The following is a 60,862-nucleotide window of genomic DNA, read 5'->3' on the forward strand; positions in this document are numbered from 1 at the left end:
TGTGCGTGGCCCGTGTGCAAATCGCCGGATGGTGCGTGAGCAGTTGCAACGTGCCGGCTTGTTGCAGTCGCTCCTCGCCTCTCCCACTCTCTGGCGCAGCTTTATCTGATTTTTCTTGTTTGGTTTTGCGACTGTGACGGTGGATCTGCTTATCAGCGAGGATGGTACGTTGAATCGTGGTGCCATTGCTCTATCAGAGTTCGCTGCTGCTTGACAATGCTCGCTCGCGTCTGTTCGGAGCCACCAAACGATCCGGAGTTGGTCCCGTCTGAAGCCAGTTTATGTCGCGTGAACTTTTGCCAGCCAAAAAAAGGTTATGACAGACATCGACTGATGGATTGTCCAGCGCGTAATCCTTTTTCCTTTTCCACTGATACCGTTCCATGCGATGTCATAGGTGACCGCCGAAGCGCTAGAGCCTGCTGATTAGGGTGCCATGAGATGTCTTTTGTTAATATACTCTTTTTGTCATAAATATTTATCATTTTTTTTATGGTTTTTGATGTACAATTTGATCATAATTTTTATTAGAAATATAATTATAATATCTAATAAAAAATATTATTAAAAACATTTTTAAAGATAAATCTACACATGTGCTTTTTATATTTTCAAACTAAATATTTTAAAAACTATTGATGCTCAGAGTTTTAAAAATTTGATCAGATCTTAATAAAAATAATAAATATTTGTGAACTGGGAAGTACTACTCACATTTTAATCTGTGACGAAGTCACATTGAGACAAAGTGGTACATAAGCACCGGGCTAGATTTTTTTACACTACGTAGCTTATCTTGATCATCTAAACAGCTAAAATTGACAATATCACTTTAGAATTATACACGTATGCACCGTCATCAATTTTCTTCCAACCTCCTCTCTACTCACAACAAGGAAGAATCACTGTTGATGCAGATGCAAGGGACAGTGACGGAGGCCTGGGAACTGACAGAGCACAGAAACGAGAAACGAACACCAGAGCAGCTGCCTAACAAGCAGCACTGTCATGTTCCAATTGGCACGACCTGTCAGTCACAGAGAGCGCGCAAGACAAATTGTTAGTTGGTTGAGAGATACTCGTACAGCCTGCAGGAGACTAATCGAGGTCCAATTAAGGAGCACGCTCGTGGGTAGCCTGTTGACCGTGCGCCAGACTAGGGTGGATCTCAATCACGACAATGCCATTCCAGATTTGAAGGGTGGTGAGCATCACGTTCGATCTCTCACCTGGCGCAAAGCTCAATCGTACTCACTGCATGCCTCTGCATGTCTTGCATTGCACAATCGCTTTTGTTCTCTGAACATGCCTCGCGTGCTGATAACATTGCAAAGTTTGAACATCTAAATGGCTTAAGGTTCAGTTCGAAACGTAGGAAGCTCGTATTAACTTCCAATAAGTTTCACAGCGAAGATTCAATCCGGAATCGGAAGAGATCCCCGAGTTTCAAACTGGAAGGACAATGAAGATTTACAGTGTAGCAAACTCGCAAACTAGTTTCTCTTCATCAAAGGGCCCGATTTCAGACTTGGTGCCCGGTGATTTAGGGGCACATGGTTAATGAAATTCACTATTCCATTTAAAATAATGAAAAAGGAGCAGCCAAGGTTTGCTTCCCAAAACTGCCCTGGCCCGAATTCTCCATCCAGTCGGTTTACTGCAAAAAGCCAAAGCCTCAGAAGACGGGAAGAGGGGTAGCGCGGGAAATTCACAGCTGAGATTCGACACGCCCAAATCCTCCCCGTTCCTTCCCGGCAACGCAGCACATCACGCCGTATAAACCACCACCGCCGCGACCCCCTCACCCTCGTCATTTCGCCCCCAGATCTGCTCCGCCGCCACCGACACCCCCGCCTCCGGCGAGCTCTGCAGCCTCCTCGCCGGAGCGCCGACACCACTCATAACCCTATCGCCCCCCAGATCCACCTACAAGTCGGATCCCCTGATCCAGATCCAACCATGGCCCGCCTCGGCGCGCTCCTCCTCTTCGTCGTCGCCGTGGCGGCGGCCGCGCTCCTCTCGGCGCCGGGCGCCCGCGGCTTCTACCTCCCGGGGAGCTACCCGCACAAGTACAACCCCGGCGAGTCCCTGAGCGTGAAGGTGAACTCCCTCACATCCATCGACACCGAGATGCCCTTCAGCTACTACAGCCTCCCCTTCTGCACCCCGCCCGAGGGCGTCAAGGACAGCGCCGAGAACCTCGGCGAGCTCCTCATGGGCGACCGCATCGAGAACTCGCCCTACCGCTTCAGGATGTACACCAACGAGTCCGACATCTTCCTCTGCCGCTCGGCGCCGCTGACGCCCGACGCCTTCTCGCTCCTCAAGAAGCGCATCGACGAGATGTACCAGGTTAACCTCATCCTCGACAACCTCCCCGCCATCCGCTACACCAAGAAGGATGACTACTTCCTGCGCTGGACCGGCTACCCCGTCGGGGTACGCGTCGGCGTCGACTACTACGTCTTCAACCACCTCCAGTTCACCGTCCTTGTACACAAGTACGAGGAGGCCAATGTCGCACGCGTCATGGGCGCTGCCGACGCCACCGATGTCATCCCGGCCGGTGGCAAGGACGGCGGCGCTGGGTCGTCCTCGGGGTGGATGGTTGTTGGGTTTGAGGTCGTGCCGTGCAGCATCAAGCACAACCCGGAGGATGTCAAGTCGCTCAAGATGTACGACCGGTACCCCAGCACGATCAAGTGCGACCCGACCACCGTGTCGATGAGCATCAAGGAGAACGAGCCCATTGTCTACACGTATGAGGTGTCGTTCGTGGAGAGCGACATCAAGTGGCCATCGAGGTGGGATGCCTACCTGAAGATGGAGGGGGCCAAGGTGCACTGGTTCTCCATTCTCAACTCCCTGATGGTGATTGCCTTCCTCGCTGGTATTGTGTTTGTCATACTGTTGAGGACTGTGAGGCGTGATCTGACCAAGTATGAGGAGCTTGATAGCGAGGCTCAGGCGCAGATGAATGAGGAGCTGTCTGGGTGGAAGCTTGTGGTCAGTGATGTCTTCCGTGCGCCAAGCAATCCAATGCTGCTCTGCGTCATGGTTGGGGATGGTGTTCAGATCCTTGGGATGGCGATGGTGACCATTCTATTTGCTGCACTTGGGTTCATGTCCCCAGCCTCCCGTGGCACTCTGATCACGGGCATGCTGTTCTTCTATATGGTCCTTGGAATTCTGGCAGGATACGTTGCCGTTCGTGTATGGAAGACAATCAAGTGTGGGGATCACTCCGGGTGGGTTGGTGTTTCGTGGAGGGCGGCTTGCTTCTTCCCTGGAATCGCATTCTTGATCCTTACCACACTGAACTTCCTGTTGTGGGGAAGCCAGAGCACTGGTGCCATCCCCTTCTCACTGTTCGTTGTGCTGCTTCTGCTTTGGTTCTGCATCTCCGTGCCGCTTACACTTGTTGGTGGATTCCTTGGTGCCAAAGCACCACACATTGAGTACCCTGTCCGCACGAACCAGATCCCTCGTGAAATCCCTCCTCAGAAGTACCCATCCTGGTTGTTGGTTCTTGGTGCTGGCACACTGCCCTTCGGCACCCTATTCATCGAGCTCTTCTTCATCATGTCAAGCATATGGATGGGCCGTGTGTACTATGTTTTTGGATTCCTTTTCATCGTCTTGCTGCTCCTGGTTATTGTCTGCGCTGAGGTTTCCCTGGTTCTGACTTACATGCACCTCTGTGTTGAGGATTGGAAGTGGTGGTGGAAATCATTCTTCTCATCTGGATCAGTGGCAATCTACATTTTCTTGTACTCAATCAACTATCTCGTTTTTGACCTCAAAAACCTGAGTGGACCTGTGTCAGCGACCCTCTACATCGGCTACTCGCTCTTCATGGTGATTGCTATTATGCTGGCAACTGGCACAGTTGGGTTCATTTCTTCATTCTGCTTTGTCCACTATCTTTTCTCATCGGTGAAAGCAGACTAAGTTTCTCCCTGCCGAGGAGTCAATTGAGAGGTGAGCATAATGGACATTGAAAAGTTTGTAGTCACGAAATCTTAGTTCATGTCATATTTTGGTATACAAAGCCTGAATAACTATTGTAAGGGCTACTAGGGTTCGTCAATGGGTTTTATGAAGAAGTGCTTGCAGCTTGCACGATGTAATAGAATGAAGTGTTTTATTCACATGTTGCGTTATTTTAGTTGCTTAGTCTGCCATTACTGTATTAAGATGTAAGTTTAGTATCATATCCGTTTCAAATTAATGTTTAGTGACATTTCCCAAGATGTTAGATCCAGTTATCTCCACCTAACAAAAGATTCTTAGTTCCTTATAGTTTTCCATAATTGCTAGTACAAATTATGTTGATATGGTGTTGCTGTTGTTTCTTTGCTCCCACAGCTTCTGTTTATGTTGTGTAAGTTTATTTATCCCTTCTTATTCTGTTGTCACGAATATGTATGTGCCGAGTGTAGTATCACTGTCTTGATCTTGAGCATCTTACAGCATGTAGTCTTAAGACGGATTTCTCCGCAGTAGCACCTTTCATGTGACTTGATACTGTATACAAGATTATCCGACATTGACAGTGCAAACACAACAGGGTATTAGTTGCGACCAAGTAGCCTGGCTTTATGTTTGCTCAGTTCTTCTCTACAATGGTTACTGTGAAGTAGTATCTGTGTCATTACTTGGTAATCTTTGCAAACAACATTGCCATAACATTTGCCTTGTATAACCGTTGTTAATCACCTGTTTCTTAGTGAACCAGTTAGTAAATAGTCTAGTACCATCAGCTTCAAACCAGCCAAAGGAGAACCCCGTTGTTCCTTCAATTTCGGAGCCGTAATGGTGTCTCCAACCTTGCACCATGTTGCTCGTGGTCATTGTGTTGCTCTGCTCCTTCCTTCCATTTGTCTACTTCTTTGTTTTGTATCGTTCCATGGATAGATTAGTCGATGTTCTTGATTTTGCGTTGTCTTGCTAATGGAACACACCTTGGACTCCCATGCAAGGTTGCTACAATCCAAAATGTAGAGGTGTGGTTTCCTGCCACTGCAACTTGTTCTAAAGATTAGAATATTAAAGGCCCATAAGTCCATAACAAACTTGTAGTGGTTTTGAATTATGTTCTTTACTTGATACCTAATCCTCATGAAGTAGTGAACCTGCCAGGATCCTGAGGCGGGAGGCTACTTGTTTTATTTTAAGGATCATTTTCTTGCTTTCTGAATGCAGTGGATCCGTGGATCCGTGGAACGATACACTTGGTCCAAAGTTTTGACCTAGATACTGCCGCGGATCCGTGGGTTGTCTTGCGCGGTACTGTACATCAAAATCGATGCATTTTTTTTAACTGCGATCGAAGTCATTAGGATTCCCACTTGCGGTCATCTTTAAATTCTTGAGATTATACTATAATCCTTGCTGTAAGATGACTATGATAGTACTCAGTGCTCTGGTTACTTCTTCACGTTGTGCACTTGCTGCCTAGACAAACACCGTCCCGGTTCCCTTGCGAAATGGTTCACATTGCGCTATACTGTGTCCAATACTGTCTTAACGGATGAAAGTGAATAGATGTGGCCCCCTTGAAGCATCTAATTAGATCCTGCATAAATATACGCATAATTCAATTTTCTTTGCCCTTGCTCTGGAGTAAATTGTGAATGTCAATCGCTGATCATGTCGACTATATCTTATCTTATGGACCGAATCCTGAACCTAAAACTCGCCCCTCATCAAGCCACGTTGACAGCAAAACGAGACTGTCGGATAAGCCAGTAAAGAAGGAAAGCCATCCGATGTAAACTATGAGCGTCTTCACGAGTGTTCCGTCCGCAGCTCAGCTTCGCCTTCCCACGCCGCCCCGCTCCCTCCTTCACCACTGGATCATAAGATAAGATATAGTCGACATCACGGTGACTTCGTCGCTGACGCGTGAGCCTAACTCATGCATCAACGACGACACACTACATCGGGATCCTCGTCCTTTGTCACCACCTCTCCTAGCGCACAACTGCCACCGCCACCTCTACCGCCACCCCCACCCCTCTCCAAGCGCGACCTGTAGCTACTGCTCCACTATGCCCTCCCATCCTTCAAAATATTTGTCAATTCCCACCGTCTCGCCTTTTTTCCAACGCACCACCCAACCGTCATTGTCGTTCCCAACCTACCTTCCGTCCACTCCGCCGCGTCTTCCCGGCTGCCACCACCGCTTTCTCCCCCTTCCCCCCCCCCCCCACCTCCTCTCCGTTCTGCCTCCTCCTTCCACCACCTATACCGACACATCTGGATCTGGCACCTCCCTCCACAACAACGTCTGCCTCCGCGCGGCGGCCATGGGCGACCTGGCCAGCACCGACGCTGCCCTCCCCTTCTTCCCACTGGCCCCGACGCTGCCGCGGCCGCCGCGGCCCGGCCACACGCGCCACCGGAAGAGCAGGAGCAGGGCCAGCGGCTGGAGCATGGCGAGGAGCCGCCGTAGCACGAGCAGCACACTCAGCCGCCTGCATGCTCCCTGCCATCCTCGTAACCACCGGCTCCCTTCCCTCCTAAAAGTTATCAAGCCTATCAACAGGCAGTTGCGTGAAAAATCGATCAAAGACTAAGGTTAGTTCTTCAACTACCCTGCAACTCATATTTTGGGCTCGTAATTCTGATTTTAATTCCAACAATTTCAGATTGGGGCATTTTCAGTATTGAAGGAGCTTGTTGTGCTACCAGGGTTAATTAAACCGCCCTAAATATCGGCCTAGAGGGTTAATTAAACGGTATTGAAAATACAAGAGTGCTAAATACCTGATGTTCCGTAGAGGTATAGAGTAGACATAGTGCAATAGTTCAGGGATCATCTAAACTTATTCATAAAAGGCATGGCTGAGCGATGACCGCAACACCAAGCTCGCCCAATCCCAATACCAATCCAGAAGGGGCTCAAAGCGCGCAAAGTTTTCTCACTACTCAATTCAACAGTGATCCAAACCGAAAGAAACATCTCATGCATCTAGGAGACAGCTGACCGATGCTTCCGAATTCGGAGATGCAGCTCTTCAGCCTCTTCGGCATGCTTGGGCGCTGTTTGTGTTTTCTGTTTCTGGTTCTGCCTCGGTAGTTTCTGGATTCTAGAGAAATAGTTTCTGAATTAACGCTTTTCGGAGAAGCTAAAAAAATTGTTATAAAAACCAATAATCCCCAAAATAGCTTTTCAGGTAAGCCAAAAGCCCAAAATCAGACCCTTAAGAACAACCAAATTGACAGGTTAGATCAATCAGGGGCGTTTTAAGATTAACACACATAGCATGAACAGAGAAATTTATATATAATTTTACCAGTGATAGATATCACAGCTAAACTGACAGATACAAACTTCGCAAGACATATCTTACATATAACCTTCACCTGACCACTATATCACATAACTTGGTTCGTAACTCACTCTCCAAAGAACACATCTACCACAAAACAAACAAATCACAACCACACCCCGTAGGCCCCGTACCTTATTTTTCCAACGATCGCCTAACCTGAAATCATACACAAGTCGTCTACTACCAGATTACCTAAACCAAACAACTAATTCCCACGCTAATTTAGTCCAACTCCTAAACCAAACACCATCCTAAAACCAAACCCTTAATCCACCAGTCTTACTCATAATTATCTACTCAACGAGGGGCAGCGTCGTAGAAGCAACATGAACCTAACCACCACCAAATCCAACCACCGGTTGCTCGTTCCCCAACCATTCCTCTGAAAAAATACCGGAATTGGTTGATAGGAACGGTTACCGGGAGATCTGATCCGGAGAAGCTTTCGATCGGATCCAATCGCCCATAAGGCGCAAACCAGCCATCGACCCATCTTTGCATCCATCCATCCATCCATCAGTAGGGAACCACATGAGACAAGGGAGACGAGAAGAGACGAAGCAGAAGGATGCTTCAGAGGAGAGGAACGCTAATCCGGCGTTGGCCCGCGGGGGCCGTCAGGCGAGCTCGCCGATGCGAAGGAGGCACCGCAGGCCGCGGGTGGCCTCGGTCTCCGCGCGCCGGAGGACGAACGCCGGAAAGGGGAGAGAGCTCGGCTCGGGCGCCGCGGCAGAGAACGCCGGGCCCGCGTAGCCGGCCGCCATGATCTTCGTCGGCACCACAGTGGGCTCCTGCGGTCCGATCCGGCTAGTGGAGCAGAGCACGCGCTGGTCCACCGCCGCGGCTTGCGCCACAGGCACCGCTAAGACGGGCGCCGGCGCCGCAAGGGCGGGAGCATGCGGCTCCTCGCCGCGCTTGAGGATCCGAACCTCCTCCATAACAAGCCGCTGCTTGGGCTTCTCCTTCGTCGGAGATTGCTGCTTGCGGACAGCCGGCCTCGCTGGCGGCGATCGGCGGCTTGTGGCCGCCGCCTTAACAGGCGGTGAGGCTACCGCCGCGGTTTTAGGTGGCGGTGACGTCGCGCCCGCCGGCTTGGGGCTCCGTCGGCGTCGAGGCTTCGACGGAGACGTCGAGAACGCCTCCAGATGCATCTGGTTGTTCAACGCGTCGTGGGATCTGAGCACCACCGTGGCCATTGCCGCAGAAGCACAACAAGACCAGAGGCTTTGACAATGAAACTTCCGAGGGGAGGAAGAGAAGAGGAGGCGGTGAGGTTACCGCAGCGAGGCTAACCCTAGCGAGAGAGAGAGGATAGGGGAGGGGAGAATAATGCGAGGCGAATGGGTTGCGATGAGGCCGCTTATATGGACTGAGGGAGGGATGCGTGCGTGGCCAGAATTCCATCTAAAAAATCGAATTTATTTTTTTTTTCTTTTGCTGGGTCGGGTGGTGGTGGTCTGGTGGAGATCTTTATTCTCCGTGGCCGCGACGCACGCCGTCGGATGCAGGCACGGGCGGCTGCGGATGCCGTGTCGCCTGGGCGGTGGGCCGCGGGCTGCACCGCCCGCCTTCGTTGAGCGGGGCGGGGCCCTCACGCGCTCGGCTCGGCTCGTGACTCAACGGTGACCCACATGGGCGGTTCGATTATTGGTGAGGTAGACCCGTCACCCGTGCCCTCAATATTGCTTCAAATCTCATGCCTTGCCATCGCTCGGGATAAATTTGACACATCGTAATTTGTGTCTCAATTTGTCAAAGGAAAATCAGATAGTCATACACGTTGGTACCAATCTATCTATAAAAAAGAAACCATGCTCTGTGGCAACGTATGGTACCTAGAATATATTCTCTCGATTTCCTATATGCGTAGTTCAAATAAAAAAAAATTGGTGGCGGCATTGTAGTTCTTTGGGAACAATCGGGGCAAAGTTTCCTTGACTCGGGCATAAAGAATAGGAGAAAGCAACAATAGAAGAAAAATAACAGGAGGAGGAGGAGAGAGAGAATGGGGTGGTTGCCGTGGGAGCCGCGGAAGTGGTGGGCGTGGTGGGCCAACCGACAGCTGTGGTGCCGTTCCAGCGGCCTGCAAGGCGGTTTCCCCGCAAGGGCCAGCCGGTGCGTCCTCATTTATTAATCCCATCTACCATACGCCATTAATTAATGCTCTAGTAATCGCACCACACTTATACAAATACCACCGCGCTTTCACCACCAATACAAAGTGATTAGTGAAAATGAAATTCTCTTTTTGAAAGATGTCTGATTAGAAAATAAATGTCAATATCCTGACCTCTTTGAGCTTTATGGGGACTCAGATACCCTGCGGAGAACTGCTGCAATGATAAGAGCTGGATCTTGATTTTCAAGAGAATTCTAAACCAGCTAGAGCCTAACGGGTTGCAGTTGCTCCATGACCAATTACAAATAATATAACTCAGTGAGGGGAAGATGAAATGCTATGGACTTTGGATAATTCTGGGGATTTTATCACCAGTTCTCTATATAAATTTCTTATTTTTGGTGGGGTAGTAAGCTACCACTTAAAAAAAGTTTTTTATGGCAAACCGTCAACAACAAATTGTAATATGCAATTACTCTCAAGAAAAGAGGCTGGAAGGGCAGTGAGAAATATGGTCTTTGTGGTAACTTAGAAACTACTGATCATATTTTATTTAGGTGTTACATAGTCCATTTGCATGGTACTATTTAGCCGAATGTTTTGGCTGATTCCTGCCTTACCGATTGACATTATGTTTTCTGAGATTTTCTACTTGCAGAAGTGGAATGCTCTCTTTAAAACCGATGAAAATGTGATCATGCAGGCTATGCCATTAAAAATGTTACATTTGATCAAATATTTTGACATGAGCTCAGCATATGTGTATGATGTAATGGAACTTTAGGCTTCTTAGCTTCGTACTGATCGTGTGGTTATTTGCTGATTAGCTTAGGGGTGATATAATATTTTGTAAGCCGTTGATCAAAGCTTTGTGGTTTTAGTTTGATCTGTAAGCTGGAGTTCCCAGCGGTAATTTATTTCCTCTTTGTTTTAGTTCTGATTATCTATCAGTGGCTTTTTTTTCTTTCAATACAAACCGAGTAATCTCTTTTCTTAAAAAAAAAGGTAATACCACTAATCTCCTTCTCCATGATTGATGCTCGGCATCTCTAAGTGTGGCTCACGTAAAATAACATATAATCGCCTTTGCCGTGTGGACTGGCACTGCTACGGTCGAGAATCATGTGGTATTATCCCAAAACAAAGGTGTAGTTTGGATTCGTAATCTCCCTACCTTCTACGGCCCTTTCGATTAGTACCACATAAATTAACCCCTCTTTAGCATTGTCATTATGCGCTGGTGGACGCAGCACACAGAATACTGAGGAGGGAGAAGACACGGCACCTAATAGTACCTTTCCTCGCATCCCGCTGCCAAACTTTGCACTGTGGTGGGCCCATAATTCCACACGGGCCCACCTGTCATAAGGTGTTGCGGAGTCAGAGGTAGCGAGGAGGGGTGTCGGTTTCATGATTAAAGCGAGTAAAGAAAGGCCGGGACACGTAAGGCTGTGGGGGCAGAGAGAGAAAGGAGAGCTGATGCCGACATGGGAGCGTCCGCCCCCCCCCCCCCTCACGCACTGCATGCACCACCACCACTTGCTTTCTTCGGCGTGGACCAACGAGTCAGACGTGTGCGGAATGGGATACGGGTACAACTTGTGCACACAGCGCATGCGCCGCTGGAGGAACGGGCGCGCCGACCCGGAGCCGGGGATGCACGGCGAGACGACGGTCACCTCACGCTGCCGCCGCCGCGCGGCGAGCTGCTGGTGCGCGTGGCCAAGGGCGGGGGCGCGCTCTCTAGGCCTTGCAGACGCTGCGAAGCGGAACCGGAGGATGGCGCTGATGCCGCAGCCGCGACACGATGCTCAGCAAGCAGCTGTTTTTAGCAGCCATGAACCCACGACGATGGTGATTACCAGTAGTTCAGGACAGATTCGTACAGAACGCTAAAGCTATAGTAACTCCACGGTAAAATTAGAAAAAGAATCATGGCAGGCTTGAATCAGTTTCCAGCTACGACCAGGATGACTTATCCTATTCTAACCACAGTAAATAAACTCCACTCTTAAACACATCCTGTTCCGGTACAAGCCTGCGTTGGATTTGCAGCTACAACCTGTTCCGGTACATCCCCCTCTGACCTTTTTTTGTCCCTTTCAAGTTTACTTTAGTTGGAGAACAGGTCTAATGAGATAGAGTTATTTATATTTTTTTTTAATAATTTATTTTTTGTTTAGTTGAATAGATAAGATGATTAGTTTTCTATTTGGTTGATGGGATGAGAGTGGATAAGGTAAATCAGTTTTCTGTTTAATTGGTAAAATTAGGTGGATAATATGAGCTACAAAAGTAAGTTTTTTTGAGAATTTTAATTAAATATTGACTCATATTTTTTAATCAAATCAATTAATATGAATTAGTAGTGATATCTATTGCTCATAAAATAAAATCAATTTAAAATTTATAAGCTATTTTTATATTTTAAAATAAAATCGAAATATAAATAAAAAATCACCTACGCACACACAAACGAGCGCACGCACGAGGAGCAAACCTGTATGAGCTCATCTGACCGATTTCGACGGATCAGCTCATCCAGTATCTTGAGCGAATATGCTCGCATCCTAGCCATCCCATCCGCTCCGTCCGGCTAACAAACACCATAGTTTCCTGAATGACCCCGTCGGAACGGCTCCATCCGTCCATCCAAACAGACGCCTATATTCTTCAAGTGGTCGGAGACTTGGAATGCATGGCACCCGTGGCGACGAGGACGGCACCGAAATGCAATGGCCTCCTAGGCGGAACATCGACCCTCCCTCCCTCCCCGCAGTCCGGGACCTCGACGGACACCGCGTAGGCGCGTACCCTGTGCTGCCGTCCTTCCCAGCGACAGCCACGCCAACCACGCCGTCGCGGCGGCCGCTGCTCGTGGGAGGCAAGTAAGTGGAGGGAGTGGAGGTGGAGCTCGACAAGGAGGCAAGGAGACAAACAATCGGGGGAAGGGATCTGATTGGAGCCAATCAGCCTGAACTGGTCCGACAGCCTCTCGCCATGGACAGGATGTAACAGATGGAGGAGGAAGATGGGAGTTCTACTGGAAGGGGGTAGAAGTAGAGGTAGACCGGTATCAATCCTGAGCGTAGACCGGTACCAAATTTACCAGAGGTTAATATTGATCCAAATCTAAGAAATGAGTATCTTGAGTATGCAATAGCAATGTGCGTACAAATAATAAAAAAAATGGATGCCGCGGACTATTGAAATCAGAGTGGCTGATTGCTGAATTATTTTGATTCAAGTATTACAAGCTTGTAGGCATGTTTTTATTCTAATGTTACATGTAGCCAAGCACCAGAGTTTGCTGCGCTGACGAAATTTATTTATTCAAATTACACAAAACCAGATAAAACCTGAACACTCAAGCTGGAAGGACCCAAAAATCCCAGCCTAGCGTACAAGGAATAGTCGCTAATAGCTTGACCTGAATTCTTAGACCTCTATCTAGTTGACATCATGGAAGGAATCGATGATGGCATCGGCAAGATAATCGCACTTGGCCAGGGATAGACCAGCTAACGAAATTCTCCCATCCTTGGTCATGTAAATATGCCATTTATCTGTCATGTTATCGCTCTGCAAGCACAATGAATGAAATTATGTTGCAGTATGTGAAGCCATTGCAAGGTCTTTCCAGACACATTTTAGTCTGGAATCAGTAATTGGTACATTTTAGTATGCCATCTGCAGCAGTGGAAGTCGTGTTACCTGTGCTTTGTTCAAGCCAGTGTAGGAGAACATGCCTATCTGCCTCAGAATGAAAGACCAGTCCTTGCCACTCTTATCCTTCGCAGACAAACTATAATAGAGCTTCTGCCTTACATTCTTGATTCGCCCTGCCATTTCCTCCATCTCCTGCTTCCATTCACCAAACATAGTTGGATCACCAACAACATTGGCAACTATCCTAGCACCATGAATAGGGGGGTTTGAGTACATGGGCCGTGCCAATCGTTTCAGCTGGCTCTTTACCCTGCGAGGAAGCGATGTGGAATGCCAGACAAAAATAAGTTTCCAATGGCATAATAGGAACGTAGTTGCCCACAGATTCTTGCGTATAAAGCAATTACTGAAAAATAAATTATTAATTGTTACTCCATCCATTTCTTTTTACAGGGAGTATTAGGATTTAAGAAAGCCTTTCAAACTATACTTTGACCATTAATCTCTTATAATATATTATCAATTGCTACAAAACCGATATCTTATTAAAAGATTGTGAAATACAAATCTATTGATACATCTTTTGTACACAAAACATGTGCATAATTTCACTAATTGTTGGTCAAAATTTACGAATTTTTTAAATCCTAATACGCTCTGTATTTTGAAACGGAGGGAGTATCATTATTCATTAACAACAAAGGACAAGTAGTGATAAATGGAGTGCCTGGAAAGCTTGCCTAAGCATTTGCTGCAACTGAATGAAATGGAAAAATATTGTTTAGGCAGGCAATCAGTAAGAACGAAAGATTACCTATCCGCTACTTCTGGTGCTGAGCAGACAACATTTATTGCCCCAATCCTTTCTGCATATAGACCAAGGTTCTTGCTGTAAGACTGTGCAACAAACACTTCCATTCCACGCTTAACAAAAAGCCTGACAGAAAATGCATCTTCATCAAGGCTTCCACTGGCAAAACCCTACATAGAAAGCTTAGCAGTTCAGTAAGAGACAAAATGTGATAAACAAAAACTAAGTGCTAAACAGTTCACCTGGTATGCAACATCAAAGAAAGGCATATGTTTTTTCTCTTGAATGACATCTGCAATTTTCTCCCACTGCTCAGGAGTTGGGTCTATTCCAGTTGGGTTGTGAGCACAACCATGTAGCAGAACAAAAGATCCTTCTGGAGCAGCCTATTGTGCAAAGAGTAAACACATAAATAATACCATTAAAAAAATCGATCCACAACACACTTTTCATTTCCAGAGAGAATGTCTTATGATGAAATGCAGCCTAATTGAATAAAAGTTGACACTCAACAGAGTTCATCAAATGGAAGATAGCAAGTGAAAATGACAACATGAATATAAATCGAAGGAAATTCAGTTACCTCTATGTCAGCTATCATTCCCTCAAAATCCAACCCAACTGTCTTGGGATCATAATACCTGTACTCTGACCAAGGTACCCTAGCATCATTGAAGATGTTCTTATGGTTCCCTGTTAACACATAGATTGGATGAAATTACAAGCTCGCCAATGACACACTCCTCAACCAAAAAAATTAGGAGTTCAAGACTCATGAGCTGAACATATTAAGTCATGAAGAATAGTTGCGGCATATGTACCCCAGGTGGGAGATGATATAAGTACTTTGGCTTCAGGGAAGTATCTTTGTATAAATGCAGCAGCAAGGCGTAGTGACCCAGTGCCCGAGAGAGACTGAAGAGTAGCAACCTACAGTAGGGGCTATATATTAAATAGAGCTAACTAAAATAAGAAAAGAAAATACCATTCTATATCAGCATTTCAGAAAATCCTGCATTCACAATATCAACGGCAATGTCAGCATAGTGCATAGTAAGTACATACCAGGCCTTGCTTGATGACAGGGTTATCAGCTCCAAACAATAATTCTGCAGTTGCTTTGTTAAATGCAGCAAGTCCTTCAATAGGAAGATACTGCACCATAAACCATAGCTTCAGATTCACTTTCAGATATAAAAGCAATATATAACTCAGGAAAAGCGAATAATCATGATCTAATAACTTCAATTGCAAAATTCCACCATACCTCTTTGTTGTCCCCCTTCTCCAACATAAGATTTTCAGCCTATAACATGTAAAATAGCACATGAAAACAGGAACCTCAATTACTAAGAAAATGTTTCTGCTTTATAGGCTTACCTTCTTGACAACATTGAGGACATAGGGCTGCAACTCTTCTGTTCTATAGGCACCAACACCAAGATTGAGCTTCAGGTCATTTTTATCTGCTTTAAATGCCTCCGAAACCCCAAGAATTGGGTCCGGAGGGGCCATTGGCACTCCTTCAAAACGAGAAACATCAACTGCAAGTGCCATTATGACACGTCCAAAATTCTACATTCAAAACAACAAAGGAGCAATCAGAGTTCAAAGCACAAGCCATATCAAGAAATATCAAATGTTGACAAAGGGATTAAAATACAGTTTACATCATATATATATATATTTTTTTAAATCATCCACGGTGGAACAGGAAATGCTTGCATAACCAGCTACCCTGTCAAATACGATGTGGTTTAACTTCAAAAGGAGAAATTCTAGCTTGTTGCTGTCATTACACTAAAATGTAACTAAAATTTAATCATATAACAATTCCTGTAAGAGGCCTACAGCTGGGGTTAGTAACCCATTTTCTTTACTACAAAATGAAGGTCCTCACAGAGCCTAATGACAACTCCACATTTGGGGACGCAAAGGCGGTTTGTTTGATCTCATGTGAGCTCGTGGTATTTCTACAAGGAAAAACAATTCGAGCAAGCTATTAGCATAAGTAGTCGCACATTTGCACTATCGGAAACCAACAGATGATCCTATAGAATGCTGATAGATCAACAGTTAGCAATTGCTGCAAGACTGCGCTGTGCATGCCAAGCATATACAAAGCGTAAGCATAACATCGTAAACATCTGCACTCTATTGTCCTATAAGCCCTAGAAGCTTATGATAATTGACAACATATAACTGGAAATCACACATATATGCCTGAATATTTCAAAAGCCAGAAGCAGTCCCAATTCCTGAAATGCTCATCAAGGAAGCAACCCATACTGAATCGCATTTGATACCTGACAATACCCACAGCCATCTCATACTACAAAACCCATGCAATTCACCAAATCAACTGCGGGATCTAAATAAGCAAGATTATCCATTCAAAAAACGCAACAGGATATCACCTTCCTCGTGATCCCCACGCGGCAGCCATTCCTCCCCTGACTCTTTCCTCCTCCGAGAACCTGCACACACCAATAAACCACCACAAATCGTTCAGACTTCAAACCCCGGTCCGAGAAACCAGCAAATGGGCGGGGGAGCTGATGATTGGGGACGACGCGGGCCGTGCCTTGGACCGGGCGGCGGCGGCGGAGGACGCTGACGAGGAGACGGCGAAGGCGGTGGAAGCCATCTCCGGAGAGGAAGCAGCAGATCAGAGGCGTGGGCTGCCTACCGCTACTGTGCTGAGGAGATCAGGAGATGATGCTCGTCGCTCGCGTTTGTGAGATCAAGCGGAAGGGAGGAGTCGAGTGGGTGGATGGCGATGGCCTCGGTGTCTCCGTCACGAACTGGGAGTTGGGCTGATTTCGCGTGTCTGTTTTTGCTTTTCCGAACCCTAGAAATTTTGGAATCGGTGGGAGCTGGGACCGGATGGTTCAGCCACTGGTTTTTGACCCCAAATGAAACCACTCGTCGAGGTAAAAATTCGAGTGGATTGTATAAAATTAGTATTATGCTATTTATAATTTAAAACTATAAGTATTATAAATAGTAATATAAGACTGTCAGTATTATGTATTAATTTCACATAAAATTCGATTTTCATTAGATTCATTTAAAAAATAATCTTATATCTTTTAAAAAATACTAATTTTTTACGTGTTTTATAATTCATGTGCAATCTATTTTAATTAGACTCACTCAAAAAGCCTAGGTAGAATTTAAATTAAAATTCTCAAAAAAGACTATTTTTATAACTCGTAACAATTGTGCTTCGATCGTGTCTCCGGGGCACAGTTGAATGTAGATATGATGAACTAATTTCTAAAATTATTTATATCCCTAGATTATATGGTGAAAAAAGTGAGTTATTTTATAATTTTTCATTATATGTTTCATTTATATACTTACGAATGATACAAATGAATTCACTTTTTCATCATATAACATAATACTAGAAATAATTTTAAAAATTATTCTATCATATAAGAAGAATATTAGTGAATTTTTTCATATTAGAGGGATTTTATTTCAGACCATAACAATTGTTAGGAATTATAAAAGTAGCCTATTTGAAAAAAATTAGATTTTAAGTAAATCTAATTAAAATAGGTTGAACATATATTATAGAACACATAAAAAAGTTATATGAGTGAAAAAATTTCAGACGGATTACATGTCAGATGGTGAAGATTGCGGGGATTGCAATTGCTGCATCGAGAGTGAAAGCCAAGGCCACTCATGTAACCCTTCTCTGTAAGAACTGCAGAGTGTGAGGACAGTGCCGTGCAGATCGGGCCTCGGTGGGGCTATTGTCCCACGATCTTGTGACCATGTTCCTCAGGTATGTTTCTCACTAACCACATTCAGCTATTCGGACTGTTTTGTTGGTATTGTTAATGGTATTGTTTTTCCTTGGCCTGGAGAAGAGCCTTGCCCCCTGGATTGCAGTCCCGGCTAAGAGCAAGTACGTGGATCTCCAGACCATCAAATTGCAGGAAAACCCAGAGGTTAGTTACTATTTGTCCTTGCTGCAATCTAGTTGACTAAAAGTACCCCAGTGTTTTTTCTGAAAGACCAAGTAATCCCACTGTTTTCGTAGTGTTTTCTGGTTAACTCTCATAAGTTTGACTAACGATGATCCCTTTCTTAATACTGCTTCACAGGATGTTCCAACTGGTGAACTTCCTAGGAATATGCTGCTTTCTTTCTTTCTGTAGATAGGCGCCCTGTTCAGACCATTGTTCCGGGGGCAAGATTAACTGTAGTTGGTATCTACAGCGTCTACCAAGCATCTGCAAAGTATGATGAATTAAAGCTTTTTTGTTTGTTATTTTGCTGGACCAAGTACATGGCTAATAGTGCTGTCGTATTCATTTTGCAGCCAGAAGGGTGCTGTTGGAGTTAAACAGCCTTACATTAGAGTTGTGGGATTGGAGCAATCTCGAGACAACAACTCGAACGGCCTCTCGAATTTTACACTCGATGAGGTGCTTTGTTTTCCAGTGTTTGATGAAGGGGATTACATTTATCAGTGAGGCTGACTGTCCTCTTGACTTTTGGGAAATGGAATTCAAAGAATTTGCTCAGAGGCCAGATGCATATGCCAAGCTTTGCTCAATGATTGGCCCTTCAATTTATGGCCATTCTGATATCAAGAAATCCATTGCATGTTTGTTGTTTGGGGGATCGAAGAAGGTATGCAAGCTTAGCCAGTGGATGATATGCTTTCAGAGGAACAAATCCAGTTGCTGACTAGTAGTGTTCTAATGCTATGACTAAACCGCTGTCTACTGCAGAGGCTACAAGACGGTGTCCGTCTTAGAGGGGACATTCATGTCTTGCTTTTGGGTGATCTGTCAACAGCTAAATCCCAGGCAAGTATCTTTCAAGTTACTGTATCATTTACTTTAATGGCAAAATAATGTGAGAATAAAGCTCACCGGCCATGTAATGCCTGCACTTTGGTATCATGTAAATTTTATGCTCTAGTTAAGTTCCAGTAATTTGACAATACAATTGTGTATGTGTTTTTGACACTAAAAAAATCAAACATTTCTTGTTCAGCGTCACGAAATTATATGTTTCAACAGTTCCTCAAGTTTGTAGAGAAGACAGCACCAACTGCAGTTTATACATCTGGAAAAGGTTCATCTGCAGCAGGTCTTACAGCATCTGTAACTCGGGATAGTAGCTCGGTAGGTTTGATTTCACTGAATTGTTTGCTATTTACTCAAAATTTGGTTCTTTATGGCTAAGAACATTTATTTCCCAGTACAGCGTGAGTTTTATTTGAAGGAGGGGCCATGGTTTTAGCTGATGGTGGAGTGGTTTGTATTGATGAATTTGACAAAATGAGACCTGAAGACAGGTAGACATGACTTCTTGTAGCCTGATCGTATACCTGATTTGTTTGTACTTTCGAAACTATTAAAAAACCAGCATACTTTTCTTTCTGTGATTCCAGAGTTGCAATTCATGAAGCCATGGAGCAGCAGACGATATCTATTGCCAAAGCTGGCATTACAACAACAACAACAACAACAACAACAACAACAACAACAACAACAAAGCCTTTCAGTCCCAAACAAGTTGGGGTAGGCTAGAGATGAAACCCATAAGATCTTGCAAGTCTAGTCATGGCTCTGGCACGTGGATAGCTAACTTCCACGCACCTCTGTCCATGGCTAGTTCTTTGGTGATATTCCAGTCTTTCAGATCCCTCTTTACAGACTCCTCCCATGTCAAGTTTGGTCTACCTCGACCTCTCTTGACATTATCCGCACGCTTTATTCTTCCGCTATGTACAGGCGCTTCTGAGGGCCTGCGTTGTATATGCCCAAACCATCTCAAACGATGTTGGACAAGCTTCTCTTCAATTGGTGCTACACCAACTCTATCACGTATGTCCTCATTCCGAACCCGATCCTTTCTTGTGTGGCCACACATCCATCTCAGCATGCGCATCTCCGCTACACTCAACCGTTGGACATGTTGCCTTTTAGTTGGCCAACATTCTGCGCCATACAACATCGCAGGTCTAATTGCCGTCCTATAGAACCTGCCTTTTAGCTTCTGTGGTACTCTCTTGTCGCAGAGGACGCCGGAAGCTTGGCGCCACTTCATCCACCCGGCTTTGATTCGATGGCTCACATCTTCATCGATTTCACCATCCTTCTGCAGCATCGACCCCAAATATCGAAAGGTATCATTCTGAGGTATCACCTGCCCGTCAAGGCAAACCTCATCTTCCTCGTGCCTAGTAGTACTAAAATCGCACCTCATGTACTCAGTTTTAGTTCTACTAAGCCTAAAACCCTTCGACTCCAAGGTCTGTCTCCACAGCTCCAACTTTCCATTTACCCCCGTCCGACTATCGTCGACTAGCACCACATCATCTGCAAAGAGCATACACCATGGGATATCACCTTGTATATCCCTTGTGACCTCATCCATCACCAAAGCAAAAAGATAAGGGCTCAAAGCTGGCATTACAACAGTAGTCAATTCAAGGACCTCAGTTCTTGCAGTTGCCAATCCGATTGCAGGGCGCTATGATGATCTTAAGGTTGGTCAATGTGTTTTGTTATTGACTTATCGAGTATTCCATATTTTCAGAACTATCAAATGTTCCAGTCCTATATATAAGACACAATTTGATAAATTGTCCCTTTTCTGTTCATCAGACTGCACAGGATAACATTGATCTACCGACGACCATTCTTCCAGATTTGATCTAATCTTTATCGTTAAAGATATCAGAATGTATGATCAAGATAAGGTATGAAGTAAAATTATTTTTCAGCGTTACTTTTCTATGCTAGCTCAGACACCAAATGCAACTTCAAAATGCAGCGAATAGCAAGCCACATCATCAAGGTGCACGCCAGTGGTGATGCTGCTTCATCCAAGAATACAGATGCCAGCGAAGGAGAAAATTGGCTGAAAAGGTGCAATTTGCCTTCCGTTTTCTGTTGTACAAATTTGATTTAATGCTTTCTTGGATTCTAATGCATAATCCTCTAACATACAGGTACATTGAGGACTGCCGTGTTACTTGCAAACCACGTCTCTCAGAAAAGCACCTGAGATGCTTCAGAACAAATATGTTGAGATTAGACAGGTATGTACCAGATATTTTCACATAATTAACTGGTTATTTTGACTTATACATATTTTATCTTATAGCTAATTTCATAAAACTACAACTATTTACACCTAACTATCACAAAACTACAACTTTTGTTACTAGTTTCGTAAAATCACAACTATTTGTGCTTTTGGTAACATAAAACTACGGCTTTGTATGGTGAAAAATAGAGTAAAATAATTGTAGTTTTGTGCAAAATTGTAGTTTTGTACATAAATTGTAGCTTTGTGTTACTATGGACATAATTAGTTGTAGATATATGAAATTGGTTCCAGAAGTTGTAGTTTTACAATAGTTAAGTGTAAATAGTTGTAATTTTATGAAATTAACTCTGTATCTTATTCATTTTGCAGAAAATGAGACAGCAATCTCATGAGACAGGGAGGGCTGCAGCAATACCCATCACTGTGAGACAGCTTGAAGCTATCATACGTTTGAGTGAATCTCTTGCAAAGATGAGATTGTAAGTACTAGTTGATTACATATTAAATGTTCTATGCACATTGATTTACAGAAAGCTTGATAGCCAGTATGTTCGAAATATCTTTATATATCCACTCATCTGATGCGGTTTTAATTTCCATGTCTCATTACATGATCATACTCATTATTGATTGCTTGAATGAATCTTTAGGACAAGCGTGGCTACACCAGAGCATGTTGAAGAGGCATTTAGACTGTTCGATGTCTCCACCGTTGATGCTGCAAGATCTGGAATCAACGAGCATTTGAACTTGTCACCAGAGATCGCAAACGAAATCAAGGTTAATCTTTTTTTTTCTAGAATACGTGGAAGAGTAGTTTATCTTTGTATTAAGGGAAAAAAAGTTTAAAGTTTACACAACAGTTGGGACGGCCAAAGGCCCGAGTAAAAGCAAAAGAAGATTATATAGAAACAAACAACCCAACAAACGAAAATGTGTTGATGCTTAGATTATAGAGCCATACACAGGCAACCATTTTTTGAGGACCGCAAGATGTTTTGCCCCCGCACCACACTATGAATCGATGTCTTCCCAGATGAGTGTCACCATGAAGTCGGCCGAGATGCGTCGATTGTTGAAAACCACATTGTTACGGGACCGCCAAATTTGCCAACAAAGTAGAAGCGTTAAGGAGTTAGACCTTTTTAGTAGGTTTTGTTTGCACTGCCACGAAGATCCGCCCACCAATCCAGGAGCTAAGTGCTCGTGTGAGGGACATGAACTCCCAGCACGTGCCACCATAACTCCCTCACCTGGTAGCAATGTAGAAGTAGGTGGTCAGTGGTCTCAGGGAGTTGCGCACAGTGCAAACAAGAGTCATCAGCTTATAATCCATGTCTCCACCTGTGAGCCGCCGTCCATAGCCTACCACGAAGAGCCAACCAATCGAAGAACTTGACTTTAGTGGGCGCCTAAGACCTTCACAACATGTTGGCTCCCTCAAAATGGATGCATCCTTGAAACATAAGTTGATAAGCTGATTTCGCAGAGTATTGGCCGGAGGGAGATTATTTCCGGATAATACGATCATCCTCGCTACCTAGGGTGATGGACTCCAGATGTCGCCAGAGGTGAAGATATTGGCTTAAGGCATGTATGGATAGAGGACCCACGATGTCCCTAATCCATCTTCAGTTCTAAAGGGCATCATGCACGGTTCTGCTTCTTGAGACTGAGAAAGTGACACAACTGAAGAGATTAGGAGCCATGAAACGAATGGAATGACCATGAAACCAAGCATCAGTCCAAAAAAAGGTGGATTTGCTGTTGACAACCCCAAAACAAGTGGAAGCTTCAAAGAGCACGACCACCTGTCTCTCATGGTGCAAAGGTAGGGTAGCCCAAGGTTTGGATTGATCAGTTCGTTGCCACTAGAGCCATCGTAGGCGCAAGGCCAGACCGGCCACTCGAAGATCAAGAATACCTAGACCACCGTAATCACTCGGACGACACACTGTAGGCCAGGCTAACGAGCTACAGTCGCTAGACATAGCTTTCTCTCCCACCCAAATGCCTTCTTGATCTTATCAACCTCATTGATTACCCACAGCAGAATCTTGATGGGGATTAGAGTATGAATAGGGGTTGATGATAGAACGGATTGCATGAGAGTTGCATGCCCTGGTTTGGAGATCAATTTGGCCTGCCAAATAGAGAGCTTAGATGCGACCTTGTCCACCACCGGCTAAAGATGATCCTTACGCTCCCAAGTATTGCATTGGAAAGGAAGATAGCTCATATGGGAGGTTCTCGTGGACAACAGAGAGGTCACTTGCAGAACAATTGATTGGAACGGCCACACATTTGTCCAGATTTATCTTTAATCCCGGAAGTGTTCTCGAAGAAATGAACAATGGCCAAATGCGCCCGGATGTCCCTCGAGGTTGGCGACAGGAACATAACAATATTGTCCACGTATAGCGAGCACCTTGACGAATTGAGTCATGGCTAGTAGAATCGATGACCCCAGCGAGCCTAGCCTTGTAAAAGAGACTCGCAAGAGTATCCATAACCAACACGAATAAAAATGGGGAGAGCGAGCGGATCAATGTTAATCCTTGCAGCCCAAAATAAAATTCAGCTCTTGGACCTTGCGTTTTCTGAATGCTGTCCATTGTTCTAACAGCAAGCAGAAGCACAAATAAAGAGAATGGGAATTGGAACAGGGGCGGACCCACAGGGTAGTCCTGGTAGGCCCAGGACTACCCTGGTTCAGCCCAGTCTAAAGTTTAGCTCGGTTGTCAAAAAAATACCGGGTAAGTCTACTGGACGGTTTCGGTTCCTCACGTCGCGTCCGCGCGTCGTGACTTCTCGCCTCCTCCGCTCCTCGGTTCCTCACGCAGCTGCGCTGCCGGCTAGTTTGTCGCTGGTTTACAGGAGTGCGCCGCGTGCCCATCGATCTTCTTGATCAGCTCGTGCACCTCCTACGCGCCCTCGGACCCGCCGCGCATGACGGCGTGACGGAGAACCCGGACGTCGGCGGCGTCCTCGACGAGCTCATTCATCATCTGGAAGTAGCGGCGTAGCACGTCTTTTCTTTTCTGTTGTGGGACTGTGAGAGTAAAAGAGCAATTTTTGTATGTTTTGACTGACGAGAGTGCGATCTTATTGGGATGATTTACTTTTAATCGCTTCTTGAACACACTAGATTTGATACGTTGCATCTCACAACTACTGTTACTTTTTTTAATAATTGGCTTCAATCAAGGTTGCTTCACAGAGATAAAGAGGTAGGGAGATATTGCTTCGCTTTTTCGGAAACATGAAGCAAAGGCTTACCAAGTTTTATCCTAAGGAATTTTCAAGTGTGGAATTGATAGGATTTGAACTCCAACTTAACAAGTTTATTGATGATATGAGGAAAGATGATAGATTCAAAGGCCTAAACAATCTTGATGAGCTCTTTATTAGGCTTGTTGAAACGAATAAGCATGTTGTTTATAACTTGGTGTACTTGCTTCTTAAATTGGTATTGATCCTACCGGTGGCGACGGCAAGTGTTGAAAGAGTATTTTCGGCATTGAGTTTAGTGAAGGATAAGTTGAGAAATAGAATGTGCGATGAGTTGTTGAATGATTGTTTAGTCATATATATCGAGTGAGATATCTTCTCCAAGGTAAGTGAGGATGACATAATCGAGACTTTCATGGCTATGAGAAAACGCAAAGTGAAGAATCTAGAATAGTATCGTAATGATGTAATCTTTCACTTATGTAAGACCTTATGTCGTGTTTAGACTATTTATATTGCGGTTTTACAAATTTGGGATTTATTGTTGAATTTACAATATTATACCAAATTACCGAATTTGTAGTGTCTTTTGTCAAATTTTATACTCTTTTATCGAATTTATGATCTTAAAAATTTGAATGCCTACCCTACGAAAAAATTCTAGATCCGCCACTGAATTGGAAGCCACGTATCGATGAACTAAATAGGATGGGAATGAACGAATCCATTGAGGAATCTGTCATAATTTGCAAGAAAGTAGTTTTGTAGCTACTGGAATTCTAGTAATCTCTTTGTTGTTTCAGGTGAGAAGAGCCCTTCTGATCATGCATCGAAGGGACGAAGTGGAGTATAAGAGAGAGCACCAGGTGATTGTCCGAAAGGCTTGAGGTGGAGTATGAATAAACCCAGGGCATCGCATCTTCAGATTTGTGTATATGTTTATCCAAAACTGCAAGCTCTGCCAGAGGAGGCACGTTTGGGTTGATGTCTAACAGAACTATTATTGTAATCTGGAAGAATGCAAGGTATTTTATTGTCGTAGAAATGTAGTGTAGTTGTATTACAGTAATCTGTCGCTGTAACCTTAAATCATCTACTCTAAGCAATTAGACGATGCTTTAGGGCCAAGGTTCTGAAATTGTATTGCAGGAATTTAATCCATGATTGCAAATTTTGTTTTGGGACTTACAGCTATCCGATGACAGATTTAGGGATGAAAAATCTATCATTTTCTGGACCGTTGGATCTCCATCCAGGATCAGATCTGTTTGCATAGTATATAATAGAACTCTAACTTTATCTCATTCACTCGTCTTGTCTCTCTCCCGACCCTGCCCTCGCGCCACCACCCTTCGCCTTGCTGTCTCCGGCATCGGTGCGGCTCATCCTCCTTTGTCGTCCCTCTCTCATTTGTCAATCTATCTTGTCAGCACCCCTCCTCTGTGCATTCCCATGCTGCCACCGATGGATCCGCCGCCCTCGACCGCTAGCACTCCTAACCACTCCAAACTCGACGCTCCTACCACCATCACCAGCTCAACTGGCGGTCCTCCGCCACTCACGACGGGCGGCGCCCCGTTGCCTCGCCCACTGCCCGCCACCACCGCCGGGTCGGCAGCCACCCCCATAGCTCCTTCTAAGACGGAGGCTACAAATCTCCCACCAAAATCCCGAACCCTAACCCCTACCCAAAACCCTAACTTCGCCGGAGAAGAAGGGCACGGATCTTGAAGCAAATCCTACGGTACGATATTCGACAATTCTTCTCCCTCAATTTCTGTCAACAGATAATTAGCATTTTCGATTTGTTTACTGATGTGCCAAGACAGACAGTAAGGACCAGAATTCAACTGAGTAAGCAGGGCATGCCTTTTCCGTTCCCATTTCAGCCCTGAAGCAGTGAGTTCACTCAACAGAACTAAAGCAAAGCATAGAGCGAAGCACGGAGAGGTCACTGACTGGTGAAGCTGATTGCTTAAATGCAAGATGAATTCAGGAAGAGTTTACACGTTATACGGACAACAATGCCAAACACTAGTATGAACCTGAAGTAGCAAATATCACTCCACTACACTGAAAAGAGACCAGTGTTCACAACTCTTGCCACCCAAAATACAAATACAAATACAAATAATATCTAAGTCAAAAAACGAGAAGCCGAATTCGTCCTCTCGCTGATCATTCATTCGTATATGCGTGTTTTACACGGTGTAGGTCTGCTGGATCATTCATTCGTATATCTAAGTCAAAAATCGATGGCGTCCGTCTTACACGGTGTAGCTCTGCTGGATTGTCTCGATGTCGAGCCCCTTGAGCTTCACCACCGACTCGACGTGTCCCTTGAGTGTGTGCAGCTCCCTCAGCCTGGCGACCTCGGCACGCTTGGCGGCCTGCTCGGCGAGCTCCGAGAGCTCGCGGTAGCCGGTGTTGTCGTTGAAGAGTTCGGAGGAGGCGTTTGGCTGGTTGAGTCCGTGCAGCGTCCGCTGCGCCGTCGCCCACTGCGCCTCGCGCTCGCCCTTGCCGTAGTCGTTCTTGTTGGTGAAGGCCGTCTTGTTGTTGATGTTGTTCCAGGCCCTGCCGCTGAGCGCGTAGCGGATGATGAACTTGAGCACGTCGAGCGGGACGTAGGTGACGATGCTGAACACCCAGATGGCGGCGCCCCAGCCCCAGCCGATGCCCTGCATCTTGCAGAACTCCCAGTTGGCGTACACGGCGATGCACGTCGCCACCAGCTGCGCCGCGAGGAAGGCCACCACGAGGAGCAGCCCGGGGCGCTCCACGAAGGACCAGCTCCGGGAACGCGTCACGAAGATGAGCGCCTGGCTGATGATGCTCACTTGGAGGTACAGCGCCGCCATCAGCTCCTTATCGTTCTCCTTGATTGACCTCACGCCGAAAGTGTTCTGCATTGCATGGTCAGCGTTAGTTGTACTGTCAGATGACGAAGCCTGGTTGCGCATGGCAGGAACAGCTCGCGAGCTAGGCGTACCGTGAAGAAGTCTGTGTCGTGGGCGAGGTAGAAGAAGAGGACGGTGACGAGGGCCATGTAGGTGCCGAGGACGACGCCGGTGGCGAAGATCTCCTTGAGCTTCCACGAGTCAGGTGTCGGCGACGGCTTCACGCGGTCCTTGGAGATGGTCATGATGGTGCCGTCGTTGAGGATGGCGATGATGAGGACCATGAAGGGCGCGAAGTCGAACTTCCAGAGTAGCGCGACGAGCATGAAGCCGAGGACGATACGGATGGTGATGGACACGGCGTAGATGGTGTAGTTCTTCATGCGCTGGAAGATGGCACGGCTGGTGAGTACGGCGCTAACGATCACGCTCAGCCCGGGCTCCGTCAGCACGATGTCCGACGCACTCCGGGCCGCGTCCGTCGCGTCGTCCACGGCGATGCCGATATCGGCCTTTTTCAGCGCCGGAGCATCGTTCACGCCGTCCCCAGTCATGCCGCAGATGTGCTTCCGGTCCTGCAGCCGCTTCACAATCTCGTACTTGTGCTCGGGGAACACCCCGGCGAAGCCGTCGGCCTTCTCGATGAGCTCATCGACGGGGAGGCCGCCCATCTCGCTGGACTTGTCGCCGAGCAAGCTAGTGGAGGGGTACATGTTGTTGCCCATACCGAGGCGGCGCGCGGTCTCCTTGCCGATGGCCAGCTGGTCGCCGGTGATCATCTTGACGTTGACGCCGAGCTGAAGCGCGCGGCGGATGGTCTCGGCGCTGTCGTGCCTCGGCGGGTCGAACAGCGGCAGGAGACCAATGAACTGCCACGGGTCACCGGCGCTCTCCTTGCTCTTCTCCGGCACCTGCTGGTACGCCACGCCCAGCGACCGTAGGCCGCGGTCGGCGTAGCTGTCGATCAAACTGTGGATCCTCTTCTCGGCATCCTTCCTCATCCTGCACAGCTCGATGATCTGCTCGGGCGCGCCCTTGCTGACTCTGTGCCAGTCGCCGTTGGAGTCGATGTAGGTGATGGCAGTGCGCTTCTCCACCGGGTTGAAGGGAAGGAAGTGGACCTCCTTGATGCCGGCGCGGGCCTCCTTGGGGTCGGCGAGCATGCCGACGATGCAGGTGTCGATGGCGTCCTGGTTCTCAACGCGAGAGGCCCTCGCGGCGTAGAGGAGCACCATTTCCTTGTCGACGCCCTTGCCGCACACCTCAATGAGTGTCTTGTCCACGGTGAGCTTGTTGAGGGTAAGGGTACCGGTCTTGTCGCTGCACAGCACGTCCATGCCGGCCATCTCCTCAATGGCGGTCATGCGCTTGGTAATGGCGCCCTGCTGAGACAGGCGGTGGGAGCCGATGGCCATGGTGACCGAGAGCACGGTGGGCATGGCGATGGGGATGCCGCCGATGAGCAGGACGAGGAGGTTGTCGATGCCGTCGCGGTACGCGCGGTGCTGGATCGGGTACATGACGATGATCTCGACGAGCATTCCGAGGGCGATGGAGATGATGCAGAAGTTACCGATGGCCGTGAGCACCAGCTGGAAGTGTCCGACGTTGTTGGTGCTGTCTACCAGGTGCGCCGCCTTGCCGAAAAAGGTGTGCACGCCGGTGGCGATGACGACTGCCTCGATCTCGCCCTGCTTTACCGTGGAGCCGGAGAAGACTCCCTGGCCCGGGTGCTTGTTCACCGGCAGTGACTCGCCGGTCAGCGCCGCCTGGTCGACCTTGAGCGGATCGCCCTCGAGCAGCCTGGCATCGGCGGGGATGATGTCACCGAGCTTGATGCTGATGATGTCGCCGGGCACGAGGATGGAGGCGTCCTCCTCTTTCCATTTCCCGTCCCTGAGGACCTTGGTCTTGGGCGCGAGGCCCGCCATGAGCGCGGCCGCGGCGTTGCCGGCGTTGTTCTCCTCGATGAAGCTGATGGTGGAGTTGATAAAGAGGAGGACGACGATGCCGACGAAGTCCTGCCAGTCCGGGGGCTTGCCGCCCCCGTTGGCGAGCACGATGGCCATGATCGCCGCAGCCTCCATCACCCACGACAGCGGGTTCCACATGAAGCCCAGGAACTTGAGCAGTTTGTTCTCGGTCTTCTCCTCCAGCTTGTTGGGGCCGAAGATCTTGAGCCGGTTCTCGCCCTCGGCGCCGGACATTCCCTGCTTGCTGCATTTCAGGTGCTGGAACACCTCCTCGAGCGGCACGGTCTCCTGCAGATCAAGAAACACACCACTTTGTCAAGCTAACAGAACCGAGTATGCATGCACGAGAACGACGGCGAGAGAAAGAAGGGAGGCGTACGAGGTCGACGGTCTCGTTGCGGACGTCCTCGAGGGAGATGGACGCCATGTTTTTTAGCTGGTGTTAACGGACAGGTGGGGTGGTGTGGAGTGGCGCGCGGGGGCTCGAGGTAGGGAGGCACGCACTCCCGGTGACCGCTCACTCGCCTCTGCTGCCCGCGGGGGCCAGGCCTTCATGAAACGGGACGGAGCCGGGCCTGCCCTTGCCTCGGTCCGTGCGCTGCTTGAAGACGAGATGGCCCCGTCCCGCTTCATCGCCTCTTATACCCTCACCCCCGCGCGCGGCATGGCGGTCGTTGCCAACGGGTGGTCGCCGAGGGGCACCGCCACGCGACGCGACGCGCGCGCATCGCGTCGCGGGGCGCGCGGCTGACCGCTTCCTCGCGCGTCTCCCTCCGCTCGGCCAGCATGCCTGCCTGCCAATCGGTTCGCGTTGCGGTATCCACGGCGCCTGCGCGCGTTCGTGGCCGAATTCTGTCACGCCGACGAACTCGGCGCTGGCCATGCATAATTAGAGGCGTGCCCCGAGCGTCCATTTGGATCGTTCTCTCCTGCCGTGCGCTTGGGTGCATCTCATTGCCGTGCAGCCGGAGGCGCACCTATCCGTGACAGTATATCGTAATCTCAACCCAGTTGAGGCTAGCTAAACTAAAGCAAGTACGGCAAATACACACGGGTGTGGCGCCCATCACCGAACGAAGCTACTGGTTTGCTGTTGCCCAGCTCGTCTTTCAATTCTGATTATAGATTCTAACTTAAAAGCAAAAGCAAAAATAAATAATCATATTTTAAACTGATTTTCACAATCACAAAGCAAGCTATACTACAAAATCCTACAATCTACAATCTTAATCATTTAATCCTTAGATCCTAGCAAACTAGCAATTGCAAGGCAGCCAGATGGGTGCTAGAACTTGAACTAATTTAGTAGGACGAGCAACCACTTGCTACTGCCACCTGCCAATGCTATTTGAAATGCGCATCAGGGAATGAAGCGGACTAATGGTTCACAAGAATGACAGTAACCAAGTCCGAGATTCAGCACAAGCTTCAGCATGCTCAACTAGATAAAAAATGTCACCAAATAATTGCAACCTTGATGTAACATCCTTCAATTCCATCAGGTAACAGTAAGGAGGTATATGAACCGGTTTGCATCGAAATCATCCCAATCCAAAGAAGCCACAACTGTGTAAAAAACAATTGTGCTGACTGTGGAAGCATTTTCCCATCAGGATAAATGTTCAAATCCATACAAATTTATGAGCTCTAGGCATGAATACGTTAATCCGCGTGTCAGAAGCAAAAGAACACTACCGTCGTCCCAAACCGACGCTCGCCAACTACAGTACCACGAGGCGAACCAGGGCAATTTTTAGATTCCAGTGTTGATCCGGCCTACCCCTTTCCTCCGACAGCCTCTCAGGCCTTGGAGGGGAGGGGATCCGGCGGATCCATATCTGGCATAGTTAGGTCAATTCTAATAGAGATAGTATCTGTACTTTTCTTTTTGCTACAGTAAAATATCTCTCCCTCCACATTGTATACCTCTTCAACAGAAGCTCCAAATGTATTTTTTTTAAGCTACAGTAATACGGTCGGGATGGAGGGGCCGGCAAATTTGCTATCTACTGTATCTACTATAGCATGCATCATCAATGTACACTAAGTATGCACATGGATCCCGGGGGAGAAAGAGAGTAATGAAAGATAGAAAATATGTTATCTGTTGGAGATGAAAAAAAATATGTGATGCTATAATAGTGTTAGAGAATGCTGTAATAATATTATAGGATGTGAATTTTTAAAGTTTTTGTTGAAGATAGTCTTAGTAGGATAGTTTAGAGTTTGTATGTTTAGTTTTTGAGTAGGATGTAGTTAGGTTTCTCCAAGCTGTTTATGGTGTTTTCTCCTTCTTCGGCAAAATCTCTGGCAACAGCTTTAGGAGGTATGTAGCTTGCCATAACCCGGGAAGGACGAGTTGTTGGTGCTTCTTTTCCGATTCGGGTCATGCTCTCTCGTCGGACTGCTTGCCGACGATGTTTTTGGCATTGATGCTGAAGTTGAAGATGTCTGTTCGCTCCTAGTCCGATGAGGTTACAGCGTTTATCGTTTCGCGAAGTCAGGTCGCTCAGCGTTGCCAAAGCTTGTTTGTGACAAGCTGTCCTTTGTGTTGCTAAAAATTGAAGCTTCCTCGCCGGTGCACAGAAAGTTTTCTTGCTTCTTCCTTGGTGTCATTCTCCGTCCAGCTCCAGTGAGGCGTTGCAGTGCCTAGTTGATTCGATCGGAGGTGAAACAGAACATGAGGACCTCCCAGGGGCTACATTGTAATTCTGATTTTCTACAAGAGCTCCTTTGTAAAGGGTGGTTTGTAATGTTCATGTTCCATCAATGAAATAAACCCGTTTCCTAAAAAAAGAAGCAAAAGAACACACTAGAGAACATCCTGAGTACAGTTCAAACAAACATGGGAGTAAAAAAACAGTGCATCAAAAGTTTCAAATCCCCTTTCAAATCAAGTCTGGCAATCATACTCCCTCCGTCCCAAAATATAGGATATATTAAGATTTGAAAAAGTAAACTTTGTAAATTTTAAATAACAATTAGTCAAATTATACATATGCTTAATATACAAAAGTTGAAGTTGTATCAATAGATCTGTATTTCATAAATCTTTTAATATGATATTGATTTTGTAGCAATTAATAATATATTGCAAAATAAATTAATCATCAAAGTATAATTTCAAAGACTTATTCAAATCCTAATTCGCCTTATATTTTAGGACGGAGAGAGTATATCACTAGATTAAAAACTCCTTTCAGATCAAGGCTGACACCACTCAAAGACATTCAGAATCTATTAAAAGCGCATTTTACAAAAGAATCTATAACGGTGATGGCCTCATCAAGTAGACATCAACATAAATTATCCCCCCTAAAGAGATTAATGTAACTCCATAAACCTCTTCAATGATGACGCAATGTGAGAGCAAAACCCATATTTAAGCCACAAGACCATAACAGCAAATTGGCCATCAATCCTGACTTCGCCGCACAAGTTTCTAAGGTTGCATCCCATGCTAATAATACAGAACAATTGGTATCAACCAGAAGATAGGGCAGAACCATTCTTCCCAAACAATGCACTACAGCTCCTAGAGAAAGAAGGCCCCGCTATAGCAATCCTATCGTTGTGCAAGCATCGCCCATTTGTACACATTTAAATCACCAATTGACTCGGTTAGACAAAAAAGTTCACTCCAACTATACCCACAGCATGTACACTCCACACATGGCAAGGCCCTGGTCTCAGCCAAAGTAAGCGGGAGACATTCAAGAGTTGAATGCATATTCAAAACAACTTTGGTTACTACAAACCCGTACCCTCGAATTAGAGTGCAAAGCATTGCAGCGACCATAAATCTGCCAAAGGTCTCGTACATATGCAGAGTAACAATATCTAATTTCAGCATAAGCTCGATGAACACATAGAACATCTACACGATCGCAACTTTCTACAAAGAAGCCTAGTCATATGTTATTCTGGCTGAAAAGCGTCCTATTGCACTCTATCAAAATCCAACCGTGAGGCAACCATACTCAGTAATGATACACGCACAAATTCACATCTCCATCCATGCGGTAGAATTGACCAAATGATTCAAAACTATGCCTCAGAAATAACTTCAACACTAGATATACAAGGGTTCTTTAATTAGCATAGCAATGCAGCATGGTACCCTCGGCACACCAGAGTACTACCAACTCTCTTAACATCACCAAATTCTTAATAAAAGCATCCTGGAATCACTCTCTAGATTGCATAAACAGTGAAACATCCATAAAACAAAAGACAGGTAGCTCTTAAACCCTAGCTTTCCGACGCAGCAGCCGGTCCATCTCCACGCTCAGAAGCCGAGCTTGGTGCGGCGCCAGTGCCTGCGCTTCGCGTTGTACCTGTAACAGAACAAACCACGGCAGCAGCAGCGGCGGCGGCGGCGGGGTTAGTATAACTACGTAAACGCCTAAGACGACACCAAATCAGGCGAGCGGGAGGCATGGAAGCGGCCGTCACCTGATGGTGTTGTCGGTGCGCATGCGGATCCAGTAGGGGATGGGGCGGTTCTGGCGCATCTTCTTGGCCAGCTTCTTCTTGATCCGGAAGGTCTTGTGCGACGGCTGCGCGGCGAAAGAACCAAGCAAAAGCGTGGTCAGAGAAACAACGAAACCCTAGCCGCATAGGCCGAGCTCCATGGAAGCGAGCGCGAGGGCGAGAGAGCGGCGGATTACCATCGTTGCGGCGGAGACGAAGCGGCGGCGGCGGCGTCGGAGGGAAAACCCTAGCTGCGGTGGAGCGTCACAGTGGTGGACGGTGGGGATTATATAGTGGAAGAGAGAGGCGAGATGGAATGGGCTCGTTGGGCTGGACCGTTCATCTGTCGATATGTGACTGTTGCAAGATGGCAGGTTAATGGGCCTATGGCCCATTAGACTTCGGTGTGCTGGGCTATTGGAATGACCCTACCAGATTGTATAGGCCCATACAAAAAAATTGTGGCTCGTAACGTTTATAACGAGCTCTCCTTATTAGGGCCCGGTTCCTCTTCTAAAAATATTGGGGCCCAGAAGAAATTCTAGGGCTCGACTGAATTTGGACTGGACGACTTGACAAATGATTAGGGCATGAATAATGCGGTGCTTAAGAAAATAGAGATTTAAACACCTATATAAAAATTATATGATTAATTATCTTGTTAATACTAATATAAGCAATAGTTCTTAAGTAAGCATTTTGTCCTTTGTGTAAGCATCTGTGCCAAGGCGGTTAAGAAAAAAAACTCTTTTTTTTTCTATAAGCACCTCTTTTAAGAGCAACAAGTTCTTCCGTTCTCGAGCATGAGGATTCCATCGCAGTTAGGAGTACGAGTGGGTACCCTGGATAGTTCTGGTTCATCACTTAGTTAGGTGAGAGTAAGTTTTAATTCATTTTTTTAAGTTTTGGATCGATTCAATGACGTAAAAAGTTTAAGTAAAAAGTATTAAACTTGCATCCCTAATCGCAGTCTATTCAACGCGCTAATCTTTTTCCACTTTAGATAGTTAAATAACAACCGTCACCGTCCAGCTAGATCCTGCTATATGCGTTCTAAGTCGTAACCGCAATTCCCGGGCCGTCCAGATCTATTTTCACCCGAGCCTACCACAACAACGTAGGGATGCTGATCTCGGCCTAAACAACAAGAACAAAACAGGAGTGTCTCCAAAACGCGTCGTGGGGAAGGAAGGGGAAGGGAGCACTAGAAATCTGCTCGGAGGCTTGGACTCCACAGTCCACAAGGGTGCATGCATCAGGCAGGAAAAAAAATGCAGGGTTAAGCTAGCTTAATTCTGCAGAATCTTAAGAGCCGTCGTCGTCGTCCTCCTACGAACATCTCGCAATCATGGACGTGGATCGTTCCATGGCCACATGGAGATTTCGGATGCTGTCTCTGCGTTAACCGGGATCCATTTTCTTGGAACCGGAGGTCAATAAGAATGGAGCAGGACTTCGTTCATGATTCATGAACCGACCGAGATTTTCTGAATACCGACAGGGGACAGTGGCACCACAGCTTCATCTGCTGAGCATTTCGCGTGTCCGCAAGAGTTCCCAATGATTGATTAGACGTGGAGCAGTGGCTGCTTGTGATCCTTGTTAGTCTCAGTTCAGTTAATAAGTCGCAATCAGCCGATCATCTGGCACATGGGGGTTTTACATGCTGTCTGCCATGATCCATCCATGATGCATGCTGCCACTCGCCATGCCGTGCACAGTGCACTGCCATCAGCAAACCGTCACTGCGAAAAGGAAAGACAAAGCGAACACACGTCTCTCCTGCAATTCGCCAAGCTAAGGTTTGCAGCAAATGAATGGTTAATGATGCACTGGGTGTTTTGTAGTCCTGTATGCTGCAGTCCACTCTCCACTGAGACTTCAGCTACTTCAATCGCCTGAAATACAGCTGAAACCAAGCGTCACCCAAAAGGACGAGAAACCAAAAAAAAAGGGCATAATTTTGACTGAAGTTTTCTGAAGCAATGTACTAGCTACTGGTTCTTGTTACACTCAACTAACTAATGCTAGCATCCTAAGATCTTGTCCCAATCATTACATGTCATTCGGCTCAAATAAGATCCCACGAAAAGCGGATCATAGGCGAGGGCTAATGACTGCGTTTGGCCAGCGGTAAACCAGTCAGCAGTCACCCATATAATCAGATCCTCCTGACTTCTGCAAGCAAACAAGTACTCCTGCAAGACAGTGACGGGCGAACTACATACAAAACTATATTCAAATCAGTAAGCTGTTTCTCAGTGTCATACTTGCAAAGTTGCAAACTTGCAATGAGTAAAACTTGGTGAAAACGGAGAGTGTGGAATACTGAAAGAGAAGGGGGGAGGGGGGGGGGGCACGCTCGTCAGGCTATCAACTCGCCGCTATTTTTTATTGCCCTGCTGAATGTCCTTCTTGTAGCTAGCTCACTTTGAGCTATTGTCCATTGGGGATTAGATAGGGTGGTTGGAAGTTGGAACTCGTAGTTGACAGTAACATGACTATGTCAGAATAAGCTCCAAGTTGGTTAGGCAATTGGACCATCGTTTCAGCCTTCAGTGTGTGCATGCAGCCTGCGTTAACAGCCGAGCTCCGTTTCAGACTTCCAGTGTGATCCAGAGATTCCAAACTAGTGCAGAAAAACTTAGCAGCAAACTGTATCTGCTATGATATGGCTTCTTTTGATTGAAATCTGCCTCAATTTCTGGGGTACCAGCCAAAGAATCAGGAGACATCGAGATAAGATTTGCATCGATTTGTGCCTGCAATCGACGCATGGACCATTGCATTGCAATGCAAGTGTGATGTTGATGCCCACGAGAGCTGGATTTAACAACTGCGCTGCACTGCAGCTGCCTAACAGGACAACGCACTGCAAGAACTGACTTGATCTGTCAACATTTACAGCTACGGAATTGTATAGGCTTTAGCTGCAAGTTCCAAAATCCGTTTTGTGATGTAATCGTTAAAACCACTTGTAGCTTCAGAAATCAGAAATCAGTATTCCAACATGTTTGACAATTCAGAAGTTGAGAGGGCAATCCGAAGAAGGGGGGAAATGGTTTTCAATTTTTCCTCTGGCCTATCTGCTGATGGAGGGGTAAGGTACTCACTCGCTGGCATTGACCACCTGTCATATGGTTAATTTAATTAGACCAGCTGCTAATTTCGTTTTCAAAAACGAAATTGCTATTTGTCTGTCGACAAAAAACAAAAACAAAAACAAAAAAATCTGTCGAATTTCGTATCTTTCGATTTGTATAGAGATTCGTGTACGCTCTTCTTCTCCGACGAGCTCTCATCATCTCGGTGAGCTCCTATTGGATTAGTGTCATGGGTTTTTGGGGTTAGGGTTCGGGTTTCCGGAGGTTGTCGGCTTAGAGGGAGGCTCAGGGAGGTCTATCGATCTGAAGGTGGTGACGGGCGGTGGGCTGGACGGCGAGGCAATGAGGATGCCGCTCGTTGCGATGGTGGAAGATGCCCGGTAGGGAGAGTCGGTGACGAGGGTGTCAAAAACGAGAGGGGTTAGAGAGGGAGCGGGCAACGGCGGCGGGGAGCCGTCAAAGACGTGGCAGGAGGGCGGGGCGGGGTGAGTTCATCGACGGTTGGTGAGATCGAGCGGAGTCACAGCGGTGGAGCGCGAACAGGAGGGGCGCCGGGAAGAGAGGTGCGGCAGAAGAGGGATGGGCGGTGGAGGTGGATGGGCTGACCCTTGGGAGGAGGGAGGGGCGATGACGCCACCGGTGCTTGAGAGTGGATGAGATCGGACCAGCGCTTGGGAGGAGGAGTTGGACGGAGTGAATGAGATCAAACCAGACGAAGTAGTTAAAGTGTGGGATGTGGATCCTAACCGTTTGACACCCATCGAACAACCCAAAAATTGATAGGTTTAGTCTCTCCAAATATATGAATAGACAGCTGGCCACAGGGCGAAGTAGTTAAAGTGCGGGATGTGAATCTGAACCGTTTGACACCCATCGAACAACCCAAAATTTGATATATTTAATCCCTCCAAATATATGAATATACAGCTGGTCACAGGGCGAAGTAGTTAAAGTATAGGATGTGAATCTAAATCGTTTAACACCCATAAAAAACCCAAAATTTGATAGGTTTAATTCCTCCAAATATATAAATAAACAGCTTGCCACTCCCTTTCACAAAATAGACCAGCTACTTACCAGCTTAACAAATCTGAGACTGAACAAAACCAATCATCTTCATTCTCCGACACAAAGTCTCACTGAATTAACCGTTTCTCCGTGGGAGCAAATGATCTGAAGCCTACGAGTCCACGACTAGGTTTCTTTCACTTCTTCAGAGGAGCAGCAAGCCATGGAGCTGCCTGCGCCACGCGCTCAACTCCACGTGCCACCAGAGACCGTTTGCGCTGCGCTGCCAAAGGCATCTATCCGCTCAGTCGTAGGCTGAAGCTAGCTAGCCTACTCGGCGACAGTACGGCCGCAGCGCTTGGGGCGCGCGTTGAATTGCGTGCGCTTTCCTTCGCTATTAGTTTTAGAGTTAATATTAAGCAAAGGCAGTGACGTCGAGCTGGCTCAATATACTGATAGTGAAGAGGTTATTATTATCGGTTGAAAAATTTGATCGATTGTGATACCTAAGTTTACTAATAACTGGTTTTCAGCCGATAGTATTTTTCCGCTTCTCCCTCCTTGGTCATTCCTCTCTCTGTCCTCTCTGTACTCACTCTCTCTCTCTTTGATCTCTCTGTCTCTCTTAATATATGCATACAATGATATATATATATATATATATATATATATATACTATAAATTAATAATAAAAGCACATTCATTAATAAATTGTAATAAACACATATTATAAATCAGGCATCGATAAATACACAAATATATATAATAGTTCTCACATGTCACCATGAAAAGTCCATCGAGTTGAGCCAGTCCAGTATACCTCTAGCTCTCGCGTGATGAGGACCGCATCTCCGTACTAACGACTGATGGCATGTGCACGTTCGAGGACGCCGGGGGGGAGGGGGGGGCGATGGTGGTGGAGCGAAGGACACGGCCACGCCTGATCGGCCACAACGTCACATATGTTCCAGGCTCGTCGGTGTGTCAAAGACATCAAAATTTGATGCCTGAACGCCTCTACGATTTGAGCCTTTGGACTCATTTGCAGCACACTAATGGGTCATCCTCTCGTCGTTCTCCTCCTAGGCACGCTTTACAAGATGTTTCTTCTTGCTTCTCTGCAATGCATAGATGACGGGCCAACCTCTCATCCTCCTCCTCCTCCTAAGCACACTTACAGGACGCTATCTTACTCCTCCTTCATGTCATCGCTGGAAGACCATTATGTCAAAGAGTTGTCCGACAATACCAACTTCACATCATATATAGTAATTCATATCATTCATTAATAAATAAAAAGTTAATGTCATTCATTAATATTATATCAATTGGCGAAATATAATACGTTATCAAGCCCCTTGGTGGTCTTTCTCTTTGTCGCAAACTCTCTACTAGAAGGTAGAGTGTTATCTGAAGGTCTCTCATGTGTGGATGGTACGATCGGTTCATGAAACTCACCATTTTGGTCGATAACATGTTACAAGAAAAACTCGGCAATCTGTTCTTGAAGGGCATGTATTTCTGCAAGTTGTAACACACTTGTACGTAGTTTGGAGCGTTGCATTTAAATAATCGAAAGAATTGGTCCTTGAACACGTGTAGAAATTGAAAATAAGGCATTGGTATGTTATTTCATACCACAAGATCATTGAACCTAATAGCATCTCCATCTGGGCAGAGATTATTACTGGGTGACTGCCTCATACACTCTAAGAGGAAAAGATTCGTTAGTGAAATGAATTGAACATTTTTATTCAGTACAAAATGCAAGACATGAATATGGATTGTGTAACAAAAAGTCAGTTTTTACATCGTACTACTTCCGGAATGAAAAATGGATAACACTCTTTTTGTGGTATCTTGTGTACGTCATGTACATGAATATGAATACCAATTAAACTTGGATGCAATCGTCGAGAAGATTAAATGATCGAGTTAACATGTTTAACATGTTGATGAGGTGTTGGTAAGTCGTCTTATCTCTGTTTTGTGAGTTTAAGATAATGATCTTGCTCAAGTCTGGGTGGATGACAAAGAGGATCTAATAAAAACTGCAGAATGTGTCACCATAACAAATTAGTACTAGAATTGAGTTATCCATAAAATGAGGATGCCCTGGCGCACAAACACGTACTCATAGTTGTAGGGTAAGAGTATGAATTTCTTCTATTGGTGGTAAAGTAGACACTTTAATAAGTAGTCCTCGGTGAAGTCTGGATTACTCGTTACAAGTTTTTGGTCACAAGCCCAGGATCGATGAATCCTACTATTTTATCTAAGTCTTGTTCGTATGCTTAGATTTGTATTCTACGAAATAGAGAAGTTAGCTATGCAATTTCAAGGTATAAGATCATATAACATGAATTATATGCATAAGTCATTTACAGAGTCCATGCTCTGACTATAGCCACATCGAGGGCATCTTCCTTATACCAAGTGCAAGAATTCCAACCAGAAGAAGTCGTCCCCGTTGAGGAAATATTCATCCATGTATGTTATAGAAAATGCTTAAAAACCCTACCTGAACTGCTCCAAGTACCACTGATGTAATCGGTGCATTTGAGTTGTAAGGTATCTTTCTATATCTAGTTTGATCAAATGTTTGCTCAACTCAAGTGGCCATTAACATCCAACTTTGATATATCCACTCTCACAGTAATCGGTGCTAGTTCTCTGTTTATTTTTGAATCGCTAGAAAGTCCGCAATATCTGGAGCATCGTTAATGATTGAGCCTAGTTTGCTCTTCACCTGCTTCTTGCTAATGCATTCATAGTCAGTCGGCGGCTTACTTGAAGTCACCCCTGTCTGTTTAGCTTTGGCCATGTTCATGAAAAAAATTCAAGGCATCTTTAGGCACAGCATGCTTCGGTGGAGGTGATGGAGTATGGAAATGAGACGTGACATTGGCATCCATAATTTTTTTGTTTTCCTCATTAGTGAGTGAATAGACATCCTTGAGTTCCGCCAACTTCTTAGATGCCACCGACTTCTTAGATGATGTCATCTTCTTAGATGCTGCAGAACCTGAACTTGTTTTTTGAGCTAATGGCTGGCTTCTTGATGGTATTGGCTTCTTGAGCGATAGACTTTTTGGAGGCGATGGCTGAAGAGGTGGACTTCTTTTGGGAGATGGCTGAGGAGAGGGAAATCTTCGAGGCGACGGTAACCTAGGGTGTAGTGGAGAGTAGAGATTCTCGGGAGATATCTATGGTAAAAACACTACGTAGACCTTCTCCCTCGCGATGAATGTGTGTTCATTCTCTCATATAGTATTCGCCCCCTCCTTTGCAGGGTAGTCCACCCCAACATGGCGGTACTGGTCAACTGTCTCGTCTACTTCGACCAGGCGTAGCATTCCAGTATCGGACATCTGTGCAAATATTCATATGAGCCGCGAAGATAAGCCACGTCGGAAGCTACCTTGATGGTAATGTTTATAGCACCAATGTGTAGTTCACATGGTGTCCGTGGTGTGATGAGGTCCACAACATAAGTGATGGAGTCAGCTCCCGAAACTCCAATGGATGCACAGCTACTCCGACAACCACCGAGACTGGAGCGTGCAACATTAGGAGACGTTGTTGGCCGTTCCTGTTCGCTCACAATGGCACCCCGTTCACGCATAAGGGTTTGTCGTACTGCTTGTGCTATTTTTTCTTCTGTATATTTTCTCTCATTTTTTAGCGCTTGTTTAATTATTTCCATCATCCTATCTTGTTATGCCTCTCATTTTGCATCTCACTCTACTTGGGATTTCTTTCGACTCATGTAATTATCGACGTTGCATGGGGATCTATATTTCCAACCCATCACCCCAAAACCTCATGTGCGACCATCATGCTCCTTGTTTCCAGGGCCAAGGTGATCTCATCCCTATCCCTAGCTGGCTTGAAAGAGCTTGTGCAGACTGCTCATGGGCTTCCGCAAGCTTTTTTGCAAGATCTTGCATCACTTTCGGGTCTTTAAAGGTTGTAAAGGATAAGCTTTCATGAGACAAGTAAGAAACACCCCTCCTAAGAAGAAAGTATGTCGATCGTTCACTATAGCTCTCCATCTCATGAATGACACATCTCTCACAGAGTTCATCTAGCTGTTGTTGCCACTGCCTTTTTTCCTCACGTACCCGCGACTGTTGACTTTGTGAGGGTACATATTCTTCTTCGATTTTACTTTGTTCACCTCACTCAATCTCTGTGCTTTCTTTCGACAACTTATACTCCGCAAAGGTTTGTCAATGATCTTTCAGTTGCGGTCATTTGCAAAAATCTGGCATTGTATCTTTCTGCACATATGTTCTGTTCAGTGTTCCCTTCTAGTTTTTAAATAAAAAGCCCATGATCATTAGTGTCTTACGCTTAACTACTTATATATCTGTCTTTTCAAGGAAGTCAAACTTCTCTAATATCTTGGACCACAAGATGTTGTTTTTGATCGAATCAGGAACCTAATGCGGATCACCTCGTTTGTCTGTCCATAATCTGTAGCTGATGGGCACGTGATCCTTAACAGTAATCCCACAGACTGACTTGTATGACCTTAGAACTCTCTCTGGTGTAATTAGCTCCCCTGCTGATGAGACCTCCGTGATCACAAATCATCCTGTAGGTATCTTCGAGGGACCTCAGTCTTGATACCACTACTAGGATTGCTCATATCGTGACCCTCTAGAGCATCAAGCATAAGTAAAAAAATTATTAGAAACCTATATGATAATATGTAGAATAGATGCATTGATCTGCTTATGAATTACCTCATCGCCTCCACGGGTATCTGTTTGGTCCAGGTTGAGGTAGTGGATCGGGCTACCTTCCTCAATATTTGACAGCGGCACTGCATCTTCTTCTAGCACCCAGGCTGGATCAGCGGTTGGTGATGTCATGCCTTCATGGGAGTTCTAGATGACGACGAGCAGTTGAGTATTCTACATAAAAAGAACAAATGAAGGAGTGAGATAGATATAAAGCTGACGAGGGAGGGAGGGAGGGAGGTTGTCGAAAGAGTGAGATAACTATGAAGGAATCGATAGATAGAATGGATACACATATAATATTGTAAATGAGTACGTTACGACCACATTTAACAAAAAAAAATCATTTCTTACATAGCAAAATAGGCATACAGGTACTGACAGTTGACACATTGATCTTATAAGTCATATCATCTTACATAGCAAAATAATGATTATTACAACCAGAACTAGGATTATGACATCTTTACATGTGAAATCACACTTCTTATTTTTTAAGTTAGCTAATTTTAGTTCAGCTTGGATAACTTGACTGTTGTATACCGCAATAGCTTCATGTTTAAACTTGTATCCTCTGTAACATGCTCTTTTAAATACATTAACTTGTGCATGCCATTCCTCCTAACTGGAGAACACTCTACTTTGCCAATCACAACGAACAACGTACCATATCATAGCAGTCTTAAATTTCAGAGAATATGCAAAAATAATATACTACAAATCACACTAACACCAAAGAATGTTCTTGCAAAAAAAACCAGTCACAATGGCTCTAGTAAATGGTCTTATTAGGACTTCAATATTGATTACATATTAAGAGAGAAAGTATTATTCTCAAGTCAGCATTTATGTGCCAGTCCTATTAGTTTAGATAGCAGCTTCTCTCAATGCGAGCTGGACGCCCTTCCTCTCCGAACAGGTAATCAATACTAAAGTCCTAGAAGTAATAAAGAAATACATCATCGAGCCCTATCATCATCGCCACTATTCTATTGTATTTCAAAAGAAATGTTTGCTTCTCCGTAGAGAGTATTTACCTAAAAATGGTGTATAATAACTCAATATTAATATAAAATCTTGAAATCTAGCAGCATTTGTATCAGATTATGAAGATAATTATCTCGTTTTGTCATTTGCTCATCTAATAATGAACAACAAAAGGTAACAAAAATCTATAGAATATGCTCCAATAGTTATGATCATAATCGCCCTTATACATGGCCCAATGTTCTTAGCTCAAATTGGCATCAAAGTGCTATTACAAAGTAACCACTACGACAAGAATATTCCCAAGTGTTTAACTTGCTAAACGAACAGAAATACAAATTTCTAATTAATGAGTCTGTCGGAGAGTGAACTCCTGTCGCAGGGATCCCGAGAGACCCCTCTTTAGAGATTCGGCCGGGGGGATGATCCTAGAAAAGCTTGTACGGGAAAAAAGCGGGAACGGAAGTAAATGCGCTAGCTTGCGGGTACACCGGGTTTTTGAACAGGTTCGGGCCGCGCGGGGGCGTAACACCCTACTCCTGTATGAGTGTTATATCTATCCTTGAAGGGGATCCTTCAAGGATATATCTGGTTCTCCAAGGAGAGCTGTTTACAAAGAGCTGGAGGCTCTTATGTTCTAGCTAGCTGGTCTCTTGATCGTCTTGCGATCGGGGGCTGTTGTTTTCTTGTTCTTCGACTGACTCTCTTCTTCTCCTTTTTTCTTTTTTTTTTTCGGTGTCCTCCATCCTTTCCTTTTATAGATGCGCCGACCTCGACATATCCTGAATGGGAAAGAGGGGACGCGAATGCCCAGGTGCCACGGAGAAAGGCGTAATCATTTCATTTTGGCGAAGTGACAGGGGCGGTGGAGGAAGGCGGCGTGCATTCGACCACCAGCCGCTGCGGAAGCTTCGGGGTGCTCTGAAAAGGGCCCACCGGACAGCCTCAGAGGTGCCCGGTGCGCCCACCCTGTCTTGTTCTCCTGCCAGGGCAGGGTGGCAGGCCGAGCGCTTCGATTCTGGCGACGTTATCCCGAGGCGCGCAGGCGAAAACGGGACGGGACCCGTGCATTTAATGGACCCACGCCCCCCTGCCATTGCATGGCAGGGTCTGACACTGGGGCGTGGGCAGCCGAGAATGTCAGGATGTCAGAATGTCAGGCTACGCGCGCCTATTAAATGCGGCATCGGGCCCTTGACTGGATGACACCCTGACGACGGGGCCCTTCGAGTCTTTGAACGAGCTTGCGCGAACCTTCGGGGGACCGAGTCCTCGGGGGCTGCCACGTGCAGCCCCGAGCACTCTCTCCCGAGCACTTCAGCGGGGCCTTCGGGGCACCGAGTCCTCGGGGGCTGCCACGTGCAGCCCCGAGCACTCTCTCCCGAGCACTTCAGCGGGACCTTCGGGGCACCGAGTCCTCGGGGGCTGCCACGTGCAGCCCCGAGCACTCTCTCCCGAGCACTTCAGCGGGACCTTCGGGGCACCGAGTCCTCGGGGGCTGCCACGTGCAGCCCCGAGCACTCTCTCCCGAGCACTTCAGAGGGACCTTCGGGGCACCGAGTCCTCGGGGGCTGCCACGTGCAGCCCCGAGCACTCTCTCCCGAGCACTTCAGCGGGACCTTCGGGGCACCGAGTCCTCGGGGGCTGCCACGTGCAGCCCCGAGCACTCTCTCCCGAGCACTCTGTTTCTACCTATCTTGCAGGGTGGTGATATGTGGTGGACGGCCGGTCTGGCCTCGGGACTTAGGGACCCCTGGTTCTAAATACACCGACAGAGTCTGACTTTATCACTATGTTGGATCATACTTGCTACAAATTATTTTGTGCATCTTATGCGATTAGAATTCTAATTATATTATTATCAAGTTATTAAGCATTAATGAAAATTATCATTATATACATCTAAGATATATCTAACACCATTAATGATCCATCAACACGTAAATTCATCTTGATACATATAGCTTGTCATATAAGCATGCAACTTTTCCAGTCTTGATTTCTATGCCATCACAAAATTCTGTAGATCATTGTGCATATTTTGAAATAGAGTTCACACTAATGCCAAATGACATGCTAATTATAAGACAATATTTGCTACTTCTATCACTCATTTCTTCATCTACCTTTCACTAAAATGATCATGATTTGTACATGTTATGCAGACCATCAAATTAAACTTTACAACTTCATTCGCATCTCCCACTGTAGGAAAGGAACAACCTCAAGTTCAATTACCTATCTAGTGTCATCCGCTACTTTTCTAAAGAGTATTGGCAATAAGATTCCTATATGACTATGTGAGATATAATCATCATATCTGTTCAGTGAGATGATCTTTTATTCAACTAGTTTCTTACATACCCCTTGGCCAACCCCAGAAAACACCTGCAACATTTTGCCGCAATATGCTTCCCATATTCAAAAGATTGTAAGATGGTGAACGGTTATGTAAGGAGAAGAACACTGTCGGAGGGTGAACTCCTCAAGCGGGGATCCGAAGGGACCCCCTTTGAGATTCGGTCGGGGGATGATTCTGAATCCGCTTTGTAGGTGAAATAAATGGGAGTAAATGAGATGCAGGTGGAATGGAACGATCGGATGCAGGAAGTAGTAAATGCTCAGGGGGGGTTTTATACAGGTTCGGGCCGCACTGGGCGTAACACCCTACTCCTGTGTGTATGCTATAAATGCTCTTAGAATGTCTCTATAAGTATCTGCTGGGTTACAAGAAAGTTTGTCTAGTCTAGAGCTTCATGCTCCTTCCTCTTCTAGACTTGTCTTCTGGTTCATCGATCTCCACTTGGTTCAACTGATCTTGAACTTCGATTGTACTGAACTCTCACTTGAACTCTCCTATCTCCGGGGAGCTCGCCCCGCTTATATACCTGCCGGGGTGGTAGCGTGCCCAGAAAGGATGGCGCGAGTTCCAAGGCATCATAAATGGAAAGCAACCATCATGGGCTGCTGCGCAAGGTGACAGGGAGGGTTGAAAACGCGCCCCGGTCTTGTTCGTCATCATGCCACTTTTCAACAGGCGTCGCAGGGAGGGCCCATCGGGCAGCCACCGAGCAGCCTGGCGTGCCCGCCCGGTCAGAGCAGGTCTGACACAGCAGGGCGGCAGGCGGGGCGTCTCGAGCTCTGCGACGTTATCCCGAGGTGCGCCGGATGATGCGTAACGGGACCCGTGCATTAAATGTCCCCACGCCTCCCTACCAAGCCGTGGTAGGGACTGATAGCAAGCGTGGGGGGAGCAGTTGGAAGTGACAGGCCACGCGTCCTCTTAAATGCAGTATCGGGCATCTCACCAGTTGACACCTCACCGCTGAGCCCTTGTGGGGGCCACTGGCAAATGACTTCTCAGGCCCTCGGGGAACCGAGTACTCAGGGGCCACTCTTCGCAGCCCCGAGCACTCTCTCCCGGATATGCACTTTCTTGGTCCTCGGGGAACCGAGTGCTCAGGGGCCACTGTTTACGGCCCCGAGCACTCTCTCCTGGATCTGGCTGATCGGGTCCTCGGGGAACCGAGTGCTCGGGGGCCACCGTTCATGGCCCCGAGCGCTCTCTCCCGGAACTGACTGTTTGGGTCGTCGGGGAACCGAGTGCTCGGGGGCCACTGTTCATGGCCCCGAGCACTCTCTCCCGAAACTTAGCTTTTCTTATCATCAAGGGACTTGGGTGCTCGGGGGACACCGTTCGTAGCCCCGAGCACTCTCTTCCCGGTACTTGGTCTTCTTCGGGCCATCGGGGAACTCAGGTACTCGGGGACCACTGTTGGTGGCCCCGAGCACCCTCTCCTGGAACTTAGTCTTCTCGTACCTCGGGGAGATAACCCCCGAGGGAGAGCACCACGTGGCACTCTACTGTTCTAGCCTCTGAACTCGGGGACCTCCGGTTCCTGTGTCACCGACAAACACCTTCACAAGCTCAGTAGCAGTGAACTATACACCCAATTTACCCCATTGCAGGTGTACAACCCCAAGGCAAGCACCAATTTGACCTTGATAACAAGACTATAAAAAAATACAGACTCAGTACTACAGCTATATAACCCAAATACAATTTTTTTAAAAGAATTGATAAAAAATTAATGCCTAAATTTCAACTAAGGATTATATGCCACTTGCCTCCTTTATAATAGCTAGGATACAGGGAGGTGAGGTAAGAAGGTTAGTATGAGGTTCAGAACGGTCGGTACCTGCAAGACGGCAAGGGTCTAGGTGGTAGAGTGCATGGGCTAGGCATCGAGGGGGACGGGAATGGCGTCAGGGAGGAGGAGGATGACGATGACGGGGAGGAGGATGACGGCGTCAAGGAGGACAGGGACAGCAAGCACATGCTCGTGGTCCTCCGACGGCGTGGGTTTGGTGGTGACTACGAAACAAACTCAATAACGAAGACGCTCGTGTTTCCGGGATAGTTTATGAATTAAAAAAAAGTACTTGAACACAGATCTTTATATTGATGAGGAACGCGATGCTAGGTAGAGGTTTGGATAGCAATGCACCTGAAAAAGAGATCAAACAACAACGATGAGAAGGGTGATGGATGTGGCATGCTTCGGTTGGCAACCGTGTTCTGGTTCTGTCGCTACACAACCATTTAAGAGCTTTTGGGTCACATAGAAGACTCTATGGGACACAATGTGACGCATTTGGTGCACCCATACGGTCGCTATATCAACGGGGAACACGGACTAAACTACCAGTGCACGTGTAGAATTCATCCAAACCAGGGTAGCAGCAACACAGACACTGATTTCGGTGGCATCAATGCTCTAATAGCCGATCAGATTGGTGAGGGTGTGGTGAACATCTAGAGACACATGTCGGTAAAAGGGTATGGTGATCCGACCTCTGATCAGCTAGGGAATGCCAATGCCATCCGCGATGGCGCGCCTGTTCGCGACGCCGAAGATCGTGGTGGTGTGATGGTGGATTCGAGGGGATAGGGGTTTGGCATGGGATCACATGGGATGACAACACAGGGTAAATGAGGAGGGGAAAGGGCTAGTCCGGGGTCCTCACCTTGCTGCGATGATTGGGGAAGAAGGATTTGCAGAGACGACGACGACACCGATGATGGTGGTGCTGGAATTGAGGGTCACGTTCCCATTGCGTTGACGAAGATCTGGACGAGACCTTCCAGGATCCAGAGGTGCCCTCGACGTTCTACATGGTGACATGGGTGGCACGGCTAGATCTTTAATGAATCGTCAGGAACGCCGATGGAGTCTTCGGTTCGCGCCTTGGACGCGGCTAGAAATGGAGCAGCGCACACGGCTAGAAACGGAGCAGCGCACATGGCGACGTAGATCACGCCCAACCCTAATGGGCTCACAACTTGCTTGGCCTAGTACGTATTTTGTGGTAGTACATTTCTCTTTGGAAGTAATTTCTACAAGAACAATAACAATTCTATGAAGTTTGTATGTACGGATGTCAATGGGGAATTCTCCGTCGGGGAATAGCTCCCCATCCCCGTCCCCGCACGAAGGAAAATTCCCCATCCCCGTCCCCGCCCCTGCTCGCGAGGACTATTTTCTCCTTATCCCCGTCCCCGCGTGGGGAATGTAGACCCGACGGGGAACCCGTCCCCGCCCACCTGGGCTGAGGCAGCCCACTAGGCCGAGACCACCCACTGGGTGGACCCACACCATGCCACTGCGCTAGGCCGTGCCTGCCTGGGCTGCGTGCTAGCGCCCGCCTGGGCCGCGCATCTGGCTCCCGCCTGGGCCGGTCACGCACGCCTGGGCCACCACCGCTGGGCCGAAATGAGTCCCCGCGGAGAAACGGGGACGGGGAATGCTTCCCCATACCTGTCCCGGCTAGACTCGACAGGGATATGATTTGTACAATTTATATCCTCGCGGGTGACAAAATCTCCCCATCCCCGTCCCCTAATAGGGGAATTCCCGTGGGGAATCGGGGATCGGATCCCATTGACATCCCTATTTGTATCAGACCACTCGTTGCATGTCTTCAATTGTAGCAGTGAAAGTATAGTACATAACTTTATGTGCTCCTTCTCATAGCTCAGAAACTATGATGTTTTAGAATCCTCTACCATATGTTGAAACTTTTGAAACTCTGTTTTATTGGTGAAGTTCCCCTCTAGATCACGCAACATCTGCTCCAGATCATCGGTGTCGACGTCGGCCAACATCTCCTCTAGATCATCATCGACCAACATAGCTCTGGCAGGCGACATATCAACGTATTCGTCAGCTGGCATATCGTTGCACAAGTCTTCATCTTCTCTGCCAATGTATTACCCTTCCTGTACGATCTCAGCTTCACCGTGCTCAGTCCAACGAGTATAGCATGGCATAAAGCCCATTGGCATCAAGTGAGAATGTATCTACTGGGTGGTGGTAAACTGCTTATTGTTCTCGTAATCGACGCATAGAAAACACATGTATTGATATGGTGTATTTTACTTATGCATCATAACTTGTACCAGGAAACAATCCACACTGTTCTTGTACTCTGCGCTCACATTGCTCGCATCGTACATCCATCTTTTGTCCATCTATAATTATATCATTATTATAAATCTAAATTCATAACATCTAGAATATTTTTGATCACCAACAAATAAAATTACTTTGTCATCTCCTACCGACAATTGGCCCTGGTTGAAGGAACCGTCTTTTGCATGCTTTCGTGTCCGCTTCCGATGAGTATTTATTGATGCCATCCCTAAAATTTTTTATTATTATTCAACCCATTATCTAGGACTCATTAAAGAAACATGAAAAATAAATTCGCTCATATATAAAGTTTCTATATTAGAGCTTGCTAATTAAATAAAATACCAAAAATACAATTGGATCTTGCTACATACCTAAATATTATGGCAAAAATTTCTGATTCATAAAAAATCAAAATAAGAAATAATATCAACTTTGGTTTTAAAGGTAAAATTTTGAGTTAAAATACTAAATATAGGATAATTTGGGGATTTCAACCTACTTGAGCACACGAGGTTCTAGAAACTTACCTACTGTTTAGAAAAAATCCAGAATTCGCTTGAAAAAAAATTGAAGATATAGTGTGCACTCGCATGCCGATCAATAGGACAGGCTTGTGAATTGTGTTGATGGATGCATGGCACATGCATGGCAAGCCCAGAAAGTTCCAGCAACATGTTCGTGCTGTTTCAACGAACGGCTGAGGATACATCCTATTGACCTATGGCGGTATGGCCACTAGTCGCTTCTTAGTCCTATCTGCTTTCATTTTAGTACACGAGCTATGCGGAGGACAGAGGTAGGGGGTAACATGTGATGTGTCGTCCACTATTAATTCAATAGCTATGCCTATGATCATATCATTTTATATAAGATATAATCTTTAATATATAGTTTTGACTAATATTTTTTTATTAAAATATGTTTATAAAATTTATTATATATTTTTTAGACAAATCCACACATATAATTTTAAGATTTATAAACTAAATGTTTTAAAAATGATAGTTAGTTAAAGTTTTAAAATTTAAATTAATTTTTTCAAAATAATATGTATTTATGACCTAAAGGAGTATGTGTTCGTGGATAGCACACCAGATTTGGGTGCATGCATGCATGCAATTGCTGCTTGGAGATTCCACCCACTCTATCGGACCCTTTTCGCCGGCATGTCACGCGATGGTGTGATTGCATGTGAGCTTGTTTGTCTGGCTTGCATGTTCCTGGTTGAGGCCGCAGGAAACTATATTTAGCGTGCTCTCTTGTCTCTAGGAAGAGAAGTCATCTAGCACAGGGGAGTGAAAAATCTTGCCTATGCCTACCTCTATCCTTATTCATGAACAGCCATATGCTATTTGCTATGCTTGGAGCATCTTTTCGATGCGTGAACCCCACCATGTTGCTACTGTGGCTTCAGGCTAGACAATCTACCCAAAAGTTGGACACAATTGGGTGATTCTCAGTTCATAAGTATATCTGCGACTACGGTTGGCCAGGGAAAGAAGAAAGAAAGGATCCACGCAACACAAGCTGCTAACAGACCAATCAAACCACGGTACTGAATTGAACAATGTAGCCAGGTGGGCCCAACGACCATAGAGCCATTGATGTGGGCCCCATCTATCAACCTTCCAAACGTCGAGCAGATTCCCACCTCTTCCCGCCCTATTTATAAGCTCCGTCCCATGTTCCACGAAGACACGAATCACTCTCCCCTGCAGCAGCAAGCAGCTCCTCTTCTAGCGCGCGCGCAGCACAAAGCAACCAAGCCGAAGCAGAGCATGATCGAAGGGGGCCCCATTGCTGGAAGGATATAGGAGAGGCAAGGTCTAGCTTTGTCGTCGACGACCACCGCGCGCGCCGTCCAATAATGGCCCGGCCGCAGCAACGGTACCGCGGCGTGCGGCAGCGCCACTGGGGCTCCTGGGTCTCCGAGATTCGCCACCCCCTCATGTGCGTAGGCAGCAACCTCCTCGTCGACTCGTGCCCTCGTCCTTTTCTTGCTCACGCTGGTTCTTGGATTCCGCGCTGGGTTTTGCAGGAAGGCGCGGATATGGCTGGGCACGTTCGAGACAGCCAAGGACGCGGCGCGCGCCTACGATGAGGCGGCGCGGATCATGTGCGGGTCCCGCGCGCGCACCAACTTCCCCGCTGACGCCAGCACCACCGCGGCCGCCGCCTCGTCGTTCCTCTCCGCCTCGCTCGTCGAGAAGCTGCACCGGCTCAACCTGGCGTCCGTGCAGGCCGCGCAGCGGCAGAGGGAAGCGGCCGCGGCGGCAGCCTCCTCAACCGCAGCAGCTTCAGCTGCAATGCCGCTGGGGAACGCCGGGACACCGCCGCCGTCGGCCGCGGAGTGGAGCGGGAGGTTTCTCGAGGAGCAGCATGTGGAGCAGATGATCGAGGAGCTGCTTGACTCCAACTTCTCCATGGAGATATGCTACTAGTTAGCTAACTAGTGCCCTGCCTCTGCCTCTCCTCTCTGTTCTTGCGCCAACACGAGCGCAGCAGCTGCAAGCTGCATGCATGTGCGCGCGCGTTGCGTTGCTCGTACGTAGCACTCAGCTGCACCCTGCAGCCAGTGAGAGATGTGAAGAGCTCTATACTACTCTGATTGTACGAGTTCTTCACTGGTACATGTATAGTATCAGTAGCAGTAGTATGTGCTGAGTATTTTCGTTTTCAGCCGCTACTCACATGCTTCTTTCGCCATGCGGTTCCAAGGGCAAAATGGGAGCTAACTAACGGCTACGTGAGATCATCCATTTCATATCTCCATGGACTTTCCTCATGCATGCCATGAGCCGAATTTTCCTCTGCCTTGACTCTTCAAATCGGATCACTGTCCCACAAGAGTCCGAAAGGGACAATACAACGTGCCAATGCATCTGCACGTGTGGCTACCTATATTTACGCTACTGTTGCCTGATGACATTGACATGTATATCGTTCAGATTTCAAAGTGAGTGTTACAGGATGGTATCTAGGGAGGATTCACTTCACCACGGCCGGCATGTGCCGATGTGCCTGTGCACGACATGCCGTTCCCGGTCGAGCAGGACCCTGAAATTTGCAAGGGACATCAGGCGTGGAAGGGAAATTTCTAGAACGTGTGCGTACACCGGTTATTTAAACCGTTTGTACATTTCGCGTCTTAATTTTAAAGCAAAGCGTTAAAAATATGATAGATTTGGGTTCATAGCTAGAACTTGTCACGATTTGCTACGTCTAAGATTAATCAGATTTGATCAGCTTAGACATCTGTTTAGTTCGTAACAAAAAATTATGGTAAGATTCTCTTACTGCTGCTACGATCCCACACGTCAATGATTTAAAAAAGTATGACAAAATTTCTTTAGTCATCCCAAAATGCATCAAATATTTTAATCAACTAACCTTAGATGAGTGTGGCAAAAAATTGTGTCAAATGATGACAAGGTTAATGTATAGACTAAACATACCCTAAATGTACATGTCAGTGTAAATGTTCCGGTTTTCTATACGTTTGTGGCAAATACGGTAGTTTTATGATTTTATCAAACACATTTTCTGGTTTTTTATTGATTTGTAAATATTTTGATTTTCTATATATTTATTCTCGTAGGACAATCACACGTTCCGGTTTCTTAATGTTTCTTTTTTTATGCATTTTTCCTATATATTGATCAAACTTTTTGATTATTTTGTATGATAATTAAATGTTTTAGTTTTTTATCCTTTTGTTGTGATAAGATAGTTTTTTTTTTTACCGTTTTATTGTTTTTAGGACTCCCAAGCACACAGTTGTGCACAGCTGTTGTGGACCATTTTCCGGCGTTGGGTGTTTGTCGAATCCGCCGCACCTGCTGCAGCGCTGCTGCCTTCAGGGCAACCTGCACCGGCAGCCAGCATGCATGCAAGGAGCATCTGGCCATCTACATCACAACTTTCTTGACACCAATGCCCGCTCATGCAAAGCGGATAGGACGTGCTCGCGAGTTCCGACGCGAGGCTGGCTGCGCATTTCACAGGGAGGGCGATGCTTCAGGGACCCGAACTCTGCACAAAAGCTGCTCCGAGTTTTTCTGAATTGTGATTTGTGATGCCTCTTCAGTTTGATTCCTTCTTGTGTTGAATCATTGCTCTCATGCCATATGTTCTTCGATCCATTAGTGCAAATCAAACAACTGGCTTATCTGAACATATTATCTCCATCAGTTTGATGTGCAGACGAAACGACTGAGCAATTCGTTCAGGATAGATTCCTTTGCTCTTAGCCAGTTTGCAGTAGTCTAGTCTCTGTCCTTGCATTTCCACAGAGATGATAGGACACTCGACCTGTTGCTCCTTTCAAATGGTGGAGCAGGAAAAATACATAGGGTGCAAGAGGAGAGCATAGCCAGTTGCATTCCTTTCGATCGTGGTTCCCCCAGATTTTCCTAGGACACATGATTGAGAAAGACAGGAATCATGCATGCTGTTTTGGGGGTCAGAAGCATCCCGTGTGCTCCTGTCTAGTGTCATTATCTGCGTAATTGCTTTTTCCGCAATATTACTCGGCACAACTTAATTTTCAGGTGCTCGATTTTTTGTCTGTCTTCCGTGTGTGATCATGATTCATGAACTTGTAGTTGTCACTTGGCACCAGCATATAGCCTCTCAACTCTCTGAATATCTTCTGCTTGGGCATGTCTGTCAATTGTTATGCTGTAGAGAAAAATCTTACGATCTATAATATTAACTCATTTAAAAGCACACGAATGTCTCCGGTAAGAAAAACACAGTGCTACATGAATACCTACTTTGCACTGGACATTGGATATTCTTGACAAATAATCCGTTTCTTGCTAGTCTTTTCCTACCAGTTTAGGTTTTTGGACCAAACTTATAGCCGATTCCTAGAGAAGTGTGAAGTGTGAAGTGTAAATAAATTGACTATCTTACCTATTAAATAATTTACAGAAGAAAATTATAAAAGTGAAAAACCAAGTTAAAATATGTCTTGATTTGCAAAGTATGAAATGATTTTGGTTGGCATGAGCTTACTTGTGTGTGATATTATTTATAGCTAACCAAAGTTTAAATTGGAGCAGACTGTTTCAGAGTCAAAAATTATGTCTCAGCGGAACATCCGGTGTGTCGGTTTTTGACAACACCGAATAGTTCGGTGTTACGGTGAAGTGAGCATCGGAGTATTTTCAGTGCTGAAGCAGAAATATAAGCAAACACCGGATGATCCGACGATGGACTTAGAGAGCATAAGAGTGTTTTCTATAGAGAGAAGATTTTTGACGTCAAGTTTAAATATGTACGTCGAATGGTTCGATGCTGAGTTTATTAACACCAGAGAATACGTCGGACCTTTTGTTGCAGAGAGATTGCAGAATGGTGGTTTGGTGGATTAGTACATGCAAAAAGCAAAAAATTCCTAGAACAAATAGTGCTACACTCACCGGATGGTCTGGTATTCAAGGGCAGAACATGTTATAACATCTGGTGTTCATGTTTTCTGCAAAATGTGCTCTGAGTTGAAGTTTTTGATTATTGTGCTAACATGTAGATGTTTTGGAGTGTGAAGAAATGTATTTGCTTGTTTTATAGTGTGCAAGTGACAGATGCAATTTGGCAGTTAACGACGGGTGATCGGGGCTAAGTTGATGCTTAGTGCCGAACGATCAAGTAGTGCTGGACGGAGTCAAGAGTGATCCTAGCTACACATATGAAGGTCAAGCAAAACATGAAATGGATCATGAAGACCACATGTTGATAAAATCAAGCGAATGAGATGCCGGTGCAAGTGACAAGACGTCCCAATAGATTGGGAGAGAGAGAGACTTGCTAACGGTCAAGATCTCAAGATAGATGACACATGTTATCATCAGAGCGCTTGCTTCAAGTGGAAGCAAGTGGCGACTAATCACGGTTTGAGAAGCATATTAGGGCTTCACGGTTTGCCCTCAAAACCGTGGGAGGACCGAATGAGTGCATGACACCATCGTAAAGCTTGCGTCGAGGCGAAGCCAAGTCGTGAAGATGCCGAGGCTGTCTGATGAATAGAGAAGAAAATTGACCAACATGCTTTTGGTGGTAGGTACGAGTGTACTACAACATAGGGATATTTTTGAAAAAAGTTAGAAAACTTGTAGGTCAAATTTCCTAAGCTTATAAATAGAGAAGTAGGGCTATGGAAAAGGATGAACCAACCATTTGAGTTCTATGTGCCACCTATATGAGAGCATTGTGCTAAGATTTTAGAGCAGATGGGGACGAGTAATTAACCTATGTAATAGGTGTGAGTTTTGAGAGAAAAATCTTTGTAATTCATCTAAAATAGGGCTGATCTCTTTAAGTAATGGAGTTTATTTTGTTACGTATGCTTGAATTCCCTCATTCTAGTTTTTATCTCTTGGTTCTCTTGTCTTGTGTGTAAGTTTTTTCTTTTCGATGTTAATTATCGTTTTTCTTTTTAGCTAAAATTTTAATACCTTAGGAGGTTCTTCTTCTTGATGTTAAAGATATAAAAATCACATAGACATGCATATGTGATAGGATATTGAATTGTATTGCCTTTAGACCATCATCTTGGAGATCTTTTTTACCTGATGTTCATCTCTCGATCTTTAGTGATCTTTTCTCAAGATTCAACATTTATGTGAGGATAAGTCATAGATTGATTTATCGCAGAACCTAGTGTTTGATTATAACTATGAGACTCACATTTTGTTGAATTTTCAAGTTTGGTTTTTGATCTTTCTCAGAATCTCTGGACTCTCTGGTCCAATCTCCGGACTCTTCGAAAACTCCAGAGTCTCTGGTCCTATCTCCGGAGTCTCTGTACTTTCTGGGTATGTGTAGTTTTTTTGCTGTGTATTCGTGTTACGTTCTGTTGTAATTCTCTTTTAAAAGTGCGTTGAGTGATTGAGTAAGAGAAGATCATTAATTTCGTAAGAAATTTATTAAGACGTCTATTCACTTCTCTAGTCACCGCTCTCGATAGTAAAAAAGATTTAGTTATATATTGTACTAAACTCTCTTTCATGTAGCGCTAAAGAAATCTAGCATCGGGACTTGCTAGAGAGAAAGTATGTTAGCTAGACAAAATAAAAGTAAAAAAAATCAAACTATTCTTTATCACGGGAAAAATAAATTAATTACTCTTTGTTTGCAGAGTAAACTAGATTTATTTTTGGGTAAACTAAAATTATTTTTTGGGGGAAAATTAAATTACGTTTTTAGAAAAAAAAATGAAATTTCTTTTTTTAGTGGAGGAAAAAAATTAAAGTCGGGAGCCCAATTCCGGCTTCAGCATCGTGGGCTCATGGCCCGTAGGGTGATGATATCTCGTGGGCCCTGTCGCCTCCTCGTTGCCCCGCAGCAACCCCCCCCCCCCCAACGATTCTCGTCCGTCCCCGCCTCCCCCGTTCGAAAATTCCCGTTTCCCCCAAATCCCCCCTCTTTACCCCACCTCCCGTCGCGAGATCCTGCGCGCAGCGAAGCCGACGCGATGCCGCCGAGGAGGAAGCGGCGGGCGCCCCCCGCCAAGGCCCAGCCACAGCTGCCGGAGCCTTCAGTCGCCGACGCGCCGTTTCCGGAGCGTCTGAAACAGCTCAGCGAGCAAGAAAGTACGGCGCCCTAACAACCCCCTCCCCCTCCCTTCCCCACCTACGCTAGCAGAACGCGCTAAATTCTAGTCCTTGATTGATGCGTCTTGTAAGCATGTAGTTCGCCTTCTAGTTTCCTGAAGTTAGGCAAGATTGGGATCCGAAGGATTCCATTGCTGGGATGTATTTTGCGCGAGCTGTATGATTGATTATCGGGAATTTCGTCTCGCGTTGTCCAGTTTCTCAAGAGCTGCTGTTAGCGATTTTTTTCGGCAAAAATGCACAGGCAACTAGGTTAGCTATTTGAGTTCTGCTATTGACCGAATAATCACCGGAACATAGTGTTTTAGTGAAACGATCACACGGACATCTCACAGCACAAAGAACCTAATGGTAGGTTAAACAGTGGAAATGATTACTTTTATTGTTGCAGATTTAGTAGAGCGGCTTCAAATTATGATTTCTTAGCCCCCCCCCCCCCCACCAATATTGGATGCCAATATCCAATTTTCCTGTTGTCTTCCCAGTACCTCGATACATCAACAATGCATGGCATAGATGCACTGTTCACTGCATTTCATATCCAGTGTCCTCAATAAATAGGTGAACGTCGGATTGCTGCCGTGAGAGCTATCGCAGAAGCAGAGGACGAAAGCATACGTTCTCGGTTGCAATTGTTGCAGTCCTACCTGTCCAAGGAGCAACTAGATGCAAATGCCTTGGAATATTTTCGGGAGAGCTTGCCCAACCTATCAGCTGTCTATATTGAAAAGCACGATGAGATTGAGCTGAAATGGAATGACGGCGACAAATGTATAATTGGAGACCTTGTAGATGACAAGATTTTGCGAGCTTCGATTGCATCGTTGCCAACTGTCGGTGGCCTTCAATTCCCAGGGGATTCAGGTTTGAGCATGTTCTCGACCTATTGATGGTTTAATCACTTTATGAACCAACCAGTAAGCAGCCAACTTAAATTGTTTTATCACCTCGATTTGTGCAGTTGAGAAGAGCCTCTATGGGCGCAATAGTTTTGGTTTCAGTGATTTTGTAAGTATTTCTGCACATTGTGATACCGGATATTTCTGCTCTACCATTCATCAGTCTTATAAGTGTCTGTTGCTCTGAAGGCTTGGAGTGAGCTACCAGCAGGTCAAATGGCTGGAGCATCAGATGCTTTTCAGACACCTGGGGTTCGTATTTTTCTTCTTTCCAGTTTACACATTTGGTAAAACATTGTAACTCTGTCATATCCTGTTTGTTTAAACCTACCTTTTCGTTTTAACATAATCCTGTAACAGGCTGTGAGTAGCCGACTCTCCTTCGGCATGACACCCAAAACTGTAAGGTTACCCAAGAATGGTGAGATGCTCTTATCTGTTCATGGCTCACCTCTTGGGGTCTACAAAGAAGAAAATTTAGCAGCTATTCAGGGTATTTACCTTATTCTCTTGCTTATTTTCCTGATATCAGAAGCCTCCTTCAGTATGTTCCTGTTAACTAACCAATTTTTTTCCTTCCAGAATCTGGTAAAGGAAGTGAAGATGCTCCCTGCTAATGCACTAGATATATCTAGTAAGAAAGTTATGTGATTGATTCATCACAACATTTACCCACCTATCTTGATGCCGGTGATTATTTACACTGCAGGATGGTGCAAGCCCTCGAGTTCTTGACAAAATCCCGCTGGGACTGAGATACTGCCAACCGGTGGCTAGTCCAACGGTATGGCACCCATTTCTTATGGACTGTGGCTAACAATCATGATTCAAGTATCCCATGATCGCTTGGTTGATGAATCTGAAGTATGCACTAGATAACCAATGGCAGGAACTGATCTGAGGTCCAATCCTGTTCGGTGTATTGGCACCCTAGTTCGCAATGTACCATGACTTCAATGTATTTAGGTCATCCTTTGTGTAATTGGATGAACTATATTGTAGGATGCCGACTTCATTCACCAAATTTGTTGCATCAAGTACTAATAACAGTGTTGTCGCTAGCTTTGCTGCGAAGTCGTCTGCAAAATCAGTTGAAGCTCTTGTGCTGCCCTTGTTTGTTCAGTCAAAAGTGTATGGCCTATGAACGGAGGAAAAAGTTATGTGCTGCCTTCCACGCAACTCCACTCCATTCCGCCCCCTCTGTTTCCCAGCTTGTCTGAAATGAATCTGAATGTTCTATTGCGTTCCGTTACTTAGATATCAGTTAATATAAGAACTAAAGAATGTCCTCTCTCACAAGATTTTAGGAAATGTAAGGGTGTATTTAATGGGTTGTTCTGAGTTATTATTTAGTTTATTTTTCTTAATTTAATTAGTTGAGAGTGAAGTTCATTTGTTTAGTTTTGAATCAATGTAATGATGGGGAAAAAGTAAGTACAAAACTTGCTGTTGATCCTAGGGTTCGAAAATTCGTCGGTAACCGACCAAAACACGTGATAATCGGGCATCTCGGTCTGGCTCAGTTTCAGAAACCGAACGGTAACCGAATTTGAATTCAAAAAATTCATTTTAAAAAAAAATACTAAAAAAACTAGACACAATTCTAAGGCCTTCTGTGAAAAAAAATTCAAAAATAATGTCGTTTGCATCATATTCTATAAGGAGTAAGTTTGAAAAAAATAAAAAAAAAAGTTGAAGCGTGCGACTCAGTTATTAACTTATATTGAGGAAAAGTTTAACATGTAAACACATATTTTTCTTGTGTAGAACGTATCTTAAGAAGATCTTTAAAATTAATTTTATTTTATTTAGAGTTTTATTAATTTGTATATGATTTTTACAAAGTTCACAAGCATAAAGTGAATACGTTAAGAAATAACATTGCAATTAACTTTTTCATATCTACTATTATTTTTTCTACGTAAATCATAGTATAAATAAACTAATAAAAGTGGTTTCACTAATCTTTGAGGTGTGATAGGTGAATTATGAATTAATCTAATCACAACACATTTACACAATACTGCATGTTACAATAACTAATTCATGTATTTTTAAAAGACATATGATCATATAAGAAGACTAACAAAATTAGTTTCATGATATTTGGATTAGCAAAGAGTAAACTATGCATTTAACTTGTTTTACAAAATATATTTTCTCAAATAAAATTTTGAACTTTTTTATGAGTATAAATACTTTTATCGTGTAGATCATATTAAAAAAACCAACAAAATTTGTTTCACTTGATTTGAAGCTCAGATAAATTAGTTATTGATTTAAAAGATTGAGATAATTTTTTAGTTTTTTTGTTGAACTTCATTGAAAATCGAGAAAATCGCTCGATAAATCGAGAAAACCGAGCGGTTACTGAAAATGCGAAAATTCAAGAAAATCGCCCGATAAATTGAGAAAATCGCTC

General features: G+C 45.6%; 6 protein-coding genes and 1 pseudogene across 9 annotated transcripts; 4 read left to right on the forward strand and 3 right to left on the reverse strand.

Annotated features, from left to right (window-relative positions):
* The first annotated feature begins 1,708 nt into the window (after positions 1-1,708).
* LOC133921011 (transmembrane 9 superfamily member 11-like) lies at positions 1,709-4,274 on the forward strand. Its single transcript, XM_062365706.1, has one exon. It carries the CDS (start codon positions 1,960-1,962, stop codon positions 3,949-3,951), a length of 1,992 nt encoding a protein of 663 aa, XP_062221690.1. The 5' UTR covers positions 1,709-1,959; the 3' UTR covers positions 3,952-4,274.
* An 8,389-nt stretch (positions 4,275-12,663) lies between these two features.
* Positions 12,664-16,809, reverse strand: LOC133921012 (aspartate aminotransferase, chloroplastic-like). Its single transcript, XM_062365707.1, has 11 exons — positions 16,524-16,809; positions 16,357-16,416; positions 15,320-15,514; positions 15,207-15,245; positions 15,005-15,094; positions 14,761-14,869; positions 14,523-14,632; positions 14,182-14,325; positions 13,943-14,109; positions 13,174-13,438; positions 12,664-13,041 (listed from the first exon to the last, which is right to left on the reverse strand). The coding sequence occupies exons 1-11, from the start codon at positions 16,584-16,586 to the stop codon at positions 12,910-12,912; spliced, it is 1,374 nt and encodes a 457-aa protein (XP_062221691.1). The 5' UTR covers positions 16,587-16,809; the 3' UTR covers positions 12,664-12,909.
* Positions 16,810-17,577: 768 nt separating this feature from the next.
* LOC133921013 (DNA replication licensing factor MCM5-like) lies at positions 17,578-25,146 on the forward strand (annotated as a pseudogene).
* A 1,333-nt stretch (positions 25,147-26,479) lies between these two features.
* On the reverse strand, positions 26,480-29,556 carry LOC133921014 (ATPase 8, plasma membrane-type-like). Of its 2 annotated transcripts, XM_062365709.1 has the most exons (4): positions 29,509-29,556; positions 28,068-29,417; positions 27,249-27,791; positions 26,480-27,162 (listed from the first exon to the last, which is right to left on the reverse strand). In XM_062365709.1, exons 1-4 carry the CDS (start codon positions 29,554-29,556, stop codon positions 26,527-26,529), a joined length of 2,577 nt encoding a protein of 858 aa, XP_062221693.1. In that variant the 3' UTR covers positions 26,480-26,526. The 2 variants fall into 2 exon arrangements, with proteins under 2 accessions (XP_062221693.1, XP_062221694.1); XM_062365710.1 differs by having other exon boundaries at positions 26,480-27,207; positions 27,249-29,417.
* Positions 29,557-33,179: 3,623 nt separating this feature from the next.
* On the reverse strand, positions 33,180-33,903 carry LOC133921015 (large ribosomal subunit protein eL39). Its single transcript, XM_062365711.1, has 3 exons — positions 33,800-33,903; positions 33,585-33,688; positions 33,180-33,466 (listed from the first exon to the last, which is right to left on the reverse strand). Exons 1-3 carry the CDS (start codon positions 33,800-33,802, stop codon positions 33,418-33,420), a joined length of 156 nt encoding a protein of 51 aa, XP_062221695.1. The 5' UTR covers positions 33,803-33,903; the 3' UTR covers positions 33,180-33,417.
* Positions 33,904-51,635: 17,732 nt separating this feature from the next.
* Positions 51,636-52,917, forward strand: LOC133920332 (ethylene-responsive transcription factor ERF003-like). Its single transcript, XM_062364941.1, has 2 exons — positions 51,636-51,875; positions 51,964-52,917. The coding sequence occupies exons 1-2, from the start codon at positions 51,793-51,795 to the stop codon at positions 52,364-52,366; spliced, it is 486 nt and encodes a 161-aa protein (XP_062220925.1). The 5' UTR covers positions 51,636-51,792; the 3' UTR covers positions 52,367-52,917.
* A 4,403-nt stretch (positions 52,918-57,320) lies between these two features.
* Positions 57,321-59,699, forward strand: LOC133920333 (uncharacterized). 3 transcript variants are annotated; one of them, XR_009910091.1, is made up of 8 exons: positions 57,321-57,520; positions 58,103-58,405; positions 58,503-58,549; positions 58,630-58,692; positions 58,801-58,933; positions 59,023-59,074; positions 59,150-59,224; positions 59,330-59,699. XR_009910091.1 is itself a non-coding variant. In XM_062364943.1 (7 exons), exons 1-6 carry the CDS (start codon positions 57,403-57,405, stop codon positions 59,055-59,057), a joined length of 699 nt encoding a protein of 232 aa, XP_062220927.1. In that variant the 5' UTR covers positions 57,321-57,402; the 3' UTR covers positions 59,058-59,074; positions 59,150-59,699. The 3 variants fall into 3 exon arrangements, 1 of the variants encoding a protein (XP_062220927.1); XR_009910092.1 differs by having other exon boundaries at positions 59,023-59,224; positions 59,316-59,699; XM_062364943.1 differs by having other exon boundaries at positions 59,150-59,699.
* The last annotated feature ends 1,163 nt before the right edge of the window (positions 59,700-60,862 follow it).

This window comes from Phragmites australis, chromosome 6 (genome assembly GCF_958298935.1).
Source record: "Phragmites australis chromosome 6, lpPhrAust1.1, whole genome shotgun sequence".
Taxonomy (NCBI): Eukaryota; Viridiplantae; Streptophyta; class Magnoliopsida; order Poales; family Poaceae; genus Phragmites; species Phragmites australis.

What these genes read in the sequence shown, in the direction of transcription:
- LOC133921011 (XM_062365706.1), top strand. Translation starts at nt 1,960, where the DNA reads ATGGCCCGCCTCGGCGCGCTCCTCCTCTTCGTCGTCGCCGTGGCGGCG.
- LOC133921012 (XM_062365707.1), bottom strand. Translation starts at nt 16,586, where the DNA reads ATGGCTTCCACCGCCTTCGCCGTCTCCTCGTCAGCGTCCTCCGCCGCC. An exon ending in CTGTCATCAAGCAAGGCCTG is followed by an intron (nt 14,870 to 15,004) that starts GTATGTACTTAC and finishes CCCCTACTGTAG; the next exon opens with GTTGCTACTCTTCAGTCTCT. An exon ending in GCACCAGAAGTAGCGGATAG is followed by an intron (nt 13,439 to 13,942) that starts GTAATCTTTCGT and finishes GCTTCCTCGCAG; the next exon opens with GGTAAAGAGCCAGCTGAAAC.
- LOC133921014 (XM_062365710.1), bottom strand. Translation starts at nt 29,556, where the DNA reads ATGGCGTCCATCTCCCTCGAGGACGTCCGCAACGAGACCGTCGACCTC. An exon ending in GCAACGAGACCGTCGACCTC is followed by an intron (nt 29,418 to 29,508) that starts GTACGCCTCCCT and finishes CTTGATCTGCAG; the next exon opens with GAGACCGTGCCGCTCGAGGA. An exon ending in ACGACACAGACTTCTTCACG is followed by an intron (nt 27,208 to 27,248) that starts GTACGCCTAGCT and finishes ATGCGCAACCAG; the next exon opens with GCTTCGTCATCTGACAGTAC.
- LOC133921015 (XM_062365711.1), bottom strand. An exon ending in CGCACCGACAACACCATCAG is followed by an intron (nt 33,467 to 33,584) that starts GTGACGGCCGCT and finishes GTTCTGTTACAG; the next exon opens with GTACAACGCGAAGCGCAGGC.
- LOC133920332 (XM_062364941.1), top strand. Translation starts at nt 51,793, where the DNA reads ATGGCCCGGCCGCAGCAACGGTACCGCGGCGTGCGGCAGCGCCACTGG. An exon ending in GAGATTCGCCACCCCCTCAT is followed by an intron (nt 51,876 to 51,963) that starts GTGCGTAGGCAG and finishes TGGGTTTTGCAG; the next exon opens with GAAGGCGCGGATATGGCTGG.
- LOC133920333 (XM_062364943.1), top strand. Translation starts at nt 57,403, where the DNA reads ATGCCGCCGAGGAGGAAGCGGCGGGCGCCCCCCGCCAAGGCCCAGCCA. An exon ending in ACAGCTCAGCGAGCAAGAAA is followed by an intron (nt 57,521 to 58,102) that starts GTACGGCGCCCT and finishes CTCAATAAATAG; the next exon opens with GTGAACGTCGGATTGCTGCC. An exon ending in AAATTTAGCAGCTATTCAGG is followed by an intron (nt 58,934 to 59,022) that starts GTATTTACCTTA and finishes TTTTCCTTCCAG; the next exon opens with AATCTGGTAAAGGAAGTGAA.